Below are 60948 nucleotides of genomic sequence, written 5' to 3' on the forward strand. Positions count from 1 at the left end.
CAGAAACCACTGGCGCAGCAGCTTCAGGCCGTCTGCGTTTCCTGAGAGTTTAGACAAGAGGATCTGAAAGTGCTTCTCTGGGATGAGACGGGGCAGAACCCGGTGCCCGTACCGGTTCCCCAGCAGAGCCTGCGGAACCAGGATGCAGGAGTCAATAAACAGAAGAAGAGTCCTGGATATAATTTTTATAAAGTGGAAACATCCAACAACAATTGGAACAATTTAAGGAAATGAGAACGACGGAGTGAGGAGGATTTGTTCCAGGTTAAAGGTCGAACACGGAGTGATCTGGGAATCAAAGGGCTGTAAAAACTTCCTGTTTAAATAGATTTGATGAAGAACTCACCACGAAGGTCGGGCAGACCGAGCGCCTCCAGCAGGCGTCGACCTCCTGCAGAGAGAGCTCTCCCTCCATGTGGTCGGCACCAGGAGCCGCTCGGAGTCCATACCGCAGGTCCACTACCTGTACACATGGTACTACAGTACTACCATAATACCTCAGTACACATTAGGTGTTTTCGCACCGCGGGGACATTTTCACAGTTCTAAGAACTTTTGGAGGAACCCTCCCTTTTTTCCTTGTGTCCGCACTGGTCCAGACCTAACTCCACGGTCCCTCACCCCTGGGACACTACAGACAGTACGGCCAGTAGAGTCGCATCACTCTGGGTGCGGGCCAGCCCACGTACACTCAGCGGTAAGAAAAAAAACAACAAAAAATGTATATATATTTTTTTTGTAGATGTAGTTATTTCATTTTTTTTATTTTCTGATGTTAATAGAATGAAACAAAAAATCTCTGTGCGGTGTCCCGATGCTAGCCCTTGCCTTATGAAAGTCGGAACAAACTTTAAAATGACACCTTGGAGATCTAATATGAGTGAAGATTCAGCAACTGGGTTGCTGAATTTTTCAACTCAAATTTGTTCAGAAACAGATTTTAGTGGACTAATAAAGATGACATTAGTAAAAGTTTATACACTGAATACAACACAGAATTAGGAACTCGTGCTGAAACGCCGCTGGATGACGTCACTTCAGCATTCTTACGCATTCCTAGGTTCCTACTCGATAATTCCACAGTACTGGTACCTCCAGCAGCAGACCCAGGTCCTGGCAGAAGGTCTGGATTTCAGTGTAGCTCGTCTCCCACAGCACTCTGCGCTCGCTGCTCATGTCTGAAAGAAGTAGACATGAGCACTACTACAGCTATTAGCACTGTACAAGACTGTTGCTGCTGGTACAGTAGCCGCTAGTGTTGTCATTGCTGCTGGTGGTGTTGTTGGTGCTGCTATCCTTATACCTTAACTGGTGTTGCCGTTGCCGCTGCTAACCTTATACCTAAACTTAACCATCTCTGACCTTATTCCTTAACCTAATCATCTCGAACATTATACCTAAACATAACAATCCCTAGACTTGTACCTAAACTTAACCATCTCTAACCTTATACCCTAATTTAAATATCTCTAACTTTATACCTCAACTCAACATCTCGAACATCACTAACCTGAGTGACTTTTTCGGTTCCGGTGAGAGCTACCACTTCCGGTTCCGTTGAGGTCTTTGCATGTGCGTTGGTGTTGTTGCTCCTGCTTGGTTTTGCTGTTGTTGCTGCTGGTGTTGATGTTGCTGCTATTTTTGTTGCAGTCGTTGTTTCTGTTGTGATATTACACTTAGAGGATCATAAGAAGGGTGTGTTTTCAGGGAGAGATAGCCAAAAGGATCTCCCTCCCGAGGTCTGTTTGGAAATTTGACCCGTAACTTAGGGACGCTAATTAAAGGACCGTGACTGGATTCAGATGAGATGGTGTACACAGTTGAAATTTCCGTTTCCCGTGAGGGCTACCACTTCTGGTTCCGGTGACGTCTTTGCTGTGCTTTACTTCATTGAGATGAGATGGTACACACACTGTTGACTAAATACAGATGAGGAGATTTCTGGTTCCGTTGAGAGCTACCACTTCCAGTCCCGGTGACGTCTTCGCTTGTGCGCTGTTGCTGTTGCTGCTGGTGTCGATGTTGCTGCTGCCGTTGTTGCTGTTTCTGTGGCTGTTGTTGCTGCTGTTGTTGTTTTCTGTTGCTGTTGCTGCCACTGCGGTTGGAGTCACTTTTACTGTTGTTTTTGTTGTCTTTGTTGTTGCTTTTGTTGTTGCTATTGTTTCAGGGGAATTCTTTTGTAATGACCGGCTGACAACTACGTTCTGTCTTTCTTTTTTGTATTTCTTTGTAAAGCGCATTGTGTTGCCCTGGCATGAAATGCGCTCTATAAATGAAGTGTGACTTGACTTGACTAGTACTACTATCAGTAAACTGCATACTAGTACTGCCATGATTAAAGTTTTGCTACAAAGTTCAGGACAGAGTTCAGAACCTCATCATGGATTCAAGGTCTCACTCATCAAACCCCTGAATGTCCCTCTGGGGATTAATAATGTTTTATCTGATCTTATCTCACCAATCTTATCTCCTCAATATGTTGAGAAAGTTCTAACGGTTTTGTTAATCTGTATTTGGGAATAATGTTTTAAACATACAATTTTAGGAATAAGGGAGTTAGGTGTCCCTGGGCTGCTCTCCATTTCACACACTCATCCTCAGCATTGTTCCCTGGAAAGAGATTAATCTGTTCATCTTGGGACGACTTCGCTTTGAGGACGAGCTGGAGCTAAACTCTGCTGTTTAACAACTGTGATATTTAACTTTATTGATCACAACACCAAGCTGCAACTCATAGCTCTGCACTGACCTGTGAAGGTGGAGCAGATGAAGACCCGGACCAGGTTGGATCGCTCCGGCTCGGCTCTGCTAGTCCTGCCGAGCAGAACCTTCTGCTTCTCCGAATCCATCTTCCTTTCAGAGGAACCAGCTCCGTCGGAGGTCTCCAAGAGAACTGAGGAGCTGCTGTTCAGATCCTCTTGTTTTCTGCCCTGGGTTCCTCAGGGAGAAACTCCCTGAAGGACCAGCTGAGCTTCTGCAGCTCTCTGCTGATCTGGGAGCAGTTCATCATCCTGCACTAGTTTTGTATTTGCAGTTCATAAATATGAGATCTGAAATATTTGTTTTATTATATCAACTAGCTATGATCTGATACATTTTACAATAATCTCCAGATCCAGAACTAATTGTTCTAATATCTATGGATATAGCATCAATCGACCACAAATGTATACCTTCTCCCAGTGCCTGGAGGTCTTGGTTGGGTCCAGGTGTGATTGGTTGTGTTTGTGGAGGCTCAGACCCTGGAGAGCAGTTCCTGCAGCTGAGGGTTTGCTCTAATGACACCCTGAGCTCAAGGAAACACTGGCAGTAGACCAGGTTCATCTGCTGTTTTCCCAGCAGCCTCCCCGGGGGTTGCTTTGGTCACCGCGGTAACAAACCTGCAGCCTCGCTCTAACCAGACTGAGGCTTTAAAACTAAAATATTATTACATTTCGGAGGAGAGTCCCACGAGGCATCATGGTGTTTGTGAAGCTGTTTGTGATGAGATGTTTCATTAAGTTATCTAGGTTGAAACTTTCTGCAGCTTCAGTTTCATGTACTACTTCAAAAATTCTTCGATACATTTTAACTAAAGAAAGACTTGATTTTTGGACGTAACTTCTTTCTTATTCAATTAATTAAAACCAAATTAATTCCCATAGATTTTCTAAAATTAAGACACTGTTTTTGGTTTGTTTGGGAACACGGGAACAGGGACGGGCAGCGGACTGGAGATAGCTCCCTCTCCATTACGCTGTCCCGATGCAAGGCGGAAGGGGACAGTGCCTTGGTTGTGTTTAAAATGTTTGTTTCACGCAAGTAGGAAAAAAGCAAAAATGTCTAATAAATGTCTAAAATAAAACCACAGGAAAACGGGTAGGGAAGATTTCTACTTCAAAAATACTACCAGCCTTGAATAAACTGACAAACCAGATCTGTGTTTGAAGAAAAATGTACACATTTAGAAAGTTGACCATGGAGAGAAAAAAACTGAAATATTAAATGATAACTATATTCGCTGGTAAGAAAAGGAACATAACTAAGGAACATAACTACTGATAAAACTAATCAGCTACATATGCTACTATTGAGCAGGAGGAACATAATAAATTGTAAACTGGGAATGCAACCCCTCATATAGACTTCAATACTGTATCCGGCCCTCGAACCCAAAAAGTTGGCCCATCCCTGGTTTAGAACATGAAAAATGGTGAAATTCACCATTTGTCAAACTTAATTTGACAAAAGGAAACGGGGAAATAAAATCAGACAAAAGGTTTATGTTGCAATTGAGATGTCATGAATATAAATCTAACTAAAAGGAAAATGTCCAGCCAGACTGGTTATCACAAAATAACTTGTTTATAGATGATGACCATCTGGCTGCACATTACACACTACTTACCAAATCAATCAGTACTCAGATGGAATATTAATTTGAAATGATTTTATAACTGGTATGTCTAGTATGTCTAGTTTTATAACTAGTATGTCCAGTTGACCAAACTTTAAGGTGCAAGCCAACTGTGATGGATTTGTCAAAAATAATGGCTCCGCTTACATATTAACAGTAGTAGTGTCAGGAGAAGATGAACAGCTCGATGTAGGATTTGTCCTGTTTGGGTAAGAATTGACAAAGTTACAGCGAATTACAAATAGTCCAGCTGTAAAGGTTTTCTTAGTGTCACTCAGACAGCAGTGATCAAGCGTTACCAATGTGTGTGTCTGAGTGACGCTACCCTGCAAACAAACGCTCGTAATTGTTTTGATCTATTATTTCTGTACGTGTGTGCAAAACTGTGGGAGCTGTGGTAGGATAGAAATGTTCGTGAAGTGCCAACCACTCTATTTTCCTTAAGAAACCTCTTGGGCTAAATTTCGGCACGAAAACTGGATTCAGGCGAAAAGCGTCAGCAGTCCATGTAGCTCGAAACCTCTGGGGGGAGAAGCGTGGAAAACTTTGGCTATGACAATTATTTAATGTAGTCTAGCAATAAGTGAGCGACGGCCTTTGGCCCGTTCACTAAATAACATGTCGCCTTCCAGACGCTCTGGACAGCGTGTCCCAATAACTCCTGTAACAACTTCCTGGTTTGAGCAGAAGAAGCTTGGCACACTAAGCTGAACAAGAAGCTCTTTATTGGTTAGCATGGTGCTAGCATGGTGCTAGGATGATTCTAGCATGGTGCTAGCTTGCCGCCAGCAGGGGCAGGGGGTGGCGGAGGAGGCCTCCACCCTCAGTCCTTTGCTCAGCAGGAAGGCTTCCTGTTTGGGTTCCCGTCCCAGGAAGTTCCTCAGCATCTCTGCAGCATCCTGTGAACCTCCAGGTTTCAGGATGTACCTCCTGTAGTCCAGACCCACCTGGTGGGGGGGGATTATACAATATCATGTTAACATATATTATATAACATTATCTTGTACTATCCAGTACACAGTGTACTACCAGGTCCACTGGCACGATGGTGTGTATATCTATAGTTTCAATTTCTATATTTTCAATAGCTATAGCTCCTTTTCCACATGCCGTAAATCTACTGGCAATGTTCAATATAAGCGTAATTTGGGAAAAGGAGCCGGTTTCGATGTTCCGTAAAAGTTGTTCTGTTGAACTCCCCACTCTCGACCAAGTAATGGTAATTTCCTGGAAAATGCCAATACGGATTTGAATGAAAGTGTGTGAGAGTGTCTGACCCTGCTCCGTCCGTGGAGAGGACCGAGTTCGTCCGGGAGGGGCGAGGAGGTGGAAACCCGAAGCACTGGTCTCTGAGAGCCAGGAAAAAAAAACAACTAAAACCGATTCAGATTGTACATCCGTTGTCGACAGATTGTCCAAGCGCATCTACACTGGACACAACATTCTGACCCTAACCCATTTTGGCACTGTATCTGTAACAGTCATCTAATATGGAAACAGACTCCATATGGAACTTCTGCACAAAGGAGGCCAATGTGTGTCATTATATACGTGTTATCCAGCAATGTTATGGATTCCATGTGGGAAAGGGGCTCATGTTTCAGTTTCTCCATCTAAAGTTTCTACATTTTCTCCAACTATAGTTCCAGCTTTGCTTTTTATAAATAATCTAAATAAATAAATAAATGTTATACACACACACACACACACACACACACACACACACACACACACACACACACACACACACACACACACACACACACACACACACACACACACACACACACACACACACACACACACACACACACACACAGTTTCTCTATCTATAGTACCACCTTCTATAGCTATAATTTCAACTTCTATATCTATGGTTTCAGTTTCTATATGTATGGTTTCAGTTTCTATAACATAGAAACGGATAGAGAACCATAGATATATTATATCTATGGTTTCAGTTTCATGTGTAAATGATAAAACTAGTAGGTTTAGCAGATATTATGCACCACGATGCATCGTAATTGTTTTGTCTGACAAGGTTTTGTGCGACTTTTATTGCAATCCCTTTGCTTAGCGACAGCTAACAGGCGCTTTACAGTGATGATTGCTAAGCGAGGAAGTGGAGTGGAACATAAAAAACAGATGCATGATGGGAATGTCAGCATCTGGTTTTTAACCCTTTGTTTAAAACCTTTCCTTTAAAAAACGAGTTTGTATTTATGTCGGATTTAGTTAGTATCTAGGTAGTACTTAGTATCTGGGTAGTACTTTGTATAAAGGTAGCATATAGATAGTATCTAGGAGTGACAGACCTGGGGGTTCATGATGCCCTCCTGCTTGAAGCGAGAATAAAACATGTCCATGGAGAACACCTTGCTCCACAGGTAGTATTTAGGTAGTAGTTGGGTAGTATTTAGGTAGTCGTTGGGTTGTATTTAGGTCAGTCATGGGCAAACTGGGCCCATGAGACAATTTGTGACAGTGACTGGTGTTTTGGTTCTCAAAAAGTCCAAGGTGATTTTTCAGTTTCTTACAGCTTTCGATATATAACAAGCATTGAAATCTCAAAATATTTTAAGATATGATTTTGGAATGTTGGTACACCTAAATTCCTCTTGCAGAGAAAATGCCTCAAAGATCCTGAATCCTGATCCTTTTTCACACTTCAGAGGCAGGTAATGGGTGGGAAGAATATGTAGTTATCTTCACCCCCAACCACTCCCTCACTGGACTACCTGTCATTGTCAGTGGGTTAAAGTATGAAAAGTGTGTAGAGTTTAAAAAAATAACACTTGAAAAATATATGATACTCTCCCTGATTATGTTATCTATCTATTTATTTATTTATTCTTTTTTAAAACTTATTTGAATCATAAATTTATAAAAAAAAAGAGAATAATTCAAGTTAATCCTTTAATTTCAAGTTGAAGTTCAAGCTCACTATAGTAGCATGGTCCCTCTATTATTCTGTAACTTCTAAACATTACCAATTCCTGCATTTTTTGTTTTATAACAATGACAAAGTGGCACTTTATCTTTCACTTTTCAAACCTATCACCAGTGCATTCTGGGAACTGTTGTTGTCTGGGAGCACCCCACCGCCTTGCGTTGGGCAATACACTGAGATGTATTTACAAGGAGAAGTGAAATTTCTTGCTTCTGGTGTTTATCTGTTGTTTTGTAATATTGTTAAAAAAATAAGAAGTTACAAAACTTGTGAAACTTTCATTCATCATCGATTGAAAACAGGCATATGTCTGTTGACAATGACGCTGTGTTGCGTTTTGATTATAGGAGGGGTTTCAAACTAAACTCTGGAACAACAGCCAGTGAAACCAAAGATGCAAATCGATCACCATGCCTACACAATGCACCCCAGACCAAGCCACAGAGATGAAAACAAGCTTACTTTAGTGACAAACTATAAGTATTGAGTGATTCAAAAACTGTTGTTTGTTATATTGAATGGGTTCGTCCACATTTAAACATTCCTAATTTGAAAAAATTAAATAAAAAAAACTTTCGAGTAGATTTGGGAGACATGGTCCACATTTCACCAGCCACTGTCACATTTAATCCAGCCCACGGATATGAATCATAATTAACAATATTACACTAGAATTAAAGAATGTCGGCATACTGTGATTAGTTTGTGGAGTGGGGCACTTTGTGATCATCATCCATCATCGTCATGTCATCCGTGATCATCATGTCATCATCATCCAATTTGTTATATACAGTATGTCCAGGTTTCGTGTCTGGGTGCTCATTTGCACCTGGTGAGGTCCGCGGTCTAGGGCTGCATGCACGCACGCACACTATTTATTATTATTATTTTTTTTTTAAACCCTCCGAGAAAGCGACACCATCCACAATTGATGAACTAATGGATTAGATCCAGGCACGGGGCAGATACATGGTTCTCCAGATGAAAGGGTTCAAAAGCAGAAAGTGATGCGTTCATGGAGCTCGGATGTAATGCTGCATTCAATGGAACTCTGATAACTGTAATTTGTTTTGTTTTTATTTCAAGAACGTTTTGTTTAGAAATAATTGTTTTATTAATAATTGTTATAAAACAATCGTATTTTTTGTATTGTTTGTTCCAGGTGCAAAAGAGAAGCCGAAAGTCTAATACCGTTTTTACACCAAAATTAGCGGGTATACCTGGGTTTTTTTATTTTTATTTTTTTTAATGCTAAAAATAGGTGATCAACGCCTTTCCCATTTCCAGTGGACAAGTATGCATTTGTTGTTTTTTTTCTGGTGTGTCACGTTCAACAGCACGAACGTGCCTGAAAAGTGGCATGTCATGGTTCCAGTGTGATTGGAAAAAAAAAACCCAGTAGAAGCAGCATCAAGTAACCATGCCTGCACCCTGTCCACTGGCAGCACACGATGCTGGTCCTTCAGCAGCGTGTTCTGCTCTGGTTCGGAGACTGGCCTGGGATGGTGCTGGAGTGGCTCAGGTGTGGGGGTTCTCCGCTGTGCTCCCCACGGAGTAATCTCCACACTCAAAACATTTCACGGTCCCCAATGCGGTTTAAAGTCAATAACTTCTGATTTTGGATTCTAAATTGGATATGAATGATCAGTGATACACAGACATTCCTGTCTATTTACGCGCCAATGTCCGAAACGTCAGCGTGTGCCGGTAAAGGGACGAAAATTTGCATGTCTACCCAGGTGTCATGTTTTCATCAGAACCAGAAATTATCCGCAGCAGACATGCGTGGTAGAGCCGGCTCTTCCTCTTTGTTTACCTCAGTGCCAGAGTTGCAATAGCCAAACGGCGCATCAGTGAAAGACTCTGCTTGGCCCTCTCAATGGAAAATCAAACTACAAAAAACACCCAGATGGACTGATGAAAAATGAAAATAAAATATCTTCATTTGGGGGCTTTTCCTAGGAAATATTGATATCAGGGGTGCAACGAATAATCAATGTAGTCGACAAATATATGATCAAATTAGTTAGTCAACAAATTTAATTGTCAATTAGTTGTTGACGTTATCGCGTGTGTTTTTCGGACTTTCAGAAAGCTCTAGAGCACACGTGTCAAACTCAAGGCCCGCGGGCTAAATCAAGCCCACCACGTCATTTTATGTGGCCCGCAAGAGCTTAAAAGGCATATGATTGTCTTAAAAAAAGAAGTCTATGCTGCTTTACAGCATACAGTGACCACAAACTACCTCTCCCACAATGCATGTCAATTTTGTGACCCACAAAATGACGGCATCCTGCGACTAGATTGCAGTGTTTCCATATCGGCGTTTAACTAAAGCAGTTTTCTAACAAGTGATGGAGTTGAAAAAGATGTATAAATAATCCCTAAATGTCCAACAAGAAAAAAATTGATGGAGAGGGAAGGCAATTTAATGAAAGATGGGAAAGCGAATACATGTTTGTGCTTCAAGGAGTAAAAACGGTACGTCTTCTGTGTTACAAGGCAGTGTCTGTGATGAAGGAATACAATTTACGACACCAAACACTGAGCCAAGTATGCTAAATTTAGCCTCCAAGAAAAACATCAAATTGTCCAAGAATTAGAAGGCGGACTGTAATCGCAGCAGAATATGTTTACAAAAGCTACAGCCAAAAATGATGCAGCAGTGAAAGCTCGCTTTATTGTGGCTGAAGAAAATGGCCCGAGCCTCCAAGTGTTTTTCAGAGGGTGCATCTTTGAAGCGGTGCATGCTAAAGGGCCCGACCAGATACAGACTTTTCAAAAATGTAAAAGTTTGTCAAGAAACACCATCGCAGACCAAGTTAAGGAACTAGCAGGCAATCTGAAAACACAGCCGGCCAAAGAGACACGCATTTACCTGGCTTTTTCATTAGCGGTTGATGAAAGCACAGACAACCCGGACACAGCGCATCTATCCAATTTTATAAGAGGCGTGAAGGAAGACTTCACTGTCAGTGAGGAGCTCTTGGATGTAGTTGCTACGCATGGGACAACGACGGGGAGGGACTTTTTGATGCGGTGGAGAGGTTCCGTAAGTAAAACTAAATGACCCTGGGAAAAATTGGTGGAGCTAACTACCGATGGTGCACCTGCAATGTGTGCATCACCTCATCAACTTCACCCAGAACTTGACCAATATAGCTGTGAACTGAGACAATCCTATTTTTAGTTAATTACATGTCACACATGTTCTTAGCAGCCCACAATTATTTGTTGTACCAAAGTTCTGCCCCTCTCTCAGTGACAAAAAAGTTTTGAACAAAGATAATGATGTAAAAACTTGTGTTTGATGATATTTATCTTTGTTATTCACTTGAAAAATGTGATCTTTGATTGATGGAGTAATGTGGGTTTTTCAACCTGATAAATTAAAGGGTTTATGTTATGATAACACAGAGCAATGTGCTTACATATAATTTTACATTTATGTAAATGCATGTACAATATTTGAATAAATAATAATCAAATGCAGAGACTGACTAAGGAGTAGTTACATATATACAGTGTTAAATTTATGGCCCTTTGAGGGCAACCATAATGCTGATGTGGCCCGGGCTGAAAATGAGTTTGACACCCCGGCTCTAGAGTGAAGTGAACAACAGTGCGATAACAACACCTTCAAGACCAAAGACCTTGCAAGTGTGGGAACATTTCACTGTTAACTCAGCCCAAGTTCCATTCGAGCATTTTTATTTATTTATTTATTTATTTATTTTTTAATCAGTCTGAGAGAACGACGCCATCTGCAATTGATTTATTAGTAGACTAGTTCTCGTTAGAAGACACAGAGAGTAGTTTGTATCAGGTCAAGAGACAGCAGGAAGTGGCGTAGCACCACTGCGTTCTGCGTGCTGCGTTCACAGGCTGAGTGATGCTGCTTTGACCGTTCACAGTAACTCTGAAAACTGTAACTTGCCCTCTTGTTTATTTATTTAAAATGAAGATGGATTGTTTGATTTATTTTATTAAGGGGAAGCTGCTGCAGTTGTGTTTAATTTTTATTGCTGCTACTTTGCTTATCCTTGGTTTAAGATTTTTACAGAAGAATGGATATTGGAATCTCTATCTTTTGTATCAGCAAGAAAGTTAATTAAAAGGCGTATTTTTAAATGAAGTATTCATCTTTATTCTCTACATTGTTAGTTAGCAAATGCCTAAAACAACCTTAGGCTAAATTTAAAAGCTGGTTCGATTCCCACCTGGGGCGCTGTTGGCACCGTGAAGTTTGCATTTTCTCCCCATGCTCACATGGGGTTTCCTCCACCTAACGTCAGTAAGGACCCCCACCAAAAACATGCACACATCGTCGTCTGACCAGCGATGGACACTTGTCACCAGGTCCCCGGGTGCGTCAACGAATGCTGCCCACTGCTCCTGGCTGCCCCCCCAGAGGAAGGACAAGCCAGGATGGGTTAAATGCAGAGGCCTCATTTCACCGGCCACCATCCAAAGCATGTGTGTGCGTGTGCGTATGTGTGTGTGCGTGTGTGTGCGTGTGTGTGTGTGCGCAGGTGTTGTAGTGTGGTGTGTGATAATTAAAGATTGTTCTTCTTATCAAAGTAGTAGTTCATTGCAAATTAATATATGTGATTTATTTGATTTATTAATTAAAGATCACATTACTTAAATTGATTAAAATTTTTGATAGCCCTACTACTAAATGTACTGATAAAAAGGGTTATGAAAAGGAAAAGTATTGTCATATAACTGAATGTGTTTTGAAGCAAAATGTAAAGGTTTAGAAACTTTAAAGTGGAGCGAAACTATATGGTATAGAAACTTTATGCAATGAAAAAAAAAATAGCACTGTTGATAAAACTAATCAGCTAATTATGCACTACTGTTAAAAAAGATCTGAGAAAATACATCAATATCATAAGGAATACTCATTTTGCAGTTGTTCATTTAGCATGAAGGAAATTTATAAATTATAAACTCGGAATGAGGCCCCTCGCATGGCCTGCAAAACTCTCTCCGGCCCTTGAACCACAAAGTTTGCCTGCCCCTGATCTAGATAGTGTCTAGGTGTGACAGACCTGGGGGTTCATGATGCCCTCCTGCTTGAAGCGAGCGTAGAACATGTCCATGGAGAACACCTCGCTCCACAGGTAACCGTAGTACTGAGCATCGTAGCCGCCGGCCAGGTGGCCAAAGGTGGCCGGCATGTTGGTACCTGGAACCCGAGAGGGGTGAAATGTCAGGAGGAGGGGTCAGAGGTCAATGAGAGGGGTCAGAGGTCACAAGTCAGGAGGAGGGGTTGAGGGGTGTGTGTGTGTGTGTGTGTGTGTGTGTGTGTGTGTGTGTGTGTGTGTGAGTGTGAGTGTGTGAGTGTGAGTGTGAGTGTTTGTGCGCACGCACGCACCCTGGGAGGCTGGCACCCCCAGGATCTCCAGGGACAGCTTGGCGTACTGCTCCGCAGGGTCCAGTCCGGTGCTTGTGTGAAGGGCCTGGTCCACTTTGGCCAGAACGATCTGCCGCAGGTTGAACAGGCCTGGAACCGGGATAAAGAATACAATAGCATATATAATATTATATAAAATGACCTTACATTCTGACAGATATTCAAAGTTTTTGTTCGATGTTTATGAATATTAACTTTACAAATATGAATTTCATGAATATGAACTACATTAATATGAACAATGTTAATCTGTGTAGTGACCGGTGTTGGCGAGTCGGGACTTGATGAGTTTGTCCAGCAGTGTCTCAGGGATGGGACTTCCTGTCTTGTAGTGCCTGGACATCCTCTGCAGCGGCTCCTTCTCCCACACCCAGTTCTCCAGCATCTGGGATGGCGCCTCCACAAAATCACGCTCCACGTGCGTCCCACTGAACATGGCATACTCCGCCTGCCATGGGTTATTTACACTCAATACCCACTGAGACTATGATAAAATACTATGATCAAGCAGAGGAAAGCGTGAGACTAAGATCTGTCAAAACGTATTTTCATCAATATTTAGAGCAGAGTTACTTCACAGCGTGTACCTGGGCACAGAGCTGGTGCATGACGTGGCCGAACTCGTGGAAGTACGTCTCCACCTCGTCGTGCTGCAGCAGCGACGGGGCGTCGGCCGTGGGCTTGCTGAAGTTGGCCACCATGGCGGCTACAGAGATCTGGCGGCTGCCGTCGGGGAGCAGGCAGCCAGGCTGTAGGCCAAAGCATGCCGCGTGGCTGTACTTCCCCTCCCTGCAGGAAGTAGAGAGAGAGACAGGAAGCAGGTACTAGATCAATACCATCAACACTGGAATCTGGTCAAACTTCAGTTAATACAGTTAAGTTGGATGTCTGAAATCATTCGGGTCCAATGAACCAAAGAAACTGAACAGGATGTGAGTACCATCCCTGTCAAGTGATTTCAGTGATTTGTTTCTAAACACATTATCCATGTTAAAAAAAGCAATTGCTGAAAACATGTGAAAAGACTGAAGGATGTAGTACTGAATTGTGAAGTTAGCCCCCTCTGTACCCGCGATGTCGCACAGCGAGACGAGAAGAGATTCTCTGGATTTCTACATATCTTTCATTTTCTATCTCTTTCAGTGTTCTATGAACTTCATGATGAGTTTCCCCCGAGTGTGAGCTACATGGAACTGATTTGGTTGGATTCAGTCAAAGAGAAAAATTCTGAAGGTTCAAGAAAGGTGTTTCAGAAGGTTTATGCACAGGTTTATACACATGTATTGGGCCTAAATAAAAACTTAACAGCTCATAAACCTGCAAACTGTAAACGTCTATATAAAAGATACAAACAAGAAAGAAAGGAATTGCAACAAAAACACGAGACGCCACATTATAAATGTTCTAAAGGTTCTGCTCACCTGGGGAACAGGTCCAGGTAGAACTGACCAATCAGCTGGCCCGTCTGGCGGTCCTTCACACTGTAGAGTGTTACGTCAGGATGCCACACGGGGGCGCCGTCCACTAGCTGGAAGGACAGAGCCAACAGCTCCTGGTAGATGCCCAGCAGGCCCTGAGTCACCACCTCCATGGGAAAGTACTCCTTCATCAGGTTCTGGTCTACAGCGTACTGCGTCTCCTCCACCTATCAAAGGAACCCAGGAGGAACCTTTCAGCCCTCCATCCACCAGAACCCAGAAGGAAGCTTTTCAGCCCTCCACCCACCAGAACCCAGGAGAAACCTTTCAGCCCTCCACCCACCAGAACAGGAACTGTTTTAACCAAGATAATCATAGTGAACGTGCTGTACTTTATGCCTATCAAGATCTGCTGATGAATACTAAAGTAAATGTTACTGAATCTACCACCACACAGAGTGATATGCTAATGCTGCTAGCGTCTTGCTACCTGGGTCATGAAGTAGCGGGTGTCCCAGGCGTACAGCTCTCCACTGAAAGGCAGCCCTCTCTTCTTGCACTCCTCCTCCTTTAGCTTGAGGAGGATGACCCTCTCCTCCTCCCCCAGGGGCTTCAGCTTTCGGGCCAGTTCCTCTGAAGAGAGGGAAGAGTCTGCGGGTTAGAACCAGGGTGGGCTGCCTTATCCCCACTCCACACCAAGAGCGTCACGTCACTGCCACGTTAACGCTGTCATGTTTAACGCTGTCATGTTCAATGTTGCCATTCACACAACACGAGGCTCCTAGAACCTTTGCCTTGTGTTCGACATCTGGTCTATTCTTCCTGGAGGTTTATTCCCAATAGCGGTCAATTGAAAAGATGTGTACTTGGTTAAAATAATAATTACAGAGCCTGGTATAGATCAACCACATATACAAGCTAATGTAATGGCCCTAACATTAACAAACAAATACTTTTCCCCTCCATTAAATTAAACCTCACTTATGTAAAGAAAATATGATCATTCCAGCAGGAAAACAAATATAGTTAGTTAATAGTTTTTTACAAATACAATAAAAACTGATAACAAAAGGTAATCATGAACATGAACGGCAAAAAAACCTTGTCTTTGAACCAGGAGGAAGGAGTGAAGACTCAAACAGCTGCTCTGATACCATCAATCTGAAATAATATCTCTTCCTGTTTTATTTAATCAACTGATCAAACTCTAGTTTCTGGACAAAGTCTGCAAAGTCGCTTACTACTATGCGTGCAACAGTACGTCTTCCTTCCAGCGTACTTCTCAGTACAGAGACATGTAATCTGTGACCTACCCAGGAAGGCAGCCACCGTCTTCCCAGTCTTGGCCATGTTCATCTCCAGGACGAAGTCGGCGTGGGTGCTGAAGCCTAGCAGGGAGCTCTTCTGGGTGCGGAGCTCCAGCAGCTCCTTCAGGATGGAGGAGTTCTCCTGCAGGTAGACCAGACACTCAGCACCACCCTCCACAACATGAGCAATTTAACGCTGTACCAGAGCGAGCTAAGTGGGATGGCCGCATCACAGGAAGCTTCACGTGAAAGGCGACTGGACAGTAATAACCTCAATTCTCAAAAATAACAGATTTCGCAAATTTTAAAAGAAAAACACATTTCAGGGCAATGATTAAAGTCTGTGTAAAGCAAAAGTGTATGTGTTCTGAGTTTGTCACACCACAGAAAAAAGTGTTATTAACCACCCGGCCAAATTTGAATGATTAAAAAAAGAAAATAATAATCGCTAAGTATAAAAGATTTGATTTCAAAATAGTGAAAAAAAATAAGCAATATTGTCTGCTCTGAAATGCTGTGGTGATTAAGTGTGGAAAAAGCAAATTCATATTCGATGGGAAAATAAATAGGCCTATCTGGGTAAATGCCTCCGACATGCCGACTCGTGAAAAAAACGGTCTTTAAAATCCCTAAATCAAATACATCTAAAAATCTGTCTGTCTGGTGTATATACTAGTCTACAATAAAAACAAACGCCCCTGATGTCCGCGGAGCTGCTCCATCGCTCGGATAGCAGTGGTTGGGAACCTCTGCTCTGGCCCAATGAAGCTGATGCACTCTAGGCTTCATAAAGTATAGTGTTAGGGGAGGGGCAATGCTAAGCATGACTCCAGTGCGTCATTTCAACCCGCCACGATTTCAACCCGCCCAGAGGTTGCCATGCGTGACACGGCACAAGGCTTTTTTTTGTTTTGCTCAATTAGGGAAGGGATTAAATTAAATACATCTACAACAGAAACACAGCTTTTATTTGCTTCGTTTGGAGAAAAGATCGCTCCGAAGGCTCCAATGCCTTGCGCTGATCGCAATGGTTGGGAACCTGTGCTCTAGCCCAATGATGCAAATGCAATATAGGCTTTATATAGTGTAAGGGGAGGGTCAATGCTAAGTAGGGCTCCAGTGTGTCATCGAGCCACTATTACAGACTCGCCAAAAAAAAACCTGAGCACAAAAATGGTGAAAAAAGTTGAACGGTCTTACTCCACGATTCAGACTTCAGAGTCAGACGAATTGACTTGTTCTCTACGTTTGTATGATTTTCTCAGTGGAAGCTCTTCATTTCGACATGCTAGTTATAAAACTGGTCATACTTGTTATAAGCCATCCAGACAGTCATTATCACTAAATAATCTCCTCCAGAAAGATACCAGACCTGGTCACCCTGTCAGTTATTTAGAGATAATGACCGTCTGGATGGACGTTATCAGTTTCTTATAAGGTCACACCAGCTTTACAAGATGCAGTTAATCACATTAAGTAATTATGACACGTATGACATGACAAGTTTCCACATGATGGGAGTGATGGGGTGTCATGGGTCATGCGATCTTGCTCCACCTCTTTGCAGCGGGAGTTGAAGGCCTCCTCCAGCTGCTGCCGGGTCTCAGGTACGAAGCACTTCTTCATGGTGGGAAAGTAGTGCGGATACTTCAGGGTGATCTTCAACCGCTCACCATCCTGCTCCAGGGAACTCAGGAAGTCCTCAGGTAGACCGCCTGCAGCACAGCGGGTGGAGCTTTACTATATGTATGGAGCAATCCTGCTCCTCCCAGGTGACGTCTAGGCAAGTAGTGAAGTTACTAAGGTAGGCGCTAGCCCAGGAAGGTGGTGTAGTTAATAAGGTGTAGTTTAAATGGTGTAGTTACCCTGCTACTCCCAAGCCCAGGCCGGTGTTGTAGATACCAGGGTGTAGTAAATACGATGTAGTTACCCAGCTCCTCCCAGGTGAAGCCCAGGCAGGTGGTGTAGTTAATAGGGTGTAGTAAAAAGGTGTTGTACCCAGCTCCTCCTGGGTGAAGCCCGACAGGTGGTGTAGTTACCAGGCTCCTCCCAGGTGAGGCCCAGGCAGGTGGGGTAGTTAATAGGGTGTAGTTACCCAGCTCCTCCTGGGTGAAGCCCAGGCAGGTGGTGTAGTCAATACTGTGTAATTACCCAGCTCCTCCCGGGTGAAGCCCAGGCAGGGGGTGTAGTCAATACTGTGTAATTACCCAGCTCCTCCCGGGTGAAGCCCAGGCAGGTGGTGTCCTCGTTCAGGTGTTTGTTGAAGTCGATGCACAGGTTGCTGATCATCTTCTTGATGCGTTTGATCTCCTGGAGGAGGAGAAGCCACACATTACTTCCTGTGTGTGTGTGTGTGTGTGTGTTTGTGTGTGTGTGTTCCTACTTCTTGTATGTTCCTACTTCCTGTGTCCTTACTTTCTGTGTGTCCTTATGTAAGGCCCGATATATCGGATTGGCCGCTATATCAGGCATTATTTGACTTTTATGAAAACATCGGGAACAGCAGTTATGCAGCAGATGTGTCCCGATTTTTAAATAGTATAGAGTATAATAAACCAAAATACATTGATTAGAATATAATATTATGTATCCTGTACTTGTCTGTTTTACAGTAGTTTTAAGTAACTCAGCAAAATAAGCACAGAAGTCCGACTAAGCATTATAAATCCATCCATGTTTGTTTACACTCACGTTTAGACACTGACACGGCTCTAAGCAGGAAGCGATGCTGCGTTTATGGGAAACCCGGAAAAACAAATTTGTTTTTCGGAAGTGATGATGTGTTCACTGAAACTCGGCAAAAAAAAAATTACATTTTTTTTTTTTAATATCTTTTACTTTTTTTGTATCTATCAAAAAGTTATTTGTGTGTTTATTTGTTTGTTTATAATATACTTTAAATGTTCTAAAATATAGAAACTTTAATAAAATATGTTTTTCAAATTAATTTGAAGATTTTGAACCTTTTGACAAAATATCAGTCAAAACATCAGTAATAGGTGGGCTAAGGCTCTCCAAAATCGGGCTCGACATCGGATCCAAAAGTCAAGCTCTAATCTGTTAGTTCTTATGTGTTACTTCCTATGTGTGTCCTTACTCCCTGTGTGTGCTTTGGGAGGTGCAAGCTATGTTACTTCCTGTGTGTGTCCTTACTTCCTGAGTGTGTTTGGGGAGGTGCAGGCCATTCCTCCTCCCCAGTTTGAGCAGACGCTCCATGAACCTCATGGACTCTGGAGTCACACTGTCAGCATCCAGCTTCTTCTGCAGTAAGAGAACTACACCGTTACATCCATTCCTATGTGTATCCATCCTTAAGAACCACTAAGATGTTCTTAACTTCCAGGGCTACGACCCTCTTGTAGATGTCCTCCCACCTCCCCCTCACCTCCAGGGCTACGATCCTCTGGTAGACATCCTCCCTCATGCTCATCTCCACGTCAAACTCAGAGAGCTTCTTGTCGGCCTCTGTGCTCGCAGAGCGAACCTCCTTAGAGGGAGAGACGTGCTGCGGGAAGTCCAGCATGTTCCTCTGCACTACACACACACACACACACACACACACACACACACACACACACACACACACACACACACACACACACACACACACACACACACACACACACACACACACACACACACACAGGCACACGCACAGGCACAGGCACAGGCACACACACACACGCACACACACACGCACACACACGCACACACACACGCACACACACGCACACACACACACACACACACACACGCATTAGAAATTCCTTTTTTATTTTGCTGTTCAATGTGGAAAAGGGGGTGTCATGACATTTCACTGCATATATGTATGCCCATATGTCTATGTATGTGACAAATAACCTCTTGAATCTTGAACAACGGTTTCTAGTAGAACACCAAGTACGGGGGGGCTAGGGGGCGCTACACATCCAGTCCTGAGTGAACATCACCCTGCGGGTTCAGCTTCTACATCTATGGTGTTTATGGAGCCATCTGGTGGTTAAGGTGTATAAATGTAAGCGCAGTGGCCCCCCCCTAACGAGGCCCCGCTGACTCTAAAAAGCCTTTGTTTTGAAAGCCGCTTTGCTGCGCAGAACAAATCCCAGCAGCTTTGTGAGCAAAGTGCTGATCAGAGGAGTCGCTTTTCTGCCGACACAAAGATTTTCCAATAGCCCACAAAGAACAAGCAACTGGACCAGAATGGGCCGGAATGACCTGGACCAGAATGACCTGGACCAGCCCAGAATGGACCGGACCAGAACGAAAAAGGATGAACTGGACCAGAACGGACCAGAAAGACCCGAGTTTCCACAACCCTCCAACCTGCTCTGGGCTTCTTAGTGGTTGTTGTGGAGATGTATAATCCATTTTAAATAAGATAACAATATCCAAAATAAGCAGGAAGCCAGTGCAGAGAGGTTAAAATGGGTGTAATGTGGTACCATCGGTTGGATCGTGTTAAAAGCTTAGCAACCGAGTTTTGGATGGTTTGTAAATGTCCAAAGAAGCTTTATTAAGGAGGGTAAAAAGAATTACAGTAGTCCAAACATGATGAGATGAAGGCATGTATTAGCAACTCCCTTTCAGCTCTTGACACAACAGACCTATGTTTGGCTATGTTTCTTAAGTGAAAGAAACATGATCGAGTCAGCTTCCTTACACGAGCATCAAAACTCATGGATTGGTCAAAAATCCCACCAAGATTACGCAGACTAGACCGTGAAAACAAGGATAGGGCACCCAGGTTGTGCCTGATCACTGAGTGAAGGTAGTCAGGAGCAATTGTCAAGGATTCAGTTTCATCTGAATTTAACTGCAGAAAATTATTTCCAGTTCCTAATTGCATTCAAACAGTTGTTCAACACAGAAAGTCTTTAAAGCTCATCAGGATTGAAGGAAAAACATAACTGGATGTCATCCGCACGCAAATGACAAGATGTTTCTCAAACTACTGATTATTTGTCCTAGTGTAAGCATGTATGGAGAATAAAATAGGCCCCAAGTCCAAACGCTGGAGGCCGCAGCCCATGAAGGAGCAGCAGTGTCTGACACAAAATCACCTACAGAGACTGAAAGAGTCTTATCGTTGAGATTGGAGATAGGAGAACCACTTAATACAATCCCAGAAATGCCCATCAGGTGTTTTAGCCTGTGGATTACTATGTGGTGGTCAACAATACCGAATGCTGCACTAAGGTCTAATAAAACCAAAACTGAACACTAGCCAGCATCTGCAACCATTAAGATATCATTTGAAACCTTAAGGAGGGCTGTTTCAGTGGAGTGTACTTTATGAATATGTGTGTGTGTGTGTGTGTGTGTGTGTGTGTGTGTGTGTGTGTGTTCTCCACACCGGTATAGTCCACCTCCACATCGGCCAGGGCTTTCAGGGTGTTCTGGAAGGAGACCTGGTCCAGTTCAAGTGCCCCCACGGCATCGTACACCTCCTTCGTGCGGACCATCAGCTGTTCGGCCTGCTGAAGGATCTGCGCCGGACCCAGGTCCCAGCACAGCCGGTTCTGCCCCACGCCCCCCTGCACTCCCTCTCCTAGACGGATGGACACAAAACACAGTTTCTTAAAACAGTATTATCACAGTATTAAAAATATTAGTGTTTACAGTATAGAGGAGCAGCGCTGACACTCAACTTAATCCAGACACTAAACCTGAACCTGACACTGCACCTAAACCTAACAATAAACCTAAACCTGACACTACACTCGACACTTAACCTGACACTATACCTAAACCTGACACTCCATTCGACACTCAACCAAAACCTGACACTACACCTAAACCTAACACTCAATCTAACGGTGGAGGCATACTTAAAAAGAAGTAAAAGTTTTTGACGCAAAAGACATATTTACAACAAGATAACAACAAATTGACACTGTGATATGGGTTCTTGTGGTGTTCTCTGCGCAAGCCCCCAAACTTTCTATTCTTTTCAAGCTCCCCTTGTCACGATTGGTGCAAATGCCATTGTGTCGTTCTATACCATTCTGTAAACTGTCAATAAATTACATTGTGTGACACATTTGTTTGAGTTCACTATTTCTTATTTTTCTTTTAACTAGGATGGAAGAGAACATTTATAGTTTAAATTTAAGTGGAAACAAAATGTTGACGTGTTTGTTTCGTCCATGCTCCAAATTAACGCTTTCAAAACAACACTTTGTACAATGCTTATTTAGCTGGATTTGGCACTTTCTTTCCACAGAAATGTTTCTGATATACTGATTTGTTGGTATTCTTGGATATTTTTTGTCAATGTTCATCCACATCGATAGTTTACTATCCAAGGCTAGCTACGCTGCTTTAGTTAACTCACTATGGCAGACCAGACCACCAACAATGACAACAGCATAGAGGAGCAAATGCAGAACACAAACATTGCCAGTTAAAAAATGAAATATGTGATTAATTTCTCAGAAAATAATCCCACGGATTACCACTTTAAACAAATATTATTCCTAAACTAAAAATAGACATTTGTATTAGTTATGTGGTCATGTACACACACACACACACACACACACACACACACACACACACACACACACACACACACACACACACACACACACCTTAGAGGTTTCAGGTTTAACTCATTGAAGTGGATTAAGAAACATCATCACATTGTGGCGCAAAAGACAGTGTTGACTGGGTGGATGAGCCGATATGGACCTGTTTACATATCTATAAACCTATTCAATCTAATATAAAACTACTTAAACAGATATAAACCTATTTAATCAAATATAAACTATTTAAACCGGGGATGAGCAGAAACCCTGCCTTTCCACGGTGAGCTAGCCTGCTACTGATAGCGACTAGCCGCGGTCTCCACACACACCGTGCAACTGGTTGAATATTAATATTAATATTTCAAGAGTGTGACTGCCAGTTTGTGGAGTTTGTTTCAGTAAATCACAGATCACTCACCTGTCGGTCCCATGTTGCTCGGAATAACCACACCGCACCCGCACCGCTCTCTGCCGCTCAGTATACTGCGCTTGCGCGATGCCGCGTCGTCTGACGTCATGTGGCGTCATAATCAACCGCCGGTTGGACGCAGTGCTTGTTCTTGTTCGTGTTCTTGTTCTTGTTCTTGTTCGTGTTCTTCTTCTTGCATCCCCAATGTCGCATTACTGCCATCTACTGGAAGTTTATATATTATTTATGTTCATGTACATAATTATTAGTTTATGTATTGTAGTATCCAAAAAACGCAACAAATGTCTCCCCCCCTCAAGCTCTACTTCCATCTTAAACTATGCTATTTAATGTTACCTCTTTAAGCCCTCATTTCCGCAGCCCCACCATCAGAATCTCTTTCTCTGCTGCTGCCACTACATGGTAAATTGACAACGACTCTTGGCATTCCTCACAAAGACCTGTTGTGCGTTTTCCCATAATCTGCAAAGTACTATTTAACCGACTACATCCTACTGGTGATAATTATGGCCTCCTCCTTCCTGTTCCCCTTCTCCCCACAGTACCAACTCTTTTGTAATGAATACAGATGTCTTGCTTTTATTTCTCTGTCCCAGCCCCGTTACGGCATTTGAATCGCTTTCCTCCAGGTTATTCCCTTCCCCCAGACCCACCCAAAACGTGTCGTTTGAGTTCTCTCCCTCATTCAGTCAAACTTTTTTTTTTTTTAAACAGGTTATAATCTTCATGTCCCTTCAGATTTACCCAAAAACTGGCCAACAGCTGTTTCTTGCTTAAAAATCGCCGGCCTCAACCTGAATGCCAGTGTTTGTACAGCTCCTGTACAGTACATACTTGGAGAGCCCAGACGGGTCTGTTTAATGAAATGTTTCAAATAATAATTAATATTTGTAATATTTATTAAAATTACTTTATATTTGCAGAAGACAAATATTATAAAATAGTATAAAATACAAGACAATAACTTTATTGACACAATTTATTCTGGCGTAAAACTTTGATGTTGCTTTTATTTTAGTTGCTGTTTGTTTATTACTACTAGTACTCCTTCTAGTGCTACTATAAACAGTATAAGTATTTAACGGTGCTCCTGTCAGGTTGGCAGGTTACTGTGTATATTATTTTATGAGCAATATTCCCCGTGCTATTCCACTAGTACAAGTCCTCACCGCTCCTCCGTCGGGCAGGGGTCGCTGTGGCCACGCAGCAGTAGGAACACACTGAGGAGCAGCTGCATCACGTCACTGGTTAGTGAAACTAACTTTCCACTAAATTGCTCAACTAACTCTGCTTTCTCCATTTTAGGATGTTTTATCGTTAACATCCCACATGGACACCCAACTCCGCTGCTTAGTTCTAAGGTGACCGTGCCTCTGCTGGGTGGTGGATCTTGGTTAGCATGGCTCGAGCGGCTAGCGCTAAGCTAACTGTGACTGTAGAACCAGTTAGCTCTTTAACATAGCCAGCAGGTTGGCGGTGTAGTCTTGACTTACTGAGCTGAGGATAACTAACCAGCCAACTAAGCAGCTAACGGCTTTTCAGCAGCCCCTTAGAAAGAACTCCGGGCTGGCATTAAGCTTAGCGGCTAACGGCTAACGGTAGCTTCCACAGAGTCATGCTGCTGGAATGTTCCACAGGCAGGTTAACTGACCAGCTGGTCCCACCTCTGTTCCCATCTGGTTAACCGCTGGTCCTACCTCTGTTCCCATCTGGTTAACCGCTGGTCCTACCTCTGTTCCCATCTGGTTAACCGCTGGTCCTACCTCTGTTCCCATCTGGTTAACCGCTGGTCCTACATCTGTTCCCATCTGGTTAACCGCTGGTCCTACCTCTGTTCCTACCTGGTTAACCGCTGGTCCTAGCTGGTCCAACCGCTGGTCCTACCTGGTCCAACCTCAAGGTGTATAATATTCCAGGAGGTCACACAAAAAACCTCAGGGGAACGTCCAAGGATCTGCAGAGCTCTCCTCCCACCACCAGGAAACAGGGCAACATCGTTTGTTAGGTCCTGCAGCCGGACAGCGACCCTAAACGCACCAGTCAGTCCACCCCAGAAGTCCACCCCAGAATGGTCAAAGCAGAAGAGAAACAGCGGAGTCGAAGTCCAGATTGATCCACATTAGAACCCCATTTGATCAGTCTGGATCCAATCTGATCAGTGATCAGTGATCAATAGATCTTATTTAGTCTTTCTACTCTAGTGAAGGGAGATAACGGTGAAACGATGATTGAAACAGTCATTACTGGACAGTCTCATTTAAATGTAATAATGGTGAAGTTTAACTATTAATAACTTTGCTGCGGACCGCTGTAAGGACCCCACCTTAGGAATTTTGACACCGCAGGAACTTTTTCATAGTTCTAAGAACTATTGAAGGAACTGTCCCTTTTTTGTGTCCAAACTAAGAACGATCGTAGTTCTTAGAACCCCGTTCATGAGGGACTTTTTTGCTCCCACTTCAGGGCAAGGAGTAACCGGCATAAGGGGAACCTTCAGTGACATAAGTACACAGTGATTGGTCCAGACGTAAGACCACAGTCCCTCGCCACTCCCTCGGACTGCGGACAGTCCACCAAGGTTGAGTCCCATCGCTCTGGGTGGGGACCAGCCCACATACACTCAGCGGTAATAAAAAATAACCCCCCCCCCAAAAAATTGAATTTTTATTGTAGATGTATTTATTAAATGTATTTTATTTCCCCACAATAATTGAATGAAACAAAAAATCAGCGTACGGTGTCCCGATGCATGCCCTTGCCTTACAAAAGTCAGAGCACACTTTTAAATTTGGCCTTGTAGATCTAATATTAGTGAAGATTGGGGGATGGTAGCTCAGGCGGTAGAGCTGGTGGTCTAGTAATCTGAAGGTTGCTTGTTCGATCCCAGGCTCCTCCTGCTAGCATGCTGTAGTGTCCTTGAGCAAGACACGTAACCCCTAATTGCTCCTGATGGCTGCGTCCGTCAGTGATTGAACAATTGTAAGTCGCTTTGGATAAAAGCGTCTGCTAAATGTAATGTAATTCCTGTAAAAGATTTAGTATTGCTTATTTCCTGCCTCAAATTTGTTCAGGAACTGTGTGAAATAAGTGTGTGTGTGAAATTAGTTACTATTTATAAACTAAATATAACACAGAGTTGGCTCACGTCCCTTCAGCATTCCTACTGGTGGTTCGAATGCGAACGGAAAAAAGCCCTTGAGGGTATCTGGTTCTTCTCCCCAGAACTCTCACCGAGTCCCCAGAACTGTACGATCTGAAAATGCTTACTGTAGCTTCTTGCTGTGCAGGGTTTGTAGAAGAGAGGTCCAGACCTCCAGCACCATGACAGACACCAAGAGACTCGCCTTCTCCATCATCCACTTTCTGCATGACAGGCTGCACTCCGGGGAGCTAAGCCCTGACGCCCAGGAGAGTCTGGAAGGTTGGCCACAGACCTAGATCTGCATCACAGCACCCTAGATCTACACTGGATAGATGGCACAGTATCCTACATCTTCATCAGTTAGATATCCCAGAATCCCAGAGCTACACCAGATAGATGTCACAGTATCTTAGATCTTCATTAGATAGATGTCACGGCACCCTAGATTGGCAGCATATCGATATCACAGCTTCCTAGAGTTACATAATCTAGATGTCACATCCAAGGTGTTTGTACATCTATGTGCACTCGTACACTCAGTGTGCTGAGCACAGTGCCAACAGCGCCCCAGGCGGGAATCGAACCCAGTACCCTCTTGCTGTGAGGCAGCAGTGCAATGCACTGTGCCACCGTGCATCAGGGTCTTGGTTGTTGGTGGTGGTGTACTGAGCTGCATTCAGAGGTGTTTCTAATATTCTGTCCCCCTCATGTATGTCAATAGACAAAACATTAAATAAATAAGAAACACCTCAATATAATATTAGTTAGCACAACACCACATTGAATTATGACCTCAGTCATAAACATATAATTGAATTTCCACAATTCGGACTGTATGTCAACAAAACCTGAACATTATTAATATCATCAAGTAGAACTCATGGCAGAGCTGGTGTATTGCATTACATTGGATTGTACATATCTACCTAATAAAGTGGACGCTGAGTGTATATCACAGGCTGCTCAGCTGAGTCATAAATGTATGTTTCTAATCATTTAGTAGCTTCACATCGTCAAGAGATTTAAATAAAAACGTGAAATAAAAAGGTCGAATGAGGGAAAAGCCTGTTTTGAAATAGTTTATGAATGTCTCTGTAGTGTAGATATTACCACTGAAGAGATTATTCCCAACGTGTGTGTGTGTGTGTGTGTGTGTGTGTGTGTGTGTGTGTGTGTGTGTGTGTGTGTGTGTGTGTGTGTGTGTGTGTGTGTGTGTGTGTGTGTGTGTGCGCTCGCTCGCTCGCTCATTCCAGTGGCTGTGCAGTGTTTGGAGACAGCCTTCGAGGTTTCCACGGACGACCAGAGTCTGGCCGTTCCTCAGACGTTAGTGGAGATCTTTGCTTCTGCCACGGCTGAGGTGAGAGTTTCTGGAAAGGGGGAGGGGGGACATATCAGGATGTACGACATGAAATACTGAAACGCAGCAGAAGCCACCAGGGGGCAGCACGGACCAACCCCTTTGTCACTGTGCAGGTCAAAGATGAGGGAGAATTGTTTTGGGTTTTTTTCCATGACAGAACACCAAAAATTGGCATTTTCAGTTTAAAAATTAAAGATTATTTTATTTATATTAAAATTCTGGGGCTACAAGTTTTCACACGAGGTGATATTCTCTGATAATCCCCATACATAAGATGTCAAACTAAACTGTACTTTTATGTTTAACTTTTTTTTTCATCTTCTGAAATCTGTCCTGGAATAACAAAATAAATCTGAGTGACGCTTAATCGTTCGGCCATTGCTCAGATGTTGTCAAGATTGCCAGGTCATACTCAATTTCCAGCTCAAAGCCCTTAAAACTATGCCAGTTTTTAACCTCACCATTAAACATTTAATCTATTTCTAGATATTGAAAAAGGTAATCTATAATCACTTATTCACTATCACTAATCACTATTTTGTTATTGTGTATTATCGTATAATACGTTGTATTACACTATATTCTGCAGGGCTGTGGTGATAGTTGTAATATTCCACTACCTTAGCTCACTGGGCTGTGAGTACACAGTACTCTGCTGTGTATTTCAGTTAGCTTTTAACTTTTTTCACTTTGTTCTTGAAACGTGTTTCAGAGCTGATAAGGAGAGGCGGGTCTCTTATTAGCTTTTACCCACAAGTGACTTTTCAAAAACTGCCAAATTGCTGAGAAAATGGCAAAGCAGGCAACTGTAGTGGAGTGGTTGTTTCGGTCAGTCTGTCACATTGAGTTGAAACGGAAGAAGCAGATCCAGGACAGGATGGTGAGTTCCAAAAGCTTCCATATCATCTCTGTGTAGATACTTTATTCATGAGAGCAGCTCAAAACGAAAAGGATTAATATAGAAAATAAAATGGCTATATGCAACAATCCTAAGAATTAACTAGAAAAGAAAACATGGAACCTAAAATAATTACAATAAAATCAATAAAATAAACAATGGGCAGTAAAAATATGGCTGTACAATATATAAAATAGTAACTAGTGCTGATTAAGCTGCTCCAGATCAAGTTTCCAGTTGAAACTTCAACAAAGCAGGTGGAGTGACCTAACCTCCAGGGGGCGTTGTTTCAAACTGTCAATGAACCAGTGTGTTCTGAAGTCGGTGTTGTGTTGGTGCTGCAGGTAGTGCTGATGGAGGTGTGTTGTTTTGTGTTGTTCTGCTGCAGTTTCCGGCACCTCCACTCGTCCAGGTGGAGCCCAGTGCAGACTCCATCAGCCAGGAGCAGCTGGACCAGGCAGAGCAGCTCAAAACAGACGGTAGGTTCTCCACCGAACACTAGGTGGCGCTGTGCTCAGCATTACTTTGACCTTACACCTCCAACCTGGGAAACCATGTATGTTTTTAGGGAATGACCAGATGAAGGTGGAGAACTATTCAGCTGCCGTCGAGTTTTACTCCAAGGCCATCGCCCTCAACCCCCAGAACGCTGTGTATTACTGCAACAGGTAAATACTAGTACTAACAGTACTGAAACTACTAAAGATAAATACTTTGGAAGAAAAGGTAGAATTTACAGGAAGTGAACTCTGCTTTACACCCACGACTACATGCTGGTGTGGAATGATAAGATGATATATGTATTGATATATAGAATAAATAATACACCATGTAGAGGGAAACTAGTATAAAAGAGTTTCACTGTTGTTCTGATAAAGCAGAAAACTCGAATGAAAGGCGGCAGATTGCACTTGAATCTCAAGTTCCGATATGATCCGATTCTGATACATATGTGCCGATACAATACTGATTCTGATACCTGAGCTCTCTTTTCCTACCTGGAGTAGGAAAAAAAGCAGCAATTTTTTTCTCCCTGAAGATCAGTAAACGACTCATTGAAATGGGTTGAGAAATGTAAATGTTATAGTGCTTTTTATCAAGAAAAACCACAGCTCCCCTCTTAAATTGTATTTGTTTACAGGCCAGTCTTGCCCGTTCCAATATGAATTAGAATTTTGAGACATAAATGATTATATTTTTTTTACTCCATTCAAATAAATAGGTTTAAAACAGCTGAAGAGTTATCCGTAAACTGTAAGAAACAGAATTAAGAAAAATTTGAAAAAGTCACACTGATATCGTCCTCACACCAAAATTAGCGGGTTGACCTGCTAAAAATAGGCAATTGACACCTTTCACATTGGCTGGAGAAATGCCGTTTTTATTCTGGTGCGTCACAAACACAGGAAAAGTGGTGTGTCATGGTTCCAGTGTGATTGGGAACAAAACAGTAGAGGAGACAGCAACTTAAACAGATAACGAGATAAAACTGTAAAACTTAAGGAAAATATTTTGAGCTGTTCAAAAGAATCTGATTGTTCATGAACAACCCAACACGACAGTAGAAGCAGCACCATTACCTCAGCAGTGTACTTCAGTACAGAAATGGGAGTAAATGTATCTGGTTACTTTCATCTCTGACAGAAGATTGGTAAAATGTAACAAACACTGATGTAAAGTGTCTAACTCCAAACTCAAAGTACTTATAACACCAAACTATACTCTTGAGTACATTTGAGTACATCCGATATTGGATCAGTCCCATCTCTATACTGTATGGTTCCCTCCAGTGTTTCTCCTTTAAAGCCTGCTTTAAGCTAGGTTTATACTAGCCTGGACCTCTGCAGAATCCTCAGAAATCTGGAGCTTTTCCTTATCTTTTGGTGTTTTCACAGTGACCACGATCATAGTCCCTGGCTGAGTTGTATCTACGCTAGAATCCATGGTGGACTGCCACTGTTACTCCTACAGATGCTGCGTTCAAGTCATGTGGGAATTTACAATCAAAACGACCTGTTGCTTTCTGCTGCCCCTAGCATCAATCTGTTTTTTATATCAATAACTACTCTACTTATATTTGAACTTATGGAAAAATGTATTTGGAAATGGCTTTGAACAAAAGTGCCAGCTTAATCATGTAATGAAGCTGAAATGTTGTACGTTTCAAAGTTAATAAAAACACGTTATGGATGGAATTGTCACAATCCACAAATACATATAATGCAATAAATACAAATGGGAAAACACACACACACACACACACAGTGAGTGTGTGAGCTAGGCCATGTGTAGCCATGTAAATCTTGTTTTATTTTGTGTTTCTATTTTATTTGTTTTTATATATTTAGGATATTTCAATATTTTTCACATTAAAATGTCTGAATATTCTTAAGAATTAAAAGTTCATTGCTATTTGAGAGGGTGTACTTTCACTATTAGGCTATTATACAATCATTATATTAATGGCATAAAATCTTAGCGATAGTCTTAAAATGACTCGCTTATTGCAATTATTTCCGCTGTGGCGGCCCCTAACGGGAGCAGCCGAAAGAAGATGGTGATTTCTGGAACAATATATCATCCAACAAAAGTAGCTATCGCGACAGGCCTACTGACTACAAAAATATACATACATTTAACACTTTCTATTTTAATTTTACTGCTCTTTTCTAGTTACTAGTGTAGTGCCTGTTCAAAACATGCCTGTTCGAGAAAGTCGCAGTAAAAAACCACCAGGGAAATACTCTTTCTTACGGAAAAAAAACGGACCCAAGTCGCGCTTTTGGATAAACTTGCTGTTTGCATGTTTATTCAAAGTTTATTCATATAACACATGTCAAGTGTCTGAACCAAACATGCCGGTTCGGAACGGGCCGATTGTGTTCACGGGAAGCCCCGCCCCCATTGGTTCACTGTTTCTCACGGGAAGCCCCGCCCGCTCGCTGTTCATTGAAAGTTTATTAATATTAAACGTGTCACTTTTCCAAATTTCACCAAGTTCACCAAGTTCGACACTGTCCTTGGGTCTCCAGCAATACACCTGCCAAATGTGAAGTAGATCGGATGAACAGTTGTCAAAATAATTGAAGGACGGATGGACAGACAGACAGACAGACAGACAGACATACAGAGATTCCTTCCTATATAGTTAGATTCATATCCTTCTCTCAGGGCTTCTTTGTAGGGTTTACAGTAGTTCTCTGTTTCCCATGGTGGTTTGTGCACATCGCCCTTTGTCTTTCAGGAGAATATCACCACGGTAGCACTGTGTCAACTATAAATTCTTATTCTCTCTGGTAGTCTGCGCACCATGAGCCACACGCCTTGCTTGCTTAGTCTATAAAGCAGGCTTGAGGAGGTTAACATGGTATACTGGGTTTAAATGTATTTCAATGAATTTTTTATTTGTTTTTAATGTGTTTTCCTGTGTTCTCTCCCAGAGCGGCAGCGTACAGTAAACTGGGAAACTATGCTGGAGCTGTGCAGGACTGTGAGCTGGCCATCGGCATCGAACCCAGCTACAGCAAGGCCTATGGCAGAATGGGGTACAAGTGCACAGCAATACACAGTAATACACTCAGTACCTGTACATTACACGCTCCTCTGGCCATGCTGTCCCGTGTGGAGGTGACGGAGCTCTCTCATGGTTCTAACTGGACATCCCATAATTTCCCAGGAATGTTCTGACCAACAACTAGTATGACTGTAGGCTGACTTTCCACCTTTCATCTAACTGTCTGCTTCTCTGTCTCCCCCTGTCTCCCCTCTCCTCTCTCTCTTCTTCTCTCTCTCCTCTTGTCTCTCTCTCTCCTGTCCTCTCCCCCTGTCTCTCTCTCTCTTGTCTCACCCTCCAGTCTGGCCCTGGCCAGTCTAAACAAGCACACTGAAGCAGTGACTTTCTACCAGAAAGCTCTGGAGCTGGATCCAGACAACGAGACGTACAAGTCCAACCTGAAGATCGCTGAGCAGAAGATTGACACCCCCAGTCCCGTAAGCCATGAGACCCGGACACACCACAGCAGTACACTGCAGGACACATACCACTGCAATACACTGCAGTACACACCACAGCAGTATACACCAGTATTAACACACTAGTCTATAAAATAACACTGTTGTCCTGCTGTGTGTCCTTCAGACAGCAGGGGGTGGTGTGGACCTGGCCGGTCTGATCAGTAACCCTGGCTTCATGAACATGGTGAGATGCTTATCTGTGTAAATATTATATTCATAAACATTATTTAAAATGTAACATTAAGAATCAGCTAAGCTCCATAACGTGTGTGTGTGTGTGTGTGTCTCAGGCATCCAGTTTGATGAATAATCCTCAAGTCCAGCAGCTGTGAGTTACACTTCATACAGCTTTCCACAAATAATGAACCCACAACACAGAGCTGGAGCAGTAGAGGCTCTGTGGGTCACCTGGTCCAATGGAGGCCGTGCGCTGGCTCTTGGTTCCTGCTCAGTGGCTCCACCTTCTGTTGTGGTACAGAATGGATGGCTACGGCTGATTGTCTACTTCCTGTTTAGAATGTCTGGGATGATGTCCGGAGCCTACGGTCCAATGGGAGGGGCCGCCGCCACCTCCACCACCACCACCACCACCACTACCGCTGCCGCCGCCGCCGCCGCCCCTGGACCAGCAAGTGCAGCAGCAGCAGCAGCTCCTGGAGACATTTCAGGGCTGATTCAGGCGTACGTCGTAGTTTCCTGCTTTGTTTGCCTACTTCCTGAAGCAGCCATGACTTCAAAGCAAAATAAGTGGTTTGCATGCATGTCCGTCCCCCTTTGTCCTGCAGGGGGCAGCAGTTTGCACAACAGATGCAACAGGAGAACCCTGAACTGATTGAACAGCTGAGGAGCCAGATCCGTAATCGACTGTCCAGCTCTGGCCAAGAGGAGCAGCCATGACAACCAAGTAAACACAGTCGACCAGTAAATATCCACCAGTAAACACAAGCCTGCAAGTAAATATCCACCAGTAAACACCATTCTACCAGTAAATATCCACCAGTAAACAGTCTACTGGTAAATATCCACCAGTAAACAGTCTACCGGTAAATATCCACCAGTAAACAGTCTACCGGTAAATATCCACCAGTAAACACAGCCGACCAGCAAATATCCACCAGTAAACACAGCCGACCAGTAAATATCCACCAGTAAACGCAGCCGACCAGTTAGTTTTATTGATAGTTCAGTTTGATCAATTGTCTGTTTATTCATTAATCTGTTTTAGTTTTATTCTAAAAGCTGAGATCAATTGATAAAATGTCATGTGATCAAACCTTGTTAGAACGTTCCACCTTGTGTTTTCAGATCCACCATGTAAACAGTAAAACAGCGTGTCTCCTCCCACAGGTCCACCAGGAGAGTGTGTGTGACTGTGTGTGTGACTGTGTGTGACTGAGCTGAGAGTGCATGGAGCATCTGTTGTCATAGAAACGCTCAGACTATTTGCACAGCGTTAAAGGAGCAGTTCAACATGTGACCTCCTACCTGGGCTCCTGTCTGTCCTGTGTTCCACGTCCTGGTCCAAACACCACACAGTTCTGGAGCAGACATGTCAAATAAGCATTTAGGGACTGGAAGGAAGGTGTGTTCTGTACAAAATAGCTGCACTGCTCATTTTTACGGCTCTTACAAGGTGACGTGTCCAGATTGACTTTGTTTGAAAAGAAGCAGAAAATGTGTTTAACTATGACCTTACATTTAGTAACAGAAGCAGCGTTGTAAACAGTGTGTGTTCTATCACCAAGATAAAATGTGTGAAAACCTTCCAGTGTGTTTCTAACTTTGTTTCAAAATGAAGCTGCAGCGTTTCACTGCAGTTCTATTCAACTTGTCCAGCAGGAGGCAGTCATGCTGCCTTCAAGTCAGTGGGAATTGTTGCCGCTCGTTTCGAAATGTATTTACTCCAAGATGGAGAGTTGTCCCCGGATGACAAATTTCTATGTTCTTGCTTTTTCAACTTTAAAATCAACCGTAGCAAAAGGGGTAAACTTTAAAATATTACAATTAAGTAAATTAGTAAACAAGTGCCTTATGTGTACGGTTTTTTGTCACCCGAATTGATTTTTTTTTTGGTTACTGTTATGTTATAATTTCTACTACAAGACTTGTAGGCTGTTAAAATGGTCAGCGTAGCAAAACATGTTAGAAAAACCCATGTCAGCAGATACAGCACGTCAACCTGTCCGGTACATTATGTTCCATGATAAATGGCAGCACCGTTGCTTTGGTAAAACGCAGGAATTCCGCTCGCTTTTGTCCACGACGACGGCGCTGTGTATGGCGACAAGTACACCTGTCATACGTATAAATTACTATGTGTATAACTTTATTTGCTAAACGCGCAAAAATCACATATTACCCTGGCGTGGTAAGTAAAGTATGCTTGTGTGCGATTTCAGACGCAGCGCCAGTTAAAGACGAAGCTCGTAGTTCCAACAGGGCTCGAATGCAGCAGCTGAACAATTAATCAGAAGCCGCGTGACGTAACACGCGGAAGTAATGTTTGGCTCCCAGCCGCACAGTGGAGGCTTCAGGATGTGAGTTCGAGGGGGGGAAAAAAAAAAATCACTTTTTTCATCTTAACTGAGTTTTAGTTTATGACGTGAAACAATTCTGCACATTCAGACAGTTTGACAAAAGGCACGGAAACGGCTTTAATCGGCCAGAGATCGAACTTCCTTAGCAGGAGGAGCTATTAGTACGAGGAGCTAACACAGGAACCGTCAAAACCTCTTGAATAAAAAAAAATACCCTGAAAGTTAAACCTTGGTAGTTATTTGACCTTATCTTAACTCCTGCATTTCAATATTTCATTTAGATCTGCGCGTTGCTCCCGTTCATCTGCAGATGCTTGTCTCGTATTAGTTGTGTGCATGTGTTTTTATTATTTTTATTGATACATTTAATTTGCGTGTTATAAATGACAGTTGAATGACAACTTAATACTTGGATCAACGGTCGGCCCGCGGACAGAATGTGGCCACGCAGTGTTTGTTGTGCGTTCTAAGGATATGCGTCAGCTGAAGCCTGACGTCACACCCGGACTCAGTAACAAAGCTGACAAAGACGTGAGAAAACGGCAACAAAACAGTATTAAGTTGAATCAGAAAGACGTATGTATTACTGTAGTACCCTTTAGTATTGACCTGTACTTTCATGAGTTTCAGAAATACCCGAGAGAATATTATCTGGAAAGGTATTGGTTCATTTAGGCTTTTCTTTTTTTGTTAACTGATTTAAAAAAAAAAACAAAAAAAAAAACACTATCAATCTTGTCTCGTTAATTAGTCCGGCATTATCAGAGTGCAGTTTAATAGTGATATTTTAATCATTCATCATTCATCTTCTTTGTTCCATCCTTAAACCCAGAGCTGCTGATATGAGTCTCCTGTAGCTGCTCCATATTCCTCTTCATCGCTCAAGCCTCATGATGGACATCGTGGTGCTGAAGCTGCTGGGCGTGGCCAGCCTCTTCCTCCTCATGCTGGTCGGTGTCCTGGCTCCGCTGCGCCTCCTGCAGGCCGACGCCCACAAGGCGCGGCGCTGCAGCAGAGTGCTGGCACTATCCAACACCTTTGCAGGAGGCGTCTTCCTGGCAACCTGCTTCAACGGCCTGCTACCCACCGTGCGGGAGAAGGTGGGCCGCCACCGCCTGGTTATACTGTTATCTTATTCATACTCAGGTTGTGTTATCGAAATGCATAATGTGATCAGGAGGAAGTTCTCCCGAAAAACAGATAACTTTACACAATATGAAGATATTGTGTAAAGACAGTTTCTCCCCTGGTTCCCTGGTTGTCCTGCAGGTGGAGCAGGTGTTCCAGGAGCTGAAGATCAGCTCAGATATTCCTCTTGCGGAGACGATGATGATGGTGGGCTTCTTCCTCACGGTCTTGGTGGAGCAGCTGGTCCTGACCTTCCGAAAGGATCCTCCGGCCTTCATCGACCTGGAGACCTTCAACACGGGTGGGTCGGAGGTGGGCAGTGACTCTGAATACGACACGCCCTTCATCTCGCCCCACTCCCCCTCCGGCCATGGCCACCATCACGGGGGCTTCCTGCGGGAGGGGGCTGGGGGCGGCGGCCTGCGGCTGTTCAGCCTAGCGGTGGCGCTGTCAGCCCACTCAGTGTTTGAAGGTCTGGCACTCGGCCTCCAGGAGGACGCAGCCAAACTGGGTGGTCTGTTTGTGGGTGTGGCCATCCACGAGACACTAGCGGGCGTCGCCCTTGGTGTCAGCCTGGCTAAGTCATCCCTCCCCATGAGGGACACCCTGAAGGTGGCCCTGGTGGTCAGCCTGACCATCCCGCTCGGCATCGTGCTGGGCCTGGGCGTCCAATCGGTGCAGGGCATTGCCAGCGGCTTGGTGTCCTTGGTCCTGCAAGGTCTCGCAGCTGGGACCTTCCTGTTCGTTGTCTTCTTCGAGATCCTGTCCCACGAGCTGGAGGACAAACAGGACAGGCTGCTCAAGGTCCTGGTTTTGGTGATGGGGTACTCTCTGTTGGCCGCTGTGCTCTTCATCAAGTGGTGAGTCACACTGACAGAAATCAGAGTGGACACTTGCCAGTGTGCACAGAGTGGACTGGAGACTGGACAAAACTCTAAAGAGTGGAAAAATCGAAGAACTCATGTCCTGCTCGGTGGGACAATTTCCAGTTGCCATGATGCGTCTGGGTAAAGAACCTAGCCAACGCTTTTTAAAAAATAAATTTTTGTTTTTCTGATTTCTTCTGTTTCACTTCATGTTCTGACAATAAACTTACTGTGTGGGTCCGAAGCATCCAGCTGACTTTCTGTTTGGGTCATAGTGTCCAGCTTATTTCCTGTTTGGGTCAGTAGTGTCCAGCTGACTGCCTGTCAAGGTATGGTCACACCACCGGCAACGGGCGTGCTGCAAATTGACAGGCTGCAATGCATTTCAAACAGCTCTGCTTCATCCAGCTGCAGGGGAGAAGCGACGACCGGTGACGAGCTGACAGCGTCACAGAGACAAGGAAAGTTGAGAAGGTTACAACTTTATACAAATGAGCAGCGCTGGGGGACAGCCAATAGGAGGGAATATATGCTCTCAATGGCACTGATCCTTTGAAAATGGACGCTTGCTTGCTTTCCATTTATTCTGTAAAACACATAAAGCAAGGAACTTTTGCCTATGGCTTTTATCCAAAGCAACTTACAAGGGGGAATATCATTCAAGCTACATTGCAACAGAAACATTAGTGTAACAATAAATAAATAGTGCTAAGTAATTGTAAGTTAGGAGAGGGGGTACTCTCTGAAGAGCTGGGTCTTAAAGACAGAGAGGGAGGCCCCTGCTCTGGTGGTTTTTGGCAGCTCGTTCCACCAACGTGGAACTACAAATGAGAATAGCCTGGATTGCCGTTGTTGTGCAGCCGGCAGAGCCAGGCGGTGCTCATTTGACGAATGCAGCATCCAGGCAACAATCACTCTGTAGGCAAGCATCAGAGACTTGAACTACAAGATGTCCAATGTTTAAATAAAATCTTAATATACAATACTCAATGTTCAATTAAAGTGCAATATGAGGCACGCATGACACCTTCTTTAAACATGGTAGTGGATGAAAAAATATGATTTGATCCACCCCTAGTAACTTTAATTCCAATAAGTAACTAGTATCATGTTTAATTTCTCACATTTATCACAAACTAAATTTCATGAAAAGGTTCAGAATTAAGCGAGTTACAGTCGATTTTGTAGAGAGGTCTGCGTCTCTCAATACACATCGTATTTGTTTACTAGCGGCTCTTGACCGCTCCAATATGGTGGACAAGCAGTCACATAACGTTGACATACAGCAGCTCATTCACAACATGTCAAAGTAGCAGCAACATAGCGCGCCGTACAGTAAACCAATCATTGTGCTTCGGAGTAAAACACCACACGCATCTGTCTTGTCTATCTTCTTTTCACTGCAACTCTGCATCCAAATTTATGGAATTATTCATTTAAAATGTAATTGTAGCAGTAAAAATGTATTTCACTATGATGGTTAAATTTTGCAATTCATTTGCAGTTCATATGCGAGCTGAGCCGCGGCGGGCCATCCGGACGGATTATCTACGTTCCTTTACACCACTTGTGTTATTAGCTGTGTACCAGAATATCAGTGTCGTCTCAATCTGATCTAATGCAAGCGTCCCAGAAGGTCATTGGTTTGAAGCAGTGACCTGCAGCACTATCGCCCACTGTGACTGTAAAACTAGAGCCACTTAGCCTCTTGTTCAGAATGTACACAGTACAAACTGTACAGGACTATGATACTATGTACAATACTACCATCAAACATCAGGTATGAAAGAAAAGTGACATGTGAGAAAGTGATAACATGCCAATTACAGCTTGTGATGATCCAGTCTGTACTCATCTGCAATAATCTGTATCTGACTCTGATGAGGACTTTGGGTTCCTTGTTTCCTCTCTACTCTAAATGCAGCAAGAGCTCGGAAGCGTCTGATGATCCTTCAAGGTGTTTAAGTCCCTGCAGTGTGAGACCGATGACCTATTGGTCAGAAGAACAACCAGGACTGTTTCCTATTACTGAACCTGCTGTTAACCTGATTCAGAGTCTGAATCTAGCATCTTTTAATAGCCTGGACCAAAGAGATTGAGATTTCACAACTTGGACTTCACTGACCCATCCACTGTTTTCCATGAATCCCAGAGTGGCGTTGCAGGTTGACATCTTGTGTGATCAACAACAGTGTAATCCTCAGATTATGGAGAACCTGTGAGCAACCTGCCAGCAAGGAAGAGGATGCCAGCAGTTCAATCTGCAAGAACTGGAACAAACTGTCAAATTGCAGTGACCAGTCTGTCCATCACTCTTTTGCAGGTAACCATCTCAAGCTTCTCAAAGAGCAACATGAGAAGCTGCCCGAGCATCTTCTGCTTCTCTTCTGTCAAACTGTCTGACTGGTGGTCCGTGCAGGTTCCACACATTTCCTCTGGAGAGAAACCAATGTATTGAACTGCAGTTCAAGCAGAGGTTGAGTTGAGACTAAACCAGTGAATCTTCTCAGAGTTCTGTTCTGAGAAGAGAACATTGGGTGACATTGAGTTGGCACCAGTCCAGGCAGGGGCGGACGCCACCCACAACAAAGACAGGTTAGACGCTGTCCACCACGCTAAGCCTATTAGCCGCTAAGTCTGCAGGTATTCTGCTGCGACCGTGGGATCTCATGAGGCTGTGATGGGCTAATCTGCTGCGGAAGGTAACCTTGTGTTTGGCTCCAACAGTAGTTGACATTTTGCCCAAAAGAAAAACTTGGAATGATGGAGGAATTACTGCTGCCTTGTGGAGAAGAGGAGGCACGTTCTGATCACAGCACTTTCATCCCAGGAGATGCAGACAGAGCAATGGGGGATCATATCAAGACCTTCCTCCAGCAGACCATAACCGCCAACCTGCAACGGAGACTCCGGGACTTCTGCAAACGCAACGGCCTCCTGACGCTGTCGGTGCTGGCCGTGCTGACCGGCTGCATCCTGGGCTTCATGCTGAGGGGGAGCCAGCTGTCCACCCAGGTAGGAGCAGATCCGAGGTGTGAGGGGCTAGATGGTGGGAGCCTCGGGGAACTTCTTCAGACACTGAATCTGGGATTTCTCCTGCATCTCGGCTCAGAGGCACAGAATGAATTCCCCATTACTGTAGATCTTAAAAACAGGGGATTCTATGCATCATGGACCTTTGGACCTAACACCCTGTGTTGTTGACCAGTAAAGAGACGCACAGTAGTTTCTGGGGAACAAGCGCTACTCTGCATCACATGGTTAATCCTGCTCTTTGAATACCCATTTGGCAGAGATCTGATCACCATGAGATCATTACGTGACATTATATTACTTCATTGAGCGGATGCTTTTGTCCAAAGCGAAATTACAATCAGTACATAGAGTCATAGAATCAAACCTGTTTGCCTGTCACAGCTGAACGTTCTCTTATCACTGCATCCAAACATGTTTCCTTCTCCTGAGTTTACTGCAAATTCTAACATCAAGATTATTTCACACAACTGTGACGTTAGAATCATGAAATCCAACTATATATTTCCATTTAAGGCTGTCAATCATGTTCTCATAAAAGCGTCTTTTAAGAACCAAGTGTAACCAAGTCTATCTCTCCATAGCAGCTAATGCTAATAAAGCTAATTCAGTTTCCAGAACAGTTGAGTGTGGAACATCAACAGGTTGCTTTAATTTCCAGCCTCTCAGCCGTCAGCAGAGAATGAACCTTGAACTTTATAGAAGAGTCCAGATCTCTGACGGCCATTAGTTTCAAACCAATCAGAGCCACACCAGACAGGAAAGGTCAGATTCCACTTTTTCACGGGTCTGAGTTGTGTCGTGACTCGCGATGCGACTTGTATTGTGACTCATGACGTGACTTGTGATTTGACTTGTCATGACTCATGTCTTGACCTGCTCCATGATTCATAACATAACACGTCATCACTCATGATGTGACTTGGGTCGTGACTCATTAACTGACTTGGGCTGTGACTCATGGTGTGAGCCGTGTTGTGACTCATGGCGTGGCTCGAGATGTGACTTGTGTTGTGACTTGTGTTGTGACTCATGACGTGACTAGTGATTTGACTTGTCATGACTCATGTCTTGACCTGTGCCATGACTCCCGACATGACTCGTCATCACTCATGATGTGACTTGGGTCACGACTCATGCCGTAAGTCGTGTCGTGACTCATGATATGACTTGTGTTGTGACTCATGAATTCACTTGCGTCATGACTCGCGGCGCGACTTGTGAAGTGATTTGTGATTTAACTTGTGACATGACTCACGATGTGACTCGTGTCGTGATTCATGCAATGAGTTGTGTCATGACTGGTGACGGGCTCTGTGTGGTTTTGTCCCCAGGCGAAGATATATTTCTCCTTCCCTGGAGAGCTGCTGATGAGGATGCTGAAGATGCTGATCCTTCCACTCATCACCTCCAGGTAAACAGCCTCTCTGATCAACAGGACAACATGTGTAAATACTCCAGGGGATTTGTTTTTTGTGGAGAAATATAAATTTTTAAAGCTGCATTAGTGTTGGAACTGAGAGTCACACACTGAAGGTTCACAGTACACAGTGTACTAGATATTCAGTACACAGTGTACTAGATATTCATTTGCTGTTTAACCTCTCCAAAGTATTAAGTTTTACACCTGATTTCTAGATTTGTTTTTATTTTACTTTGTTGTTGTTTGGGCTGCTATTGAGGGACACTCCCATCCAATTTTATAAACATTACTGTGCTTTAAGGCTCTAAAATGATAAATTTTCGCACATTCTGCGAGAACACTGATTCACGTCATTCCTGTTCACTTCGAACGATGAAAATCTGTCGGTCTGTCGGTCCCTCTCCGCACTTGAAAGACAGGGTAGACTTAGTGCTGCTAATGTGATAGAAATGGCTCCAGGCACTACCAGATATGCTGTCATCCATAAAATCTGCATTCCATCTCTACATATCATAACCAATTGAAGAGGCTTTTCTTGAGATGTTAAATCTGGAGGTGGGGCAGGTATATGGTGTGAATTGTATAGAGTTAGACGTGACCCATTTGCATGCTTACATAGGGCTACTTATTTTGGCCTGAGTGTATAAAGCCCCTTTCCCACATGGAATCCATAACATTGCTGGATAAAAATAAATCCGGCAAAGGCAGTAGGTAGTCATTCACACGTTTCCCTCTTTTACAGAAAAGTTCTATATGGGGTTTGTTCCCACATCGATGACTGTTATGACTGTTACGGATACAGTACGTAATGCTCACACAAGAGGTGTCTTACATCACACGAGACTAGGCGACAGAATCAATTTTTCGACCATTGCTTCACTCCCTGTCCTAGTCAGCTGCAGGTAGACTGTGCCCCTTGTGCATCATGAACATCATCAACACTGCTGTTTGGTGAGAACTATCCCAGTGCAATCAGTCAGGTACTGGAAACACTGGGAGCTGCCCACTAAATCCTTCTGTTGTGGCATGACCTTAACCAGAAGTGGAAGATCCAGGTTCTGGATTCTGAGTCAACTGTGTGGATTTTCTAATTTGCATCGAACCAGCAGATCAGTGCATGGGAGGAGCGAAAACATAGAACTGGAATTTAACTTTCTGGACCTGGAATTTTTCTCCTCTGATCTGAAGTTTTTAACTTCTGCTGTGACACTGATTCATCATTTCTTGTGTAAAACGTTGCGATCAGATTAGAACCGAATCACAAGTTTAAAGTTCTAAACAAACTGATCCAGATGTTCTAGTCCAACTTGGTTCCTTAGCAGCTACACAAGATGAGGAAGCTTCTGGTGCTAATGTTCGCATGAGAGATGTCCAATTTCATGCAAGACTGGGCAACAGAAACATTTTTTAGACCAGCCCTTCCGGGACGGCAAGCAAGTGAAGCGCTTGTGCCAATGTCCCTGCACAGCACCCCTAGCTGTAAAAGACACGTCTAGTGTCTGAGTGGCATTTTTAAGAAGAAAAATTATTAAATGTAAGATTAAGACCTGTCTCCTTAGAGACTGGACGTGTTTCAGTTTCGCATCTTTGCAGCCGTGCTCCACAGTTCGGATCTGACTCGCCATTTTTCGGAATGTTTTTCTTCCTTCCTCAATTTCTTTTAAATATTTGTACGAAATAAATAGTCCTAAAAACCCACTATTTGTGCTTTATTTGGATTTGGCTCTACCCCTACTGTGTGTGTGGGAAAAGGAAGCGATAACATTGTCGTAAATGTTATCGCTTCCATTCCCAGACACTTCCATCCACAGCCCTACCGGCTACGGTACGTACTAGTGCAAGAGCGAAAGCGGCTTAAGTCAAAGGGCGATGCAACAGCAAACCCTTGGAATGCTGACACCGGTTTGCAGCCACAATGAGTCTGGGGACATTCCAAGTTTTCTCCAGCGTCATACAGTTTGATGACAGAGAGACATGACTCGGTCGACGGAAGCGTGACAAACTTGCAGCTATAAGGGATGTACAGTACAAATACGTCCAGCCATTGCCCCTTCTTTACAACCCAGGCCCCCATGTAACTGAGGATGAATGCCCAGTTGCATTTGTGGGCGGTGTCCATTCAGACAATACATACCAATCAAACCGACAAAATACAGCATAAAGATATGGGTATCATGTGATGGTCAATCCAGCTATTTCTGAGATTTTGTTTTTTTATTTAGGTTATTAAAATATTCAGGGGACCAGCACAAACACAACAGCACATCAAGTTTAAATAGCAATCAAATTCAGTGGTTTTAAATTCCTAAACATTTAAATTTGACCCCAAGAACTTGAACTTGAACTTGAAACATAAAAGCTGTCAGTAAATTTGAACATAACAGGAAGGTTAACCGGTAAATTCACCCTTTTATCTGGGATCTGTTAGATGTATTATAATTAATATTAATTGGAGACGCTTATGTATTATATATACATATGCCCATTGTAGCCGCTTTCAGCAGTGGACAGGGGTCAGCACGGGTACTCTGACCAGTCTGTGGCTACGCAGCCCCATACCCAGCAAGCTGCGACGCACTGTGTGTTCTGACACTTTTCTATCTCTTTCTGTTGGCAGCCTGATGTCGGGCCTGTCCTCCATGGAGTCCAAGGCCTGCTGCAGGATGGGCGTCCTGACCGTCACCTACTACCTGTGGACGACATTCATCGCGGTGGTGGTGGGCATCCTGCTTGTCATCATCATCAAGCCAGGCGTGGGCACCGACATGGAGAGCCACCGGCTGGGGGGCGGGCCTGTCATGACCTCTGCTGATGCCTTGCTCGATCTCATCAGGTAGGTTAACCCTCAACCCAATCCAAGGTCAAGAGGAGTTCAGCACCCACTAGAGGGATTTACTGGGTTACCCCAGTAAATCCCCAGTATACCCCTAGGATCCCCCAGTACCCAGATGCCCAGATACCTTAGTACCCAGATACCCTAGAACCCAGAGGTCCAGATACGCTTGTTCAAGATACCCAAATCCAGACTTCAACACATCATCTCACACACACACTCACACACACTTGACCACACTCACACACTGCAGGAATCCTATTAAAGGCTGATTAGTGTATTTTAGGCGGCTTAGCACTGGACAGTGATCTCTGTTGTGCACGTTGTGATGAACACCAGCTCGTGCTGCGCTCAGAAGCCCCCGCCTCTTCCAACACCGCTCACATGAGCTGTGACCTTTGACCCGTGAGATCAGAGCCTCCATGTTGCACCAGACTGAGGAGGAGGCTGGACCATAGCATCAGTGGCTACAGGAAGTTACAGGAAGATCCAGGAAGCTACAACAAATGGACAAATTAGATTGTAAATATCTACTTTATTTGATTCTAAAATGTTGTTGCTTTTCCTCTGCAGGAACATGGTTCCCTCCAATCTGATCGAGGCCACGTTTCAACAGGTAAAAAAGAAAGAAGTGTTTTCTTGTTTTTATCTTAAACCAACCTCCTAAACCAGTCTAGCTCAGTCCAGTTTCCAGTAAAGCTCTGACTCAGGATCCTCTGCCCTCCAGTATAAGACGGACCTGTTGCCCATTCTCAAAGTTCCCACCAGAACTGTCCAGCCCAACTTTGTGTATGTGGTCCCGGACGACAGCGACCCCAGGGGGCGCACAGTCTACCTGGAGCTAACTCCGCCCCCCGAGGTGCACTACAAGACCAGTCCTGGCAACAGTCAGCAGATGAACGTGCTGGGCATCGTCATCTTCTCTGCCACCATGGGTGAGATGACCTGTCTGCCTGTCTGTCTGTCGATGGATAGAGGGATGGATGGATGGATGGATGGATGGCTAGATAGACAGATGGATAGAGGGGTGGATGAAAGATGGATAGATACAGTAGATATTGATGTGTTCTGTCCTCTGTTGTTCAGGTCTGTTGCTAGGCAGAATGGGCGAGCGCGGCGCACCACTGATAAATGTCTGTCAGTGCATCAACGAGTGCGTCATGAAGATCATCAACGCTGCCGTTTGGTGAGAGCCATCCCAGTATTACCAGTCTGCTACTGGGTATACTGGGACCTGCCCAGTATAACCAGTCTGTGACTGGGTACACTGGGAGGTGCCTAGTATAACCAGTCCAGTACAACCAGTCTGTGACTGGGAACCCTGGGAGCTGCCCAGTAAAACCTTCTGTTGTGACATGATCTTAATGAGAGGTGGAAGATCCAGGTTCAGAAAGTTCACAATTTAAAAGTTTTAAACAAACTGATCCAGATGTTCTAGTCAAACTTGGTATCTCAGTAGCTTCGCAAGATGAAGATGCTTCAGTTGATTTAATTTGAGGGCTTCAACAAGCAAAGTCACTTCTCTTCTACCTGTTTCTTCTCAGAAGCTGATAGTTTACTGTGCTCAGGCTCAAGGGACTTTCCGCAGGTCTTAAAATCTTTGGCTTTGAGCCATAGTCTGCAGGTACAGTAGATGTTGGAGGGGTAACTGGAACCTGCTGTGTTCATGCGGCAGGTACTTCCCGTTTGGGATCATCTTCCTGGTGGCGGGGAAGATCCTGGACATGCAGGACCCCAGCACGCTGGGCAGGAAGCTGGGCTGGTATACCGTCACCGTGCTGGCTGGCCTCTTTGTGCATGGCCTGATCCTGCTGCCGCTCTTCTACTTCATCCTGACCCGTAAGAACCCCTTCACCTACATCCGAGGCCTCCTGCAGGCCATGGTCATTGCCCTGGCAACCTCCTCCAGGTACAACAACCACAGTTCTTCTGGTTCTGTGGGTTAGTTAAGGGTTATTTATCAACTTTGAACTGATTTAAACTAAATAAGGCATCTCATGGAGAAGATTGTGGCTCGCTAAAGGTGTTGGTTATTGTACACAGGCCCCTGTTTATGGTCACATTGATCATTATCTTTCCTGTTAATAATTATAATTTATTAAAAGTGAAGTTATGAACTCCTGTTTCATTTTAAAGCAGCACAGAGTAAGTTGAGTGAACAACCTGAAATTGCAATACACTTCAATTTATCATCGCTTTAATAAACCCTGAAACGTGTTACATATTCAGTAAAATGATAAGTAATAATGGAAAATGATCATTCAAATTAATAAAGATAAATAAGGACAGTAAATCAAATCAGTTGTGATTGCACTAAAGCCATAGATGATACGGGAACATGTGGACATTATTCCAATTTCAGGTAGTTTTCTCACCGTAGGGTTAGGGTTTGACAGAGTCACACAGCTCTGGTTTGAGGTGAACCTGGGAACCTGGGAGGTCATGGGTGTTCAGGAATGCTCTCTCTGCAGCTCTGCGACGCTGCCCATCACCATGAAGTGTCTGCTGGAGAACTGCAATGTGGACCGGCAGATCGCACGCTTTGTGCTGCCAGTCGGTGCCACGATCAACATGGATGGCACAGCGCTGTACGAGGCCGTGGCGGCCATCTTCATTGCCCAGGTCAACGACTACGAGCTGGACTTGGGTCAGCTGGTCACCATCAGGTACCAGTTGTTTCACCGTAATTGAAGTTTCAGATTTAACATTTGCCATTGATCAGTTTTTTTGTTTTACAATTAAGTGAAAAGTCGTTCTGGCTTGAATAAAGAAACAGTTTGTGACGAGTTCCCTTTGCTCTGATCTGAGAACAGCATCACGGCCACGGCAGCGAGCATCGGGGCCGCTGGAATCCCCCAGGCTGGATTGGTTACCATGGTGATCGTGCTGACATCAGTGGGTCTGCCTCCCGATGACATCACACTCATCGTGGCCGTAGATTGGGTCCTGTAAGTCATATGATGCGTGGGTCCTTATTGCTATCTGTGCTAAATGTTTTAACCTGGAACCAGTGTAGAACAGGAACTTCCAGATGAAGCTCCAGTTGAGAGTTAAGTTGTACAAGCTGTTCCTGCTCTGTTTAGAGTAAACAACAACCTTTAAACGTATCTTCTGTTATACTAGCTATCTAACCCTAACTTACTGACTACTGGTAACGGGTGGTTAACCACAGTTTTCTGCTTGTCCAGTGACAGGTTCAGGACCATGATCAATGTTTTGGGTGACGCTCTGGCAGCGGGAATCATCGCCCACCTCTGTCGAAAAGACTTCCCCCTCGGTGCAACAGGAAAGGTAACTAATTACTCCTCCATAACCATAATTAACCCAAACGAACCAAACTAACCCCACCTAACCCTAACTAACTTCATCGAACCCAAACTAACCACACCTCATTCTAATCAACTACACCTATCCCAAACGAACCATGCCTAAGCCTAACTAACTACATGTAACCAAACTAAACACACCTCATCCTTACTAACTACACCTATCCCAAACTAACCACACCTCATCCTAACTAACCCTAACTAACCCTCACTAACCAAACCTAACCCTTACTTACCACACCTAGCCTAAGCGAACCCTCACTAACCAAACCTAGCCCTAACTAACCCAAGCTAACGTGAACTAACCACTGTGATAGTTGGATAAGCCCCTCCAGAACCTGCTTCATTAGAAACCAAATCAGAAAGTACCAGCATAACAAGGTGTGTGTGTGTGTGTGTGTGTGTGTGTGTGTGTGTGTGTGTGTGTGTGTGTGTGTGTGTCAGCCCATTCCATCCTATGGAACCCAGAACGCTCCAAACAGCTGTCATCCCGTTACCATGCCAATGGCGGAGCTCCACAGCCACCAGGGGGGGCTCTTTGATGTGCTGGGCGATGCACACGGCGACCGGCATACAGTGTACTACAACATTTGCCAGGTGTGATGGAGGACCCAGGTTTTGGACCTGAAGACCACGCAGGAATCTGGACCTATAGACCAAGGGACCTGGTCCTAAAGCCAACCTGGGAGTGTGGACCTGAAGCCCACCTGGTGCTCTGGTCCTGAAACCCACCCAGAAACCTGGCGCTCTAATCCTGAAGACCACCCAGGTTTGGCTTCAGCGAAGCCAAACACCTTTTTTACTGAAAACAAACATAAGCAGCTGCAGCTGCTGGATCTGCTCAGACGACTCCAGGACAACCTTGACTCCAAGTGCTCTTCTCCAGACAGGGTGCAGCTCTTCTCCAGGCAGGATGCAGCTCTTCTCCAGACAGGGTGCAGCTCTTCTCCAGGCAGGATGCAGCTCTTCTCCAGACAGGGTGCAGCTGTTCTCCAGGCAGGATGCAGCTCTTCTCCAGGCAGGGTGCAGCTGCAGGGCATGATCCCTAGGGGGCGTGCAGGCATGCCTTCCCAAACAATGTGCTTTATTTTGTGGTTTTGTTTGAACCTTGCTGTTCCACGGTATAGCTTCTTCTCAAACTGCAACCTGAGCAGCTCCTCCTACTTTACATCAAGTTTACCTAATGTCTGAGTAGCTTTGTGTAGAAATGTGGTTCCAGACCCAATGCAGCGGCACACATTGTGTGGCTCAGTTCAGAGACCAGAACTAAGGTCCAGTACGGTTCTTGATCTTTTGTTACTGTCGAGGTGAAAATGAAACCAAAGGAAGAGTTAAATAAACTGTAAAATGTTATGAAAGCAAAACACTCCTGAAGGGATATTTCACAAATCTTCACACAGAAGACTGTGAGGAGATGTTGAGGACGTGCAATTCATGGAGCTCTTATTATACCCACCAAACTCTCACAGTCACTTCTATCTATGTAATTTGGCCAAAGTGTCTGTCAACTATGAACTGTCGCTAAATTTAAGCTTCCACTCGCGTTTCGACGGTTCCAGTAAAAAAGTTCATGTCAGTAGGAAGTGTAGTCGTAGCTTCGCCTTAAATCCGGTCCTCTGCCTCTTCTGCAGACGCTCAACCTCAGGAAAACCACTGCTACTTGTTCAATGTTTTTCATGTCACAGTCTCTGTTTGTGTTTTTATATCAAATATGTTTTGAGTGCTTCTCTGAACCTGAGTTATTGATATGTATTTGTATTTGAAATTAAATACAATTTCTCGTCAAAGAACCGTGTTCTATTTGTAGATTCATTCAAAGCTCAATCCAAGTAAAACATCCTTCAGAAGGAGAAATAATCTAACAGTGGTTTAGAATGATACTTGTTATGTTGAGGAGAAAAGAGTTCAGAGCTTAACAGAAGCCCCCCCATGAAGCAGCTGTGTCAATGTAAATGCCTTCCTACAGTGATCCAGAGATCAGTAGGGGATCGGCGATCCAGGAGGACCTCTGTGATCCAAGAGGACTTCTGTGATCCAGGTGATCCAGGATGACCTCTGTGATCCAGGTGATCCATGAGGACCTCTGTGATCCAGATGATCCAGGAGGACCTCTGTGATCCAGGTGATCCATGAGGACCTCTGTGATCCAGATGATCCAGGAGGACCTCTGTGATCCAGGTGATCCATGAGGACCTTAGTGACCCTGGAGGAGACCAGTGATCCAGGAGAACCTTAGAGTAGAGCTCTGAGGTTCTCTGCTTCTTCACATTGAGAGGAGCTAGTTGAGGTGGTCCAAGGATCTGGTCAGATGCTAAAATTGCATCGTTTGTTGAATTGTTAATTAGATATTATTGTATCTAATTAGAAGCCAAAGATTACCATTAAACCCTGTAAAAGATGGGATGAAATATAAGATAAGAAAACAACATCAGGTAAGTCCAAAACAAAGATGCAAACAGGTTTTAATTCTACCGAGGGACCACGAGAAGCATGAGACAACAAACAACGCAGGTGAGCACTTGCACGTGTGGTATAATCTCACTGGGATTAAGGATCAATGGAGAAGGAGAGTGACAAGGATTTAAGGAGACTGAGGAGACTGGATAAGGATATAAAGTTAGGATCAGGTGGTAAGGTGTCAAGACCCTTCTCAAGACTCTGTGGACTGTGAAGTGTAGGAGAGACCTCAGTTTGTCTATGAACTTCATCCTGGTATGATGTCACACCCTCAGCCAGCCTTGGTTTGGGCTGCCCAGAGCCGGCTCAGTGGCTTGGTGCTGGGCTTTCTGTCCTATCTGGGGGTAAAGAAGCTGAACGTCTCTGGTTGAAGCTCCACCTGGTGGTCGTCCCCTAGGCGTGGGGCTTGTGGGGTGAAAGGGCAGTGTGTTGTTTTCGTTATAAAACATTCAATCTATTTCTTCATTGACTGCAACGCTGAGGACAGCTGAGCAGATAGTAGCTCTTGAAACAGTTTCATTGAAAATACTAGCTACAAAAATTATAGATGTAGGATTTATCCCTAACTAACCCCAACTTTCCATAACTAACCATTCCTATCTATAACTAACCCTACTGTAACTATCCATAACTAACCTTTCCTGTGACCATGTGTGATGATGATGGTGAAACCCTCTAATGGACTCTAATGATCCCAGCTCCAAGCTTTGGATCTGGATGTGTTGTTGTGCACTCAGTCTGAAGGTTGCTGTTACGATCTCTGAACTACTTTAATGTCTTTGAGCAAGACGCTGAACCCCTTACTGCACCTTGTGCACGGCCGATGTGAGTAAGAACATAAACAAGTCGAGCTGCTCAAGGTAGCCTGCCAGCAAGGCGGACAGGCTGACATTGACCAGTTTCCTCTTGTGCCAGGAACCTGTTCAAGACCTGTTTATAAGCTACTGTATACATTCTGGTCAGAACATACTGATCAAAACTTACTGGTCAGTACTTACTGGTCAGTACTTACTAGTCAGAACATACTGGATAGAACTTACTGCTCAGTGCTTACTGGTTAGAACTTATTGGTCAGAACGTACTTGTCAGAATGTACTGGTCAGAACATAGTGGTCAAAATGTACAGGGTTCTGCTTAGCTGGTGCAGAACACTGATCGACATTTTTTGTAGTTTTGCCGCAGGGGGCACCACCTCATCTTTGGATTTGCTGAAGGAGAAAACATGTCGCTAAATATTTCAAAGACTCACGAAGCTTCAACATAAAACTTTATTTGGTTTTTAGCAGCAAAACGTGGAGCTTTGATTTATTTATTATTTTTTTTTTTCCCCTCTATTAATTTACTATAAAAAATCTGACGCCAAACAGGAAACGGAAAGAATCAAGTCAAACAATAAATACACATCGGATCAGATCAGGCTGTGGATCCTGCAGCTTGAAGCTCCGTGGAGCAGCACAAGCTGTCACCTCCAGCAGCTTGGATGGATGCAGCAGATGTAGAGAATGTAATGGGTGGAGTGGAGTTTGTTTTGAACTCAGTTCAAAATAGAGGTTTGGGTTTAAAGTCCACATTGTGGAAGCACCACATGATACCATGTTCTTCTGCTGATTATAGGTCCTGATCCTGATCCGACTGTTTCCTGCTTCTTGCTTCTGATCACTTTATTCTGTTTGGTTCATTACAACAGAATCCTCAACATTTAATCAATTTTATCTCCATTTCAGACTCCAACAGTTTAATATTGGTAATGTCAGGCGGAGATGCTCCACGCTGCTTCTCAAAACATCCAGCACTCGCTTTCTATGCTTAAGGAAAAGGAAATAGTGGCAAAGAAAGCGACAAAAAACAGCAGTAAAAAAATATATAAACACCCAGAAAGGAAGCACTCCCACGTCAAGGTTCATTTTGATGTCAAATATAAAAATTACAACATGAAAAGTTTGAACACAAAGAGAAACGTTCCCTCGACGTCTGCAGGAGCTTCTGGTCAAGCTGATGGAGGAGCTCCTGTGGAGACAACCATGATTAGTACAGCATCCAACCATCATCCATCTATCCACCCAATCATCACCCATCCAACCAACCATCTTCCATCCATCATCCACTCAACAAACATCCATCCATCCAGCATTCATCCATCCAGCCATGCAACTATAATCTATCCATTCATCCACCAACACATCCATCTCTTTGTCGACTGGTTTCTGGTGATGGTGTTGGGAAAAGTGGAGTTCAGACAGACTCACAGACAGACTCACAGGTCAGTAGCTTGAGGCTGAAGGAGAGCAGCAGTAGACCTGGAACACTGCAAAGCGACGAGGCTACATTCGCAGATGTTTGTTGTCGCTCCTTCTGGTGGTCCGTCTCCTTACACTTGGTCCTGCTCTCACACACACACACACACACACACACACACACACACACACACACACACACACACACACACACTCAGTTTCAGGCAGTTCACGGGGGTCTCCCTGCAGCATGTGTTGCAGGACACTCACAGCTGCTTCTCCAGGAACTGCTTGCTGGACGTGCAGGCCTGGACCTGGCTCTGCGCCGCCATCTTCTCACTACGCGCCGCATCCTTCAGGTTCCGGCACGACACGGTGTGGTGGATCTCCTGGGTCAGGTTCTGCTGCAGGACCTCCACCTGGTCTGCAACACAGCACAGGGACCTCAGACCTTCATCACAGCTACTGTCTAAAGACCTTCATCACAGAATAACCTTCAGTTATTCTTGGACTTTTCTCTTTTTTACTCCATAGGTTCCCCGATGATAGAAACTTACAGACCAAACATTTGTAATTTTAGGAAGTAAAACTTGCTAAAGGTTGCAGCATCTTCAAAAGACAGACAGGTTTTACAGACTTGGGAGTTTCAGTAATGTGCACCAGTCAGCGTCCAGATGTGACTGTAGAACATTTCCCACCATCCATCACATCCTTCTGAACCAGCACTTATAAGGACATTCTAAGCTGGACATCGTATCAACGTCTCCACTGCACAACTCCCCGTTGTTATAACAAATATTTCAGGAACCGTCTGGAATTCCAGCTCAGATGTTCTCACACAGTACAGTTTGGATCTGGATGAAGTTCACAGTTTAATGTGTTTTCATCAGATCATCATGCTGCAGATTCCTCCCAAACCAAAACCAGTTGTGAAATATTTGTTTTATGATAAAAAATAGAGTTTTTAGAACCGTTGCTGCATCCTGGAACACCAGATGATGCATTCAGAAGTAGATTCTGTGTGTGAGTGGGCACGCGCGCCATTAATTCCACAGTGATTTGTTCCCATTAGGTGTTGACGTCTGACTCAGGAACTCCTCCTTTCCTCTCCTTGTTTAACAGCAGGAAATCACTCCAACAACATGTTCCTCAGGTTCGGCTTCCTTTAGAGGGAACCACCGCCTGGCCCTGGGACCAGGCGGTGGTTCCTTGGCACTGGTCCTGGAGCCACCTCCTGGTCTGGGAGCCACTTCCTAGTCCTGTTGCCACACGAGGTTCAGATCTTCAGTTTGGGTTCAACAGTGTGAGGCTCTTCTCACTCTGACGCTAAATCACTTCCATGTGCTGACGCGGTACGTTCCATCCTGATGCCGCATCAGCGTTTCAAACGGTGATAAACAAACATCTTCATCATCTTCAGCTCGAAGTGGCTCCATAGCGGCAGCCGCTGTTTACTGTGACTCAGAGGTTGCCGTGGTTACGGGGGAAAATGCATCTAAGAATAACGCAGCAGAGAAGGTCTCCTTTCATGGAGCTGAGCAGGGTTTTCCTACCTCGCTGCACCACCAGCTGCTCCGTCAGGTTGGAGGCTGCCGCAACCAGAGCCTCCACTCGCTGTTCCAGCATGCTGATGTTCCCACGCAGGACCACCTGAAACACAGAGTACTTTACTACTGAGGTACTATGGTAGTACTGTGGTACTATGTTAGTACTGTAGTACTATCATACTACTTGTGTACTTGTATCAAGTTTTTTTTACTGATAAAATCTTCAAAATACGTTTGCTGTGTTTCCTTTAGCCCAAGGTGTGGCTCCTCCAATTCCTTTTTAAGGAACCTGGGCCATGCCAGGCTGTTCCATGCCAGGCCATCTCCCTCCTGTCACATATCTGAGGTAATGATTGAAAGCAGGCCAGTGCCAGAGAACTTTTAGGAACATTCCTATCATCCAACTCAGCCGTTAAATTGGAAAGGAAACTTATGGAGAGTGGACTCAAAGTGGGTTCACAAACCATTACATCACACTCCTTAAAAGGACAATTAACACAATAAGAGGACATTTTAACACACTAAACTGTCCTGTTAGTGTGTTACTAACCGGACAGTTTAACACACTAACAGGATAATTTAACACACTAACAGGATAATTTAACACAGTAACAGGATAGTTTAACGTACTAACAGGACAGATAACATACTAACAAGAGAGTTAAACACACTAACAGGACAGTTTAACGCACTAAATTGTCCTGTTAGTGTGTTACTAACAGGACAATTTAACACACTAACAGGACAGTTTAACATACTAACAAGGGAGTTAAACACATTAACAGGAAAGTTTAACACACTAAAACAAGACAGACCATCTCAATCCACGGAGCTGGAAATGCAGCGCTGCTACTTTAAGGAAAGTGTTGAATTTGGAAACTGTTTGTGAGTTTGACCTCCTTCCAGGAAGAGTCCTCACATTCCCCCACCAGGGTTCTTCATGTGCTACACTAAACTTAACAGATCCTCATACTGTTCTACTATCTGCACAACATCAAACTAATACCGAGACTGGAAGACGATGAATGTGAAAGGAACTGGACTACAAATGCTGTCTGTCTGTCTGCCCCCCCCCCCCCCCCCCCCCCCACAACCACCTTCCCCTCCCTCTTTCTCTGGTAGAAGTAAATCAAGGTCTCCAACAGACTCACGGTTTCCTGGCGACACAGGTTCAGGGTGATGTTGGTGGAGTGGAGATGGAGCAGCAGCTCCTGGATCTTCTGCTCCTGCGCTTCCTGCTGCTCCCTCTCCTGCTCCACCAAACGCTCCAGCGCCACCTTGTCCTTGGCCCAGACCACTTTGGCCCCCTCCAGCTTCTCAGTGGCCTCCTGCAGCTGGGCACGGTACTGCGCGGCACTCCTCATGTCTGGGTGCGTGGCCCAGACCACGATGAGGACCAGGGCCCCCAGGCCCCACAAGGCCAGCAGACCCAGCACAATATTCTTGGTCGGGGACGACTTGGAGCCTGGCATGGTGGAGCAGGTGGAGTCGCTTAGGTTTAGATGGGTCTGATCCCAACACTGGGCTGAACCTCCACACAGCCAGGCAGGAAGGGAGCATGGCCATGCTGTAGCAGCCAATCATTTGCTGACTATCCCCGCCCAACACACCCACCCAAACACACACACACACACACACACACACACACACACACACACACACACACACACACACACACACACACACACACACACACACACACACACACACACACTTCAGAGAAACACTGTGTCAAAGATGGAATTTTAGCTTTCACTTTCCATTACAGTGTAAGCCATTTCCATTACAGTGTGTAAGTGTGTGTGTGTGTGTTGGGGGGGGGGCAACTGTAGCTTCTCTGTTTCTGGTTCTCAGTAATGGAAGTAGAGAGAGAGAGATTGAGAGAGAGAGAGAGAGAGAGAGAGACTCAGTAACTGTTAACATGTCACTGAGTCAATTTGTTTTAATTATTACAACAGTAAAGGAGCTTGACTCCCACTGTGCTACTGTGTCAATAAAAATCTTATCTTATCTTATCTAATCTTGTTTATCTTATCTTATCTTATCTTATCTTATCTTATCTTATCTTATCTTATCTTATCTTATCTAATCTGACTGTAGCTGCAGTTTAGTGCCAATAAGAAGGATTGTAGGAGGATCATTCCACGTTCAGAAAGTAAAAGACTTTCCATGTTTTTGTTCCTCCCCTGTTCCCACTGACAAGTTGGAACTCTGAGCTGTAAAACCTCCCACATCCATGAGGTGGACCAGGTTTTCCATCTCTGGTTCCAAGTCTAGTGCAATGTTGTGCCAGGTCATATGGGGAGGGCTCTGAAACCCGGGAGCCACACTGCCTCCCAGTGGTTCTCCTTGAGTATCACTGCACACTGTCGTGGTCATTTCTGTAATAAAGGATTATATTTAGATTGTATATTTATTTCAGAGATACAGAGTTTGTCTTTGCAAAGAGAGGAGAGGGAGAGAGCAAATGGCAGGACGCAGCCTGTAGTCGAGCTCACCGGTGCTGCTGGTTACAGGATGTACGCATGTATTTACGTGGTGAGATGTGTGCTTGATGTCTTTATAAGGATTTGTCTTCGACTATGTGTTTGGGTGCGTTTTGCTCACGGTTCACAGGTTTCCTGTTGTATTAGTCACGTGTCCTTGTCTAAAGTACATGATGTTCAGACAGTGTTTTGCACCTATGTTATTGAAGAAGCGGACAAGGAGGATTTTACCTATACATATCCCTCCTTTTGTTTATATTGTTTATTTTAAAAGTACGAAAGGAAATCATCTCAAAAACAGCAAAATACGAACACACTCAAAATAAGCAGATATTCGACAGATATATAGAAAACCTACGTCGGCGATTCCAGGAACATCCAGGGACTCACACCCGAAGGTTTAAGAGAACCCATCATAAAGGGAAGAGGTCCGTCCCTAGCAAACTGTGGAAGTGTCGTCCTCTGAGTTGAAGTTGGGGAGGGGTAGGGGAAAGGGATCGTCAAGGGAGGGCGCGTCCATCCGGGGAAGGGCAGAGTAACGGACGGAAGCGGAAGAGACGAGTTTAGTGACGGCCGAACGAACGAGGGGAACAATACAACATGACAGGACCAAAAGGAGGCCAAGACCGACCACGACGATGGCGCTGGCGCAGAGGAGCCACAGGCGCCAGCCGCCGTCCGTGAGCCAAGACCACCAGTCCCATCCGAGGGGGGAGGGCCGTCGTCAGCCTTCATATCTGCGAGAAGGGAGTTGAGCTGCGTAATCGTATGGGAGATATTGCCGGCTGCATCTGGAATGTGGGTGCAGCACGAATCGCCGATGACATGACAGAGGCCACCACTGGAAGCTAGGACGGTGTTGAGGGCGGCTTGGTGTTGTAGTAACATATTGCACATGGCTGTCATAAAGGGAGTAGGAGCGGAGAAGCATAGTAACAACCCCTGTTGATCCAAAATGAAATGCCAGAGGTAGAAGATATTGGACTTTTACAGAAGCTCTTGCCTCAGGAAGGGACCATCACATCCTCTTTCAGAAAACAGTAAAAATTAAGACGTATCATTTACATCTGGTCTGCTGATAACTCTGCAAAGGTCTCAGGGAAATTTCCTGAGATCATGAAAGAGCAAACACATAAAACCATGGATGTGGCCACATTAAGGTTGTCAGCATCTACAGTTGTGGCAGCAGTTTGGGGATCTCTCTGGTTTCAGAGGAGTTTGTTGAGACACACGTGATGCACCTTGGGGTTCTTCAACATGGAATTTTGATTTTCAGAGGAGAAGATGATATTCAGGGTTATATGGATATCATATATTGTGATAAAACATATTTTTTATTTAACGGTTTATGCAGCTGGGGGAGGGTTAGATGTTTTCTCCAGATCCCAGGGGAACGCTGGCCTCCTGTTTACTGATTCGGAAACACTCTGGTGGTTCTGTGAAAAACAAGATGGCTGCCGCGGTGTCTCCAGTCCACGCTGTCACTGCAGCTCAGCTCAGGAACCTCAGAAGAAGGAAGCACCACGATGGAGGCAGCTCTGGTCTCCTTGTTCCTGTCCCTGAGTGGTAGGTCTGATCCTGGAGAGAGAGAAGGTGTTCAGTCTGTGTTCTTCAGTCTATGTTTTAAGGGTGTTTTGAAAAAACAAGCAGCTCCAGTTGAAGGTGAATTTGAGAATTTCCTTCCTGCTGACTTTAGATGGAATATAACCCCAACCTGCAGCTTCACGGCTACCCTGGAACTGCTGAGCAACGACAACCTGCTGCTGTTACTACTGTGGCTGTTGCTGCCAGTGCTGATGTTGATTTTGTTATTGTAGCTGCTGTTGATGTTGCTGTTGATACTGTTGTTGTTGCTGATGTTGATGTTGTTGATGCTGTTTTTGTTGACGTTGTTGCTGTCTATGTTGTTGTTGTTGTTGTTGTTGTTGTTGTTAATGTTGTTGTTGCCGTTATCATTGATGTTGTGGTTGCTGTTGATGTCAGTGCTTTTTTTGTTGTTGCTTTTGACGCTGTCGATGATGATGTTGTTGTTGTTGTTGTTGTTCAGGTCTCGGATGGGGAGAGAGCATCGTATCGGTGAGAGTTGGAGAGGATGTCAGCCTGCATTGTCCTCTGGTGGTGCCCTCTAACAAGGCCATGCTGAGCTGGTACAGGCAGAGACCAGGGGAGGGGCCTGAACTGGTCCTTAGTGTCCTCCTGGCCGCACCCCCCACAATGACCTACGCCCCCCCTGCAGCGACCGTTCCCCGCCCCACAGTGAGCTATGGCAGCGGCAGCCATCTTGGCCGCTTCACCGTTGGCCCCCAGCCCCAGACGCTGTTGCTTAGAGGATCTGAGCTCAGTGATGCCGCTATTTATTACTGTGGAATCAGTACTGTAGATATTACTGGAATACTTTAGATAGGTTAGACAGTACTGTAGATAGTACTAGACAGTACTAGACAGTAGTGTGGATAGTGCTTCTGTCTGCTAAGTGTTTAAGCTACGAATATTCACAGATTGTCATTTATACTGTTGCATAATGCACATGGAGCATTTGTTGACATATACTGTGTGCAAAATGTGCTCTCAGTTAAGGAGTGTATTGTGACATGAGCATCCCAATCTACATTGTGACAAAGGCAATGATAATAGCCAATGTGATGTGCTGAGATTGACGTGTGACATGTGTGTATAAAACAAATGGGTGTGTATCAATAAAGTTCTCTTCCTGCGTGAGTTCCAGTCGGAGCAGAACTGATGCATTACTGTGTGTTTATTCCTCCGCCTAGCACTGGGTACTACTGTCCTTGCCAGCATCGCTGAACAATTCAACTGTGCCAACATTATGCAATCATAATTTACCCACATTCGTGCATGTTCTCCCTGTGCCTGCGTGGGTTTTCTCCGGGTACTCCGGTTTCCTCCCACATTCCAAAGACATGCAGGTTAGGTTAATCGGTGACTCAAAAAAAAATATATATATATATATATATTTTTTTTTGACTTTAGGTGTGAATGTGAGCGTGCATGGTTGTTTGTCTCTGTATGTCGGCCCTGTGATAGACTGGCGACCTGTCTAGGGTGTATCCCCGCCTCTCGCCCAATGACAGCTGGGATTGGCTCCAGTCCCCCCGCGACCCCACAAGGATAAGCGGTATAGATAATGGATGGATGGGTGGCCTTACAAACCAGTATCTAGCTGTATGCATGCAGTACTACCAAGACATGCAGTTTATATACGGTACGGCAGCAGCTGCAAACTACTGTGCTTCTTTCAAACATTCTGGACCGAGTATCAAAGTTCAATACATTCAAGGATCCAAACATTCTCTGATACTTTAGTATTTCATCTCTTCAGCATCACAATCTAAATGAAAAAAATATGTTTATTCAACTTAGTTCAAAGCAGTTCATGGCCTCTCACTCTGTATTCTGTATCATATATTTTCATATTAAACATTGTAAATTTGTGATAATATTTTTTCCAAACAGTCCAGTCTCAGTAGGTCGCCATCAGGATGTGATGCTTATTAAATAATCATATTCAACAACATTTAATGAACTTTGCTGTTTCTAAATCTGTCCACTCTGCACCCCTCCATCCATCTTCTCCATCCATCTCCTCCATCCATCTTCTCCATCCATCTCTTCCATCATCTCCTACTTCCCTCTTGTAGTGGAAAGGTTACAGAACTTAGAGCAACACATTGTTTTTGCTATTGAAATAATGGACTGTGCGTAGCGTTCCTGCTCAATGCAGTCAGTCTGGTAAACTACTCATACTATTTAGTCAGATGAATTGTTGGAATATTCAGCCAAGGACCCACTCACGGCTAGATATTATAAAAGGGTATGTATCTGTGTATTTAGACATTCATTTTTTTATAATAAATGATCTTAAATCAAAGAACTTCTTCTCCAGGGTGATTTTTTTCACCACACTCTCCTCTATCCATCTTCTCCATCCATCTCCTCCATCATCTCCTCCATCCATCTTCCCCACCCATCTCCTACATCCCTCTCCTCCATCCATCTTCACCATCCATCTCCGCTATCCATCTCCTCAATCATCTCCTCCATTCATCTCCTCCATCCTTCTCCTCCATCTCTTCCATTCATCTACTGATTTTTCCCATCGGAGGGCTTAGGGTAAGAGGGTCAAACCGTCCTCTGAATGTGGGTGATGAAGGTCTTTAGACTGTAGCTGTGATATGTAAAGAGTAAAGCAGATCCACGGTGGAGGTGGAGCTTAACACTGCCTTCCTGTTTTGCTGCTTCTCCAGGTGCTTCTAACGTTCCTCCAACCGCTGTTTCTATTTCCACTCCTGGAGGAAACCAGGCGTTTCTCATGTTCCTCCTCAGGAACATCTTGCTGTAACACACCTCACGTTCATCACGGTGAGAAGAGACCGTTCAGTGAAGACAGCAGAATGTTGGAAGACAGGAAGTGACCAGAGGTGGTTTCCTGTCCGGAGGCGACCAGGGAAGAGAGAGGGATGAACTCCGTACAACTGACCATTACCATGACGCTGCTGGGGTATGAATTACTTTATTCCTCCAAGGTGCATTTACATGTGCATGTATGAGGACTTTGTCCTGGGAAGAATTGGTGCGTGTTGACAGATGATTAGGATTACAAAAAAAAGGCCTAACGGTCTGAGAAAAAACTAAAACTAAAAATCTAGCTGCAAGCAGCAACACACAGGGTCCAGTTAAGTCGTTTTAATTACGTATTACAGTTTTCCGGGTTCTGTGAAATGCAGCACAAGTTGCAAAAAGCAGCCATCTGCGTGTGGCTGTAATCCAGGGTTTGTCATTGCTAGAACTCACCGTGATGGTGAGTGATGATCAGCTCTGAGGCTGATATATGAGTCTCAGCGTCGATTTTTCAGACTATGATACAAGGTCTGAACGGTGCTGTAACAGGTTACGAGTTACAGTTTTCCGAGATTCCTTTAAACGCAGCATCGGCGGATGTTGTCTGTTTAGGTGTCGCACTCGCAACTGGCTGTTGCCAGCTGTTACTGGCAAATGAGTTCTGAAAGACGAAGCTTATATAAATTCGGATGATGGTGTCACAATGCGGTCCGTTCCCGAAACTAATGATATTAAGACAGTTTTTCACGAATTTCTGCTCTAAGTATAGATCGATATTGATCAAACTTAAACTACAAGACATCTGAAAAGTCCCAGTTCTAACGAGACTGCAACCATGTCTCTGAGTTCAAG

The 60948-nt window shown here is 44.2% G+C and overlaps 6 protein-coding genes across 10 annotated transcripts in view; 3 read left to right on the plus strand and 3 right to left on the minus strand.

The window, feature by feature from the left end:
- Nucleotides 1-2849, minus strand: part of nwd1 (NACHT and WD repeat domain containing 1) — a gene marked incomplete at both ends in the record, with an annotated part of 15689 nt that extends 12840 nt beyond the window's left edge. Inside the window, 4 exons of the mRNA XM_080024042.1 lie at nucleotides 1-129; nucleotides 347-463; nucleotides 1093-1178; nucleotides 2750-2849. The exon at nucleotides 1-129 is cut by the window's left edge and continues 226 nt beyond it. Of these exons, the coding sequence (XP_079880168.1) occupies nucleotides 1-129; nucleotides 347-463; nucleotides 1093-1178; nucleotides 2750-2849 (432 nt within the window). The remainder of the gene's footprint in view (nucleotides 130-346; nucleotides 464-1092; nucleotides 1179-2749) is intronic.
- Nucleotides 2850-5104: 2255 nt separating this feature from the next.
- Nucleotides 5105-22489, minus strand: thop1 (thimet oligopeptidase 1). The gene is made up of 14 exons (XM_080003757.1): nucleotides 22442-22489; nucleotides 20847-21041; nucleotides 18879-19027; nucleotides 18647-18754; nucleotides 17701-17803; nucleotides 17051-17208; nucleotides 15500-15635; nucleotides 14677-14819; nucleotides 14190-14413; nucleotides 13356-13557; nucleotides 13030-13216; nucleotides 12730-12858; nucleotides 12404-12540; nucleotides 5105-5343 (listed from the first exon to the last, which is right to left on the minus strand). Exons 1-14 carry the CDS (start codon nucleotides 22452-22454, stop codon nucleotides 5149-5151), a joined length of 2079 nt encoding a protein of 692 aa, XP_079859883.1. The 5' UTR covers nucleotides 22455-22489; the 3' UTR covers nucleotides 5105-5148.
- Nucleotides 22490-23637: 1148 nt separating this feature from the next.
- sgta (small glutamine rich tetratricopeptide repeat co-chaperone alpha) lies at nucleotides 23638-33630 on the plus strand. Of its 4 annotated transcripts, XM_080013075.1 has the most exons (13): nucleotides 23638-23700; nucleotides 24917-25079; nucleotides 25741-25874; nucleotides 26849-26952; nucleotides 28242-28332; nucleotides 28422-28521; nucleotides 31294-31398; nucleotides 31708-31843; nucleotides 31992-32051; nucleotides 32158-32195; nucleotides 32384-32548; nucleotides 32653-32771; nucleotides 33215-33630. In XM_080013075.1, exons 3-12 carry the CDS (start codon nucleotides 25775-25777, stop codon nucleotides 32762-32764), a joined length of 1011 nt encoding a protein of 336 aa, XP_079869201.1. In that variant the 5' UTR covers nucleotides 23638-23700; nucleotides 24917-25079; nucleotides 25741-25774; the 3' UTR covers nucleotides 32765-32771; nucleotides 33215-33630. The 4 variants fall into 4 exon arrangements, with proteins under 4 accessions (XP_079869201.1, XP_079869202.1, XP_079869200.1 ...); XM_080013076.1 differs by lacking the exon at nucleotides 24917-25079 and having other exon boundaries at nucleotides 23655-23700; XM_080013074.1 differs by lacking the exon at nucleotides 24917-25079 and having other exon boundaries at nucleotides 23693-23814; nucleotides 32653-32788.
- Nucleotides 33631-34349: 719 nt separating this feature from the next.
- LOC307243670 (zinc transporter ZIP3-like) lies at nucleotides 34350-36626 on the plus strand. The gene is made up of 3 exons (XM_080018565.1): nucleotides 34350-34404; nucleotides 35237-35504; nucleotides 35674-36626. The coding sequence occupies exons 2-3, from the start codon at nucleotides 35295-35297 to the stop codon at nucleotides 36394-36396; spliced, it is 933 nt and encodes a 310-aa protein (XP_079874691.1). The 5' UTR covers nucleotides 34350-34404; nucleotides 35237-35294; the 3' UTR covers nucleotides 36397-36626.
- Nucleotides 36627-39161: 2535 nt separating this feature from the next.
- On the plus strand, nucleotides 39162-47616 carry slc1a8a (solute carrier family 1 member 8a; the record flags this gene model as incomplete). The annotated part of the gene is made up of 11 exons (XM_080002805.1): nucleotides 39162-39413; nucleotides 40766-40845; nucleotides 43472-43687; nucleotides 44261-44303; nucleotides 44415-44622; nucleotides 44774-44873; nucleotides 45363-45596; nucleotides 46159-46353; nucleotides 46501-46635; nucleotides 46876-46978; nucleotides 47458-47616. 11 exons carry the CDS (start codon nucleotides 39162-39164, stop codon nucleotides 47614-47616), a joined length of 1725 nt encoding a protein of 574 aa, XP_079858931.1.
- A 3108-nt stretch (nucleotides 47617-50724) lies between these two features.
- On the minus strand, nucleotides 50725-54784 carry LOC307237537 (uncharacterized protein). 2 transcript variants are annotated; one of them, XM_080010270.1, is made up of 5 exons: nucleotides 54403-54784; nucleotides 53258-53354; nucleotides 51975-52128; nucleotides 51729-51850; nucleotides 50725-51477 (listed from the first exon to the last, which is right to left on the minus strand). In XM_080010270.1, coding segments are annotated over exons 1-5 (696 nt in total). In that variant the 5' UTR covers nucleotides 54724-54784; the 3' UTR covers nucleotides 50725-51475. The 2 variants fall into 2 exon arrangements, with proteins under 2 accessions (XP_079866396.1, XP_079866395.1); XM_080010269.1 differs by having other exon boundaries at nucleotides 51717-51850.
- Nucleotides 54785-60948: the final 6164 nt, after the last annotated feature.

This window comes from Zeus faber (genome assembly GCF_960531495.2).
Source record: "Zeus faber genome assembly, chromosome: 1".
In the NCBI taxonomy this organism is placed as follows: Eukaryota; Metazoa; Chordata; class Actinopteri; order Zeiformes; family Zeidae; genus Zeus; species Zeus faber.

Bases quoted from the DNA above. Each gene is read 5' to 3' on its own strand.
- sgta (XM_080013074.1), top strand. From the start codon at position 23,783: ATGGACACCCAACTCCGCTGCTTAGTTCTAAG. The intron at 31,844-31,991 runs GTAAGCCATGAG...TGTGTCCTTCAG, and splicing joins AGATTGACACCCCCAGTCCC to ACAGCAGGGGGTGGTGTGGA. The intron at 32,549-32,652 runs GTACGTCGTAGT...TTTGTCCTGCAG, and splicing joins ATTTCAGGGCTGATTCAGGC to GGGGCAGCAGTTTGCACAAC.
- LOC307237537 (XM_080010269.1), bottom strand. From the start codon at position 54,723: ATGCCAGGCTCCAAGTCGTCCCCGACCAAGAATATTGTGCTGGGTCTG. The intron at 53,355-54,402 runs GTGAGTCTGTTG...TCTGTGTTTCAG, and splicing joins ACCTGTGTCGCCAGGAAACC to GTGGTCCTGCGTGGGAACAT. The intron at 51,851-51,974 runs GTGAGTGTCCTG...GTGTGAGAGCAG, and splicing joins CAGTTCCTGGAGAAGCAGCT to GACCAAGTGTAAGGAGACGG.
- thop1 (XM_080003757.1), bottom strand. The intron at 19,028-20,846 runs GTGTGGAGAACA...GTGTGTGTGTAG, and splicing joins TGTGGAGGTGGACTATACCG to TGCAGAGGAACATGCTGGAC. The intron at 13,217-13,355 runs GTACACGCTGTG...AACCCATGGCAG, and splicing joins TGCACCAGCTCTGTGCCCAG to GCGGAGTATGCCATGTTCAG.
- LOC307243670 (XM_080018565.1), top strand. From the start codon at position 35,295: ATGATGGACATCGTGGTGCTGAAGCTGCTGGGCGTGGCCAGCCTCTTC. The intron at 35,505-35,673 runs GTGGGCCGCCAC...GTTGTCCTGCAG, and splicing joins TACCCACCGTGCGGGAGAAG to GTGGAGCAGGTGTTCCAGGA.